Source organism: Muntiacus reevesi, chromosome 2, assembly GCF_963930625.1.
Source record: "Muntiacus reevesi chromosome 2, mMunRee1.1, whole genome shotgun sequence".
Lineage (NCBI taxonomy): Eukaryota > Metazoa > Chordata > Mammalia > Artiodactyla > Cervidae > Muntiacus > Muntiacus reevesi.
This window is the reverse complement of record NC_089250.1, coordinates 282,394,391-282,466,479: the sequence shown is the minus strand read 5'-3', so window position 1 is coordinate 282,466,479 and position 72,089 is coordinate 282,394,391. Positions and strand designations below refer to the sequence as shown.

General features: G+C 46.8%; 2 protein-coding genes and 1 pseudogene across 2 annotated transcripts in view; all 3 read left to right on the top strand.

Annotated features, from left to right (window-relative positions):
* LOC136161887 (histone-lysine N-methyltransferase PRDM9-like) overlaps positions 1-11,214 on the top strand; it is a 13,149-nt gene extending 1,935 nt beyond the window's left edge. Inside the window, exons 4-10 of the mRNA XM_065927017.1 lie at positions 3,204-3,253; positions 5,040-5,196; positions 6,024-6,125; positions 6,339-6,610; positions 7,203-7,270; positions 8,339-8,532; positions 10,202-11,214. Coding sequence (XP_065783089.1) covers positions 3,204-3,253; positions 5,040-5,196; positions 6,024-6,125; positions 6,339-6,610; positions 7,203-7,270; positions 8,339-8,532; positions 10,202-11,214 — 1,856 coding nt within the window. The remainder of the gene's footprint in view (positions 1-3,203; positions 3,254-5,039; positions 5,197-6,023; positions 6,126-6,338; positions 6,611-7,202; positions 7,271-8,338; positions 8,533-10,201) is intronic.
* A 33,355-nt stretch (positions 11,215-44,569) lies between these two features.
* On the top strand, positions 44,570-60,592 carry LOC136157743 (histone-lysine N-methyltransferase PRDM9-like; annotated as a pseudogene).
* An 8,867-nt stretch (positions 60,593-69,459) lies between these two features.
* On the top strand, positions 69,460-71,417 carry LOC136161894 (xaa-Arg dipeptidase-like). Its single transcript, XM_065927023.1, is given in 3 exon segments — positions 69,460-69,800; positions 69,803-70,057; positions 70,102-71,417. Coding segments are annotated over 3 exon segments (1,290 nt in total). The 5' UTR covers positions 69,460-69,595; the 3' UTR covers positions 70,932-71,417.
* Positions 71,418-72,089: the final 672 nt, after the last annotated feature.

The following is a 72,089-nucleotide window of genomic DNA, read 5'->3' as shown; positions in this document are numbered from 1 at the left end:
AAACCAAACATTTGGTTGTCTGCAAAGGTTTTGACATAAGGAGAGACTCTTCATAGGGAATACATACGCCTCGGTTCACCATACGCCTGCTCGTCTTTATTTACCTTTTTAACAGTTTCTGAGTGTATGGCACACCGCTGCTAACTATGTACACGTTAGTGTTAGTGGCCGCAGTGCTAATCTCTCAGTCATGTCTAACTCTGCGTCCCCATAGGCTGGAGCCCACTAGGCTCCTCTGTCCATGGGATTCTCTAGGCAAGAATCCTGCAGTGGGTTGCCATCTCCTGCTCCAGGTGATTTCCCAACCCAGGGATTGAGCCTGCATCTGTTGCATCTCCTGCATTGCCGGTGGATTTTTTACTGCTGAGCCACCGGGGATATATATACACATTGCTGTACAACAAATCTGTAGAAGTGTTACATCTTGCGTGACTGAAGCCCTAACCCACTGAGGAACAATTTTCCAATCATTCCTCCTCATAGCCTTTGGCAACCACGATTATATTTTCTGTTTCCATAGATTTGATTAATTTAGATACCTCAGAGAAGTGGAATCAGGCAATCTTTGCCTTTTTTGATTGGTTCATTTCACTTAGTATAATATCATCAAGGCCCATCCATGACATAGCATGTGACAGAATTCTTTTTTAAGGCTTCAAAACATTCCGTGTGTGCATGTGGATATAATAAGTATAACATATATCTTATATATAATCTCTATCTTTTATCCCCAATGGACATTTAGATTGCTCACACATCTTGCCCATTGGGAATGATGCGGCAAGGACCATACATGTGCCCACTATTTAGTCAATATCTTGCTTTCACTTTTTTATGGAAATAAACTCTTGAGTTGGATTGCTAGACCATACAGCAGTTCTAACTTTCTGTGGAAACTCCATACTGTTTCTAGAAAGCTTGCAACATTTTACATTGCCAACAGAAGTGTATAAGGGTTCCAATTTCTCCATATCCTTACCAAACTTGCTATTGTCTTCTTATACATATTGCCCATCACAGAAGGTTTCAATTTGCATTTCCCTATTGATTAGTAATATTGAGCATCTTTTCATATGTTTGTTGGCCATTTGTGTATTTTCTCTGGAGAAATGTCTATTCAATTCCTTTTCTCACTGTTAGTCAGCTCAGACTGCCATAACAAAGCAGACTGCATTCCTTAAACCACAGAAATCTGTTTTCTTACAATCCTGGAACTTGGAAATTTGATAGCAAGGTGCCATCATGGTCCATCAGGTTCTCTTCCTGGCTTATAGGTAGCCTTCATACTGGTGTATGCTTAGTAACCCTTTATCAGATGCATATTTTACAAATATTTTCTACCATCGTGTAAGTGGCCTTTTCAAGTCTGTTCACTGTCCTTTGCTGCACAGGGGTTTTAAGATTAATCTCATTTGTCTATTTTTACTTTGTTACTAATCCTTGTGCACTTGGTACCATATCTAAGAAATCATTGCTGATTCAGTGTCGTGAAGCTTCACCCTTGTTGTCTTCTAAGGGTCTTATCAAGTCTTGCATTTAGGTCTTTCATCCATTCTGAATTGATTTTTCTTCAAGATGTAAGATGTTCATTATTTTGCATATGGTTATTTTGTTTCCCCTGCACCATTCATTAAAGGGATTAAACTTTCCCCATTATCTTGACACCCTAGATGAAGATCATTAGACCATGTATCCAAAGAGTTTATTTCTGGCTGTCTATTCTGTTCCATTGATTGACATATCTGTCTTTATGCCAGCCAGCTTCCTCAGTGGCTCAGCAGGTGAAGAATCTGCCTTCAGTGCAGGAGACACAGGAGATGCGGGTTCAATCCATGGGTTAAGAAGATCCCCTGGAGAAGGAAATGGCAACCCTGTCCAGTATTCTTGCCTGAGAAATCCCCTGGACAGAGGAGCCTGGTGGGCTACAGTCCAAAAGGTCACAGAAAGTCAAGAAGACTGAGCGGCTAAGCACACATGTTTTGCCAAATCCACACTCTTTTGGCTCCTGTACCTTTGTAGTGTGTTCTGAAATCAGAGGCCTCCAGCTTTGCTGTTCTTTCTAAGATTGCTTTGCCTGTTTGGGGTGCTCCGAGATTACGTGTTAACTGTTGGATGGATTTTCTATATCTGAAAAAAATTCCAGTGGGATTTTAATAGGAATTGCATTGAATCTTTAAATTGCTTTGGGTGGTATGAACAGCTTAATAATATTAAGCCTCCAAATCCATAAACATGAGACGCCTATCTATTTATTTCTGTCGGATTCCTTTCAGCAATATTTTGTAGTTTTCAACATATAAGTCTTTCATCTCCTTATGTTTATTCCTAATTACTTCATTCTTTTCAATGCTATTATAAATAAGATTATTTATCCAGTGGCTAAGACTCCACATTCGCAGTGCAGAGAACTTGGGTTCAGTCCCTAGTCAGGGAACTAGATCACACATGCTGCAACAAAGTGCTGGCACAAACAAATAAATAAAAAGAAATATTGTTTTTTTTAATTTAACTCTTGATCGTAGATTTAAAACAATAAAAAATAAATAGGATTATTTTCTTATTTTAATTTGTGGAATGGTCATTCTTCATTCATGGAAAGATATTTGAATGTTGATTTTGTACCGTGCAACTTTCTGCGGAGGATTTTTGTGTGTGTGGATTTAAAGATTTCTCTGCACATCAAACCATGCCCCTGTGAACAGACATAATTTTACTTCTTTCTTTCCAAAAGGAAGTCTTTTGATTCCATTTCTAACCTAAAGCTCTGGCTAGGACTTCTAATATTATGGTGAACAGAAATGCTGATAATGGGCATCCTTGGCTTTTCTTCTTGATATTTTTCACTGATGACGGTGATGTTAGAGGTTGACTTTCAATATATGACCTTTATTATATCGCAGTCACTTCCTCCTATTTCTACATTGTTGAGTACTTTTGTCATGAAAGACGAGTAAATTTATTAGATACTTTATGAACATCAGATGAGGCACAGATGAAGTTTCATATTTTTTTATAATTTTAGGAAAATTATGTGTGCTACCAGTAGAACCATGGGAGTTGATGATACAGAAACCATTCTCCATTCCTCCTTTGGTAATCATTGTCTTTGTCCCTCTCTGGCTTAGAATTACGTGTCCTTAATTAGAATACCCAGAGTTTAGAAGCATTTACCAACCAAAACACTGAATCTCATCATTCTTTAGGTAAACCTTCTTCGATGCCCTTCCGAGTGGAGCACAGTAAACACCAGAAGGTGAGTATTGCCCAAATCCTGTTGCCAAAATATCCTCCTCATGGATCTAGTCACAGGTGAGAATAGGAGAAAACACAGAGATCCTGGAAACTGCGGCCTTCCTGTCCTGAATCTTTTGCACAATGTCTGATATCACCATCTTTACAGTTAGTAAGAACAACAACAGTAGTAGGCGGTTGTGTTGTTACATTATTTTCATAATATTTCAGACTTTAAGCATTTTATGTGAATAAACTTACTTAAACCTTAAATCAGTCCTACAGTACCTAAAAGTAGGTATATAACTATCACCATTATAGATTCAAAAAAAGGGGTAAAAATATTTGATTATATGCCTGAGATCACAGTATCACTGATAGTGTAATCTAAGCCAATGCACATTCTCTAAACCCCTGACAAACTGATTAAAACTTCCATAGTTCTATGAAGCTTATTCATACATCTTTATATCATTCATCTGAGAGATGCTTTCAACCTCAGTTTTTTGTGCTTTGCTAGGGAGGGATATGCTAAGACATCTGACTAAGGGAAGCTTAAGGACATGCTGGGCAGTTTGTAGAGTGGACAGTCCAAGATGAAGAAGCTTAAGGACATGCTGGGCAGTTTGTAGAGTGGACAGTCCAAGATGAAGAAGGAGACAGGATCCCTAACTCAGAGCCTCCCACTCCAATATGAGGAAGCAACTCGCAACCCTGAGAAGCCTCAGGTTATGACTGAAAAGCAACAAATAAGAAAATAACAGAAGGACTTCACATAGATTACCTGTTTTTGAGTAGAAACTCATCATCTGGGCATCATTTCAAATGCTCATTCTTGTAGGAGGGAGTAACAACTCCTTCCTGAGCTCTAATTAGGCAACTCTCGTGTTTGTAATCTTTTGTTTAGCCTGCCCCTGTGTTGTGACCTTTAAGAGCCTAGCCCACACCCATTCATTCTCAGAAGTCCAGGCCCACCTCAAAGCCCCTGAGGGCCCCATGAATGTTTTGTGAATGAGTGACTCCAATTTAAGCATTCATCTAGGAGTAGAAAGGTCAAAGGATGCTGAAGATAGAATTTGTGAGCTGCACTTGAAATATAGATGCCGTTTAGGGAATAAATTGATACCAGGGATGTATGCGCATGTTCTTACTGTATTAAATAGCACACACAACAATTTGTTGGAGGTTATTAAATTTCATGTCCACTGTAATATTAAGAATTATCCTGTATACCAATTCATGGATCAGGAAACTGAGTAGAACCAGCTGGTCATACAGCCTTGTTCAAGGAGAACTGATGAGACCAGCTACTTTAATTCCAAGCATTGTCGCTAGGACATGGCAACCTGCAGCTTTCATCTCATTTTCTTTATTGTCTAAATGTGTTTCTGCCGATCGTCTTTTCTCCTCTTAATCTCACTGCTTTGTCACCTTATTTTCCACATGTGTTTTGTCCCATCTGTAATTTACCATAGTTCCTCGTCCATCAAATGGCCACTAATTAAAGAAACCCCCCGGATCTCTCTATGAGCCCTTACCCTCTTCTTTCCCTAGCTTCCAGCTATTCTCCCTGCCTTGCTGTCACTTTTATGCAGAAAGTTGAAGGGGAAGAACCTTAAGATATGAATTCTAGTTTTGATTCCCTATCCGCCTAGGTCCCTTTTTTACACTCCAGTGTTCAGACCCTCCCCCCATATCAGGTATTTCCAAGATTTGTCAAAGTATTAACTGAAGTCATGCATGTGAAAACACTTCATAAATTCTTAAAGAACTAAAGAAATGCATGTTGTCTTTTACTCACATGGAAGAGAATGTCCAGGGCAGCATTAAGTAATGAATCTGGTTTGAAGGAATTGCTGGGAACAGCAGAATCGCTGAAGACAAGTGGCTCCAAGCAGGCTCAGAAACCGGTCCCCCCTTCCAGAAAAGCAAGGACCCCTGGACAGCACCCCAGACAAAAAGTCGGTAAGAGAAAATTTGGGAAGTTCCTCTAATTAATTCCTCTAATCCCTGTAGAAAAACTAATAGGTATGGCCTAGGTGTGTGGCTTGGACTTTGGGTATGCATGGGTTTAGCTGGACTAATCTGAGACATGAAGTTAGCACTGAGGCCTTGGGAAAATCTTATACATTTTCTGATGTCCTGATTGCTATCTGTAAAGTGAAGATAAGGATACATAATTCATACAGTGCTTAAATGCCTTACATTAAATGCAAAAGTCTGACACCTACAAGGAGTTCAATAAATCCAGCTGTGGTAATGGGAACCGAGCTTTGTTAGTGTTTATGCCCAGACCTCTGCTCAGTGCCTTAGGTATCATGAGCCCTTACCATATATTTTCTGAGTAGAGGTGTCATTGAACTATTTCCTAAGCAAGATGGTTTGGAAGTTAAACCTACCAACAGGAAGTGTAAGATGCTATCACTGAACTGGGCATCTGTGGTCAGTGGAGCTTCAGTCTCCTGAACCTGTAGTTAAAGGGAGAAGAAACAAAGTATAGAGAGGGACTTTCTGCGGGTTAAGTGGTTAAGGCTCCACGATTCCACTGCAGGAGGTGTGGGCTCCATTCCTGGTCAGGGAACTAAGATCCCACAAGCCATGCAGGTTGGCCAAGAAATTAATATTACATCATAAAAGCATAAAATTACAAAAGTAAAGTTTGAAAACTACATGTAAGAAAGTTTTAACAAAGTGTAGAGATGGACAGGTAGGAGATCTCACACTTTCTGATAAAACAGGGACTAACTCCCCAGACCCCACCAGCCTTGCTCAACTTCTGTTCTCCATCTTAGAACTCAGAGGAAAGGAGACTGGAGTGAAGAGGTACAGTATACGAGAAAGAAAGGGCCACGTGTACCAAGAGGTTAGCGAGCCCCAGGATGACGACTACCTCTGTGAGTGACTCCGCTGGCCCACTCATGGAGAAGGGGCTACGAGGCCTTGATCCACTAACCTCACGTAACTATTTGGTCCCCCGATCATCCCCTTCCTCTATGACTTGGGGTGCAGGATCGAGGCCAAATGCCATGAATGTCCTAGTTTTTTATGAAGGTCTTTATGACCAGAAACATCACTATAACTCCTCTCATCCCTGTTCTCACCTCCAGATTGTGAGGAGTGTCAGAACTTCTTCATCGACAGCTGTGCTGCCCATGGGCCCCCAACATTTGTAAAGGACTGTGCAGTGGAACAGGGGCATGCCAATCGCTCAGTCCTCACTCTGCCCCCTGGGTTAAGCATCAGACTGTCGGGCATCCCTGACGCTGGGCTTGGAGTGTGGAGCGAGGCATCCGATCTGCCACTGGGCCTGCACTTTGGCCCCTATGAGGGCCAGATCACAGACGATGAAGAGGCCGCCAACAGTGGATACGCCTGGCTGGTGAGAAGCACCCGTTTCCCTGTCCTCTGGCCTCTAACCGCTTGTATGTGGTGGGGGGTACTTCATGTCTACATGGGAGGACACAGATGGTGATAACACGGTCGGCAAAGACACAGTCAGCCCTGGGTACTGTGTGCCCTGGGCGTGAACAGAGGACTTCCATCTAAAGGTCAGAGGAGAGGAGGGAACACAGTGTAGAGACACTCAGGTCCTCTATCTAAGGTCAGAGGAGCGGTGGGAACACAGTCTACAGACACTCTGGACCTCTATCTAAAGCTCAGAGGAGAGGTGGGAACACAGTCTACAGACACTTAGACCTCTCTCTAAGGTCAGAGGGGAGGTGGGAACACAATGTACAGACACACAGAAGTGACTGCTCCCTTGTGGAGCCCTTGCCTTCAATGAACCAAGAGACTCAGACTTGGAATGATGAGTAAGGAGCTCACCGTGTGGTCCGACAGGCACTTGAATCCATGCAGGCTGAAAAGCACCAATGACTACACAGGGAAATAGCTCTTCTATTGTTTCCTACCAAAAAAAAAAAAAGAAAGAAAGAAAGAGGAAAGCTTGTAACTCTTTTTCTGACCCTCAGATCACCAAAGGGAGTAACTGCTACGAGTATGTGGATGGAAAGGACACGTCGTCGGCCAACTGGATGAGGTGAGTGCAGTGAGTCTGCAGTGTGTAGACATTGAGACGCCCTCCGTCCCACGCCCCTTTCCTTCTCAACCCGGCTCCCTCAACAGCTTTTATATCTCCTTTCCTATTTTCCCTCCATATAATGCCCTTTCATTTCAGAAGACACTAGAGAGAAGGAAATAAAAATATGGCATATGCCATCAAGATACATGTCTATAAGCTGAACAAAACTGGTGGGCTTGAAAACAACTTGAGGAGTCTAGATTCACCAGGGACACTTTAACTCACTTAATGGACACTTACCACGCCCTTGATGGTTCAGTTTAGACAGTGAACATCGGTACTGAAGCAGATCACACAACCCATGTCCTGTTGGAGAACATATTGCAAACAGACATTAGCCAATTGATTTTAGGAGCAGTAACCTTATTTTTTCTATCTTTGAGCAACTGCACACGCCAGGATGACCTAACACAGGAGACCTTGACTCTCTCTGGGCAACAACCTCCTCAGGCTTGGTTCCAGTGAGAAGCGGGCCCTGAGGCCTCAGAAGGAATGGGGGCAGCTTGGCCCTGAGCAGAGTCATTCTCTGAGGGCCTCTCCTTTCATCAGGGCAGGCAGACAGTGAACAGACTATTACTGTTCCGAGTTCCAAGCTATATCATAGCTCTCTCCAAGTTTCCGTGGGAGGGGGTGGGCAAGCTAATAGGACCCTGGATACACGTGGGGAGATGGGAGAAAGCCTCGGGAGAGAAGGCAGGCTGGGGTGAGTGCTGAGGGCTGCGTGCTAGCCAAGGAGCCCCAAGTCCTGTGGATGAAAGAGAACTTAATTCAGAGTTTAGAGGAGCTGAAGGTCACCAACCTCACGGACAGTCCAGGTGGAGATGAGTCTGGAACTGGGCTCTGGGAAATGGCTGCTTAGGTAAGGAGAGAAAAGCATGGGAATTCACATGGCCTGGTCGAAGGTGTGAACAGAAGGTCCACATGAGGGGCGGTCTCAGAGGCGGAAGGCACGGAGCTGGGCATGGGCGGAGAGTGGAGGGCACTCATCCCCTGAGGTTTCTTTCCCTTTCCCGGCCTCGACCCCAGGTATGTGAACTGTGCCCGGGACGACGAGGAGCAGAACCTGGTGGCCTTCCAGTATCACGGGCAGATCTTCTACCGAACCTGCCAGGTGGTCAGGCCGGGCTGTGAGCTGCTGGTCTGGTACGGGGACGAGTATGGTCAGGACCTTGGCATCAAGCGGAACAGCAGGGGGAAGAGTGAGCTCGCGGCCGGGAGAGGTGAGTGTCTCCCCTCTTCCAGCCCCCCACCCCATTCTGGGAGCCTCGTGGTCCGATTTCGAAGCAGAGGACAATCCAGTCCAAAGTGAGTTGAGTTGCAATTAAAATGCCTCAGAATTTGATTCTTTTCATATGACTGTTAGGAGAAATTTTATATTGAAAATGTTAGTTCTAATTTTTAATATTTCATGCAAAAAAATGTGCAACATCACCTTCTGCTAAAAGGCTGAGAAGCAAAAAGCAACATTTCTAGCACCTACCAGCTCTCTCCCATTTGCCTGTTTCTCCCTCATTTCTTCCCATTTCTAAGCGACATGTGTACAGTGATGCGCATTCAGTCACTGTTCCAGTCTGTTGTCATGTGAGTTCACGCTCTGTGCCAGACGGGGCTCCACGCACCGAAACAAACAGAACCACTGCCCTAGGGCAGCAGGGGCTTCACACCAGACAGGGGCTGGTGCTCTGAGGAAAACCAGCGCAGGGAACGTGCCTCGGGTCAGCGTGAACAGAGGGTAGGGTGTGGTGCAGGACGGTGCGGAAGGGCCTCTGCAGAGACAACACCTGCGGGGAAGGATTCCAGGCAGGGGAGCAGCCAGTGCCTCAGCCCCAGGGCCGGGAAGAGAGGCCAGGCCAGGGGTCGCGGGAGGAAGCACAGAGGCAGAGGATGGGGGCTGGACGGGACACGGAAGACTCAGGGCCTGTGTCCACGTGCAGGCCACAGGGGTCCTCCTGGGTGACAAAGAACAACCGCAGGCTTTCAGCTGCAAGCAGCACGTTCTCTGTGCTAAGACGATGCTTTGGTTCACTTTTGGGAAGAGACAGCAGCGGGGAATGCCCTCAGAGGTCAGTTCATTGCCCGACATGAGGGGAGAGTGGGCTGTCTGAAGATGCTTGGGAGTGAGGGTGTGAAGAGTCTGGCTGGACATGCATTTTAAACAGGGTTTCCTGGTGCATGTTAAGTGGATTAAGCCTGAATGAAATAAATGAGGTATGAGTACTGGTGAGGTTGAGAAGGGATATGCCTTTATTTTATGATTTATGGGAAACTGAAAGAAGAGCAATTTGTGAACCAGTTTGGGCAGCAGGAGCCAGACCTGTAGCCAGTCGGACCTGGGCCGCTCGTTCTCGTCCAGGCTCAAACCCACTTCCTGCAGAGATCGGCACCAAGGCTGCTCTTTGAACAAGGAGCCACAAAGTCAGAATTAGCCACACCTGCTCTAACCACCCCCTGTGCTGCCTCCCATATGCAGAGAGCTCCAGGCCAGGCACCCCTAACTTAATAGACCCTATCCCCTCACAGGGAGCCACTCAGGACATTTCACCTATGTCACCAAGTCTTATCCCTCAGTAGGGTGAATACCTGTGGCCACTGTGACGTGACTTTTCAGACACTTACACGCAGGGAAAGTCCCTGCAGATCCATCTCTATCAGGAGAGACGCTGCCTTGTTGCAGCTGGAAGGTCCCTATCTGGGTGGTATGTAGAAAAGGCCCTTGACACCCGCTTCCTGGATTTCTGTAGATGTAGAGAATAACAGTGGAATGGAAAAGTGGACTGTAAAGACACTTGATGGGACAGAAATCGTGCACTGTCAACACTTAGATGATGAGTGGGGAGGGCCTGATCACGGCAAACCAGCTACCTGACCAAAAGCTTCCTCTTTCAGCAGAACCGAAGCCCAAGATCCACCTATTTCCCTCCTGCTCTCTGGCATTTTCCAGCCAGAAATTCCTCAGCCGACACATCCAACGCAGTCACCCCTCTCAGACCCTCCTGAGACCATCTGAAAGAGACCTCCTCCAACCAGAGGATCCCTGCCCAGGCAGTCAAAATCAGCGATATTCAGATCCACACAGCCCGAGCGACAAACCTGAGGGTCAGGAGGCCAAGGACAGGCCCCAACAATTGCTGAAAAGCGTAAGGCTGAAGAGGATTTCAAGGGTCTCTTCCTACTCACCCGGAGGACAAATGGGGGCTTCTGGGGTGCATGAGAGAATGAAAGACGAACCCAGCACAAGCCAGAAACTGAATCCAGAGGACACAGGCACATTGCTCACGGGGGCAGGGGTCTCAGGGATTATGAGGGTCACGCACGGAGAGTGTGGGCAAGGCTCCAAGGACAGGTCAAGTCTCAGCACACACGAGAGGACACACACAGGGGAGAAGCCCTATGCTTGCGGGGAGTGTGGGCGAAGCTTCCATCAGAAGTCCCATCTCATCACACACCAGAGGACACACACGGGGGAGAAACCCTATGTTTGCAGGGAGTGTGAGCGAAGGTTCAGTCACAAGTCCTCCCTCATTAGACACCAGAGGACACACACTGGGGAGAAGCCCTGTGTTTGCAGGGAGTGTGGGCGAAGGTTCAGTCAGAAGTCAGCCCTCATCAGACACCAGAGGACACACACAGGGGAGAAGCCCTATGTTTGCGGGGAGTGTGGGCGAAGCTTCCATCGGAAGTCCCATCTCATCACACACCAGAGGACACACACAGGGGAGAAGCCCCATGTTTGCAGGGAGTGTGGGCGAAGCTTCAGCCAGAAGTCAAATCTCATCTCACACAAGAGGACACACACAGAGGAGAAGCCCTATGTTTGCGGGGAGTGTGGGCGAAGCTTCAGTCGGAAGGCCCTCCTCATCACCCACCAGAGGACACACACAGGGGAGAAACCCTATGTTTGAAGGGAGTGTGAGTGAGTCATGAGCAACAAACCACACCTTAGCCACAGGAGGATTTCTGCAGCCACCCCATGCCTCAGCTCTAAGGGCGCCTCAGAGGAGGCCTGTGACCCGTTACTGTCCCCACGAGTATGAGGAGAGAATTCCCAGGTGGTACAGGGGTCAAAACTCCAATGCAGTGACCCACGTTCAATACTTGCTTGGGGAACTAGCTCCCACATGCTGCAACTAAGACACAGCACAGCCGAATAAATAAGTATATAATAAATATTTTAAAGAAAGAATATGATAAGCACAGAATTACTTATTAAATAGACCTTCCACTTTCATGACATGATAGGAGGTAGATAAACAGCAGAGGGTTTCTCAAGTGTTTTGGAGATGTTCATGCCAATTGCCTTCGTGGTTTTTTAGGTCTCCTTTTCTAATAAATTTTCTCTCCAAACAAATCTGAATCCCAGACTATGTATTCATTCCCCCCTTAACACTGACAGCATTGGGGTCCAGTTAGCTTAACCCCTGGGAAGGCATAATTCTGGAGCCAACTCAGTTTGGTCACTGGACAGTCAGTCCTGGGTCCAGGGAGAGGAATGCAGAGTGGAGTCAGACTCACCAGGGAAGGGAATTCCCCGGCCTCCTGGGAAGTGGGGCCTCTCCTCCTTATAGACCCCGGCTCTCCTTTGGCCTCTCCTGGTGGCCCTCTGGTTCCCTCTGACTTCTGTAGCCGCAAAGGTGAAGGCCACGTGCACGTGTGTGTGTGCGCGCATGCGCCTGGCTCAGCATGGGCCGTCTGGTCTCTGCCGCTCCCTCAGGTCATCACAGCATCTGGACTCCAGATTCGACCACAGGGGTCCAGTTCTCAGCCCTGCCCCCTGCAGCTGTGTGAGCTGGGGCAAGATGCTCAACCTCTCTTTGTCTGTATTCTCATCTGTCATACGGGGTGGGAGCACCAGCATTTTGGTCTGATGCGTAAGCACAGGCGGAATCTGGCAGAGTCTGGCTGAAAACGCAAGCCCCACCTTTGCTGTCTTTTGTGTTTTCTTCTTTAGTCTTTTTTTTTATTTTTAATAGAAGGATAATTGCTTTACAGAATCTGTTTTCTGCATCTCCTCCAGCCCCCACACCTTCCAGGTCTTCAGAGCTAGGTGAGGAAGGGGCCGTTTAGGCACTGGGCTGCCCTGATGAGCGGGTGTTAGGTCAGGGGCGCTAAGGGAGGGCGACCTCCCTTCACACCCCTGCCGTTCCTGCTGACCTGGGCAGCCCCAGGGCCCCTCCACAGACAGGCAGTGCCACAGTCGTCCCCCTGCCGAGCACAGAGCCTGGAGCCGCGTTTGCAGGATATCCCCGTCCGGCCCCCATCCCACCCCCACACGGAGGGTCCTTGAATCCCACACCGCGGCTTCTCTATGCATGGGCCTGGTACCTGTGCCTGAGCGCTCTGGTCAACGCTGTCGCGACCTTGAAATTCTTAACCATGGAATAGTTCATCCTTACACTTCTCTTTCATGAGTGAAGTCTGATGGGCCCCGGGGTGCGCTGTGAGCAGAGCAGACGCTCACACAGCACGGGTCCCGGGGTGAACAGGCTGCACGAGGGGACAAGGTGGACACAAAGCCCCCCACCCTGGGTGAGTGAGGGTGGGGACAGCACCAGGAACCCACGCTTGCTCAGACCCGGAACTGAGCTCCAACACAGAATAAAGTCCGTGGTGTTCTTAAGGTCAACCACACCCGTGGAGACACAGTTTCCATCCCTGACCTGGGAAGACCCCACGTGCCGTGGAGCAACTAAGTCCTTTCACAACTACTGCACCCCAAGATCCTAGAGTCTCTGCTTCCCAACCAGAGCAGCCTCCACAGGGAGAAGTTCAGCACAGAAACGGGAGAGTAGCCCCCACGCCCTACAACCAGAGGAAAGCCCGCACAGCAGCAGAGACCCAGAACAGCCAAAAATAAATATATAATCTTTTTTTAAGCGGGAGATCGCAGCATTCTCTGCTGATCCACAGGCTAGGACTCTGAGTTCCCAACAGAGGGGGCCACGTTCAATCCCTGATCAGGGCACTATTTCCCACATGCGGCAACTGAAGGCCCTGCATGCCACAGCTAAGACCAAGCGCAGCCAATTAAATGAATACTTAAAAGTAGGAGGCTGTTCATCTGTCATCATAGAAAACTGCAACATTTTAGGAAAAGAAAAAACCAAAAGATCTTATTTTGCAAGTGCTCGTGGTTGATTGCAAAATTTTCTCATAATATGCAACTGTCTAAAAAAGAAGAAATTTAGAAAATACAGAAAGTAAAACCCACCCATAAATGTGTGGAGAACACCAACTACTGCAGCATCCGGCCAAACCACACACGGGAACACACGTCCCTATTTTTCCTCTACAAAGAAGCTTTCAGCCTCCACCCTACTTCCCACTGACCTCTGCTCTGCTCACCAAGAAGACTGCACTTTGGCCTCGTGACCGGGGGGTTTCTGTTGAACTCATGGAGGCAGGGGAGCAGGGCTGTGTGGTTGGGGGCACCGTCTGGCCTGCAGTGAGGAGAGAAGCGCGAGTGCTCCGCCTCTGGGGCCAGTAACTCCAGGGGCCTCGGAGAGCCGCCTGGGAAGAAGCCTCTCAAACGCATTCCCTGCAGTCTCCACAGTTACAGCACGTCCCACGTCTCGGGGTTCGGCTGTGGGTTAACAAGTCCTCTCTTGTTGGACAGAAAAGTGTTTCCACAGAGAATCTCACAGATCTTGGCCTAGTTTGGTTCTCTCATTGGACATGGAAAGTTTTTCTACAGAGAGTCTGCCTGGATCTGGCCTCGGTTGGTACAGATGTAACAGGCAGTATGTTCAGGTCTCAGGGAAGTTAGTTCTGAAGCTCCCTGGGTTTAGGGCTACAGCGCCTCCTCACCTCCACCCCTTCCACGGTCATGGAGCCTTCTCGTCCAGAGGAAGGTGTTCGGCAACACCAGCCACAAAGAGACATACTGAAGAGGAGAAAGGCTGGGTGTTCCTGGGGGAGCAGAGGGGCCTTGGACACTCCATGCTGGACCCCTGCCCCACCGGCTTCTCCTCCTTCTCGCTGGGCATGCAGCTTTCACCTCCGGGGTGCCCGCCAGTGAGGGGCTCCCAAGACACCAAGCTGGGGTTGGCGACGGGGGAGCTGGATGCCAGGGAACCCGAGACCCGGCAGCAGGTCAGTGCACTGTGGACGAGTGCCGGCCTCACTGAACGGTTAGGCCCTGTGCATTCGGGACACCCTCTCTGGACCCCAGGTGGCGACCTGGGTCTCAGGAGGTGGAAGAGAGACCGAGTTGTCCTTCCCACCTCCTGCCCAGAGAATGACAGAGGCCAGTTCCCAAAAGTGGGAGCAGGGTGCGCAGTGAGTCTTGGTCTCACAGAGTCCCTGTGAAGAGGGGTTCACTGCTGCCTGGATCCCTCTTGGCTGGTTCGCCTTCTGTGTTGTCTTCACACGAAATCTCACAAGGACGAGGCAGTCCGGGTGCCCACAGCATCACTCGCCCAGGTGCTGACAACCCTCCTTATTTATTATGGGCAGGGAGACAGGGTGGCTGGTGTGACGCTCCCCTGGACCAGAGAGGAGACCCCCCAGGGTCGGTCCCTGCCAGCTCCTGAGACCCAGGTGGGCATTGGGGGCAGAGCACCTCCAGCTGGGGTCTGGAGAGGGTGTCCTGAATGGACAGGTCCTAAATGTCCAGTGTGGCTTCAGGGGGTATGGGCAAGAGGGGCACGAACTCCTTTCTAAACATTTCAGACAACCACTGAGCTCCTTTTGGTTTTTGGTTTCAGATCTTTTTATATGGTCCATTTTCAGAGACTTTATTGAATCTGTTACAATATTGCTTCCATTTTATGTTTTGATATCTTGACTGCAAGGCATGTGGGATTGTTAACAAGTCCAAGCTCGCTCTGCATGCCTCACAACAGGCCGATAAATCAGAGGCGAGGTGCTGAGGCAAGGAATATGACTTTAATTGGAAAGCCAGCAGACTGAGAAGATAGCAGACTAATATCTCGAAGAAACCATCTTGTTAGGGTCTGGATGCCAGTGTCTTTTATAGAACACAGAGCTGGGAGGTGAGGAAATATAGTAAAAAGGCCATTAATCTGGCAAACTTCTCCTGGAATGGCCAGCCTCGGGAGGAGATGTATTACTTTCTCCCTGCTGTAGCCATCCACAGGTGGACAGGTCCTGGACAGAGGCAGAGGGGCGGGGTTTCCTGAGGCAGGCCATTATGTAGGGACAGTATCCTCTTAGCAAGCAGACCAACAGGAAGCAAAGGTTAAAATAAAAGATATAATTTGAAAAAATATATATTTTTTGAACATGGAGTCAGATTTTGTTCTTCCCTGTATAATTCCCCAGACTCAGTGTCCCTTCCACAGTCTTATGGGAAAAGGGGTGATGATTGTTTTAATCGCTCCATCAGTTGCATCTTTCGGGATTGTCCACCATTGGTGCCAGTGTGCTGAATGTTGAGATTTGTCGTCTTTTGTTGCTCTTTGGAAAGTGTCTACTTCATATGTATAGACATAAAAATATTTATAATCTAGGTGTTGAGAGTTAAGTTTTACTCAGTGAGAATCTTTTAGGACTTCAAAAATGCAGGCAGCATCTAAAGGTGAGGAATTTGGCATTTTTAATGTACGGGAAGGTGCAAGAGTCCGCTCATTGAAATTATTCCTTTTGATACACACCTCGCCATCTGCGGCCAGTATCCTGTCTTTTCCTTCCCAAGTTTCCTCAGGGCTCCTGTGGGGAGTGGCTGCACTCCAATGGCTGCTAGAGAGAAGGAGGGGGAACCTGGGTCCCCGCTGAGATCATCTCAGCAGAGATAGCAAGCACGTCCTCTGACTCCAGACAACCTTCCAACGTTCAGGGCCCAGCGTTCAGCCTGCAGGATCCACAGCCGTCAGCTCAGCCACCATGCTCTGCACTTTGCTGCTATGTAGCCCTGAATCCTGCACTGCAGGAGGCCCTCTAAATGTGCCGTCCTGTGCAGCAAACCCTCGGTCACACCCTCCAAGCCTGACCCAGGCCCAGCTCTGCTGAGAGGGTCTCACTGGGGACCCAGCTTCCCCCTCCTGCTCTCCCACGTTCCCTTCTGTTCTGTGTGATATTAACTGTTCTTACACCCATCATAATAATGTTGAACACACTACCTTGGTTCTAGCAGTCTGGGTCTTCTATTATCTCACTGAGATTCTGTGAAAACACACCAGATGCTGGGCTGGAAGAGGCGGGGCAGGTCTGGTCTCTGCTGAGTTAGTATGACGTCTACTGGAAGGAGAACACAGTTGCAACCTCACTTGCTGCTCAGTGGCTTTTTGCTGGTCCATGTGCTCTGCAATCAATTGCCCAGATAAACCTGCTCCCTTCACCCCATGCTCTTGCTGGTGAATTGGAATAATTACGAGGTAGCTCACCTGAGGAGTCTCCAGGAGACCCAGGGATGGGGAAGCGCTCAGGGGTGAAGAGGAAATAGGCAGAGATCTGTATAAAACGATACTGTAAAGCATTGATTCCTAAACACAAGTCAAGTGACGCTCACATGTGCTCTTCCCTTTTTCTAAACTTCGAGTGTATGGTCTCCCTCTGCACAGGATTCTGGCCCACGCAGATGGGGTGAGGCTCAGGCCCCAGACCTCCCTAACCGGGGTCACACGTTCCCTTGGTCAGGGCACCATGGCTGTGGTCGGCAGGCCCCTAGTGTGTAAACAAGCCAGGTCCATATGGTCAAAGCTGTGGTTTGTCCAGTAGGCATGTACGGATGTGAGAGCTGGACCATAAAGAAGGCTGAGCACTTGGGAGGGAGCTAAGATGGCAGAGGGATAGGACGTGGAGACCACTTTCTCCCCCACAAATTCATCAAAAGAACATTTAAACGCAGAGCAAACTACACAAAACAACTTCTGATTGCAAGCAGAGGACATTAGGCACCCAGAAAAGCAGCCCGCTGTCTTTAAAAGGAAGTAGGAGAGAAGATAAAAAGACAGACAAAAGAGTTAGGGATGGAGATCCGTCCAGGGAAGGGAGGCTTAATAGAGGAAGTCTCCAAACAACAGGAAACCCTCTCACCGGCGGGTCTGGGAGAACTTTTCAAATCTCGGAGGGCATCCTAACCAGGAGGAAAAATAAACAAAACCCACAGATTATATGCCTAAAAGCAACTCCCAGCAGAAAAGTATCCCAGACGCTCGCATTCGCCACCAGCAAGGGGGGCTGAACAGAGAGAAGCGGGCAGCATTGCTTGGGGTAAGGACCGGACCTGAATGCCCTGAGGGCCATCTAAGGGAGCTAACGTGAGATAGCATCTTAAACTGTGGGATGGCAAGAGAGAGAGAGAGAATTAACCTGCGAAAAGCCCCAACCTAAGGCACAGCCAGCCCATTCACAGAACAAAGGACTGAGCAATACCAGAGAAGAGCTAGCTGGGCTGTGGACCGGCCCATCCCCCGCTGGAGGCAGGGGGGAGAGGGGCTCCAGGCAGAGCCGGAAAGGGGCAAACTCGGTCCCAGAGATGGCATCCCCTACCAAACTGCAAACCGGCTTCCAGTTTCTAACCAAAGACTTCCTGAGTCTCTGAATGGTTGACATCCGCCAAGAGGGTCGCAGCCAGAGATCAGCTCCCCAGCAGAGACACAAGGCGTACCCAAGGGCGCCCCCGGAAACTGAGGCTGGGACCGCGGAGTGGAGAAGGCGCGCTGCACCTGGGGAGAGTGCGCTCCTCAAGCTCCTGGTTCCCTGAGCTGCTCAGACGGGAAGGCATGAAACGCAGGCCCAACCGAGTCTGCACCTTCGTGGAGTACCCGAGAACCTGAACCTGAGCGGCTTGGGCCTGGGAAGTGCATGCAACTCAGGGCCCGCTCCCTGGAGAGCAACCAGGAGCCTGAGCAGTGTAGACGGGAAAGCATTCACGCCGTGAGAGGGGGCAAACCCAGTGTGGCCGGAAGGCTGCGAGTGCTCCCCACACACGCCAGTGACATTTGTCTGCAGCGCCCCTCCCTCCACACAGCACGACTGAACAAGCGAACCTAAACAAGAGACCACCTCCTCCCACTTGTTTCAGGGCAGAAATTAGACACTGAAGAGACCTGCAAACAGAAGCCAAATAAACAAACAGAACCACTTTAGAAGTGACAGGTGCAACAGATCAAAATCCCTGTAGTTAACACTGGCTGCAGTGGAAGGGGCCTATAGATATCGAGAAGTGTAAGCTGGAACAAGGAGCTATCTTAAACTGACCCGAACCCACACTGCCTGCAACGGCTCCTGAGAAATTCCTAGATATACTTTTACTATTACTATTTTTTTAATTAAAAAATTTTCTTTTTTTTAGTCGTTACTCCTTAATTTTCATTTTTATAACCCACTATAACCTGGCAAAAAAAAAAACAAGACCCTATTTTTAAAACAAACTTCATATATATTTCTTAAGTTGTTGAGTTTTTTTTTTTAATATTGTATTTTTCAGGGTCTAACCTCTACTCTAGAATTTTAATCTTTGATTTTCAGTATTTGATATCAATATTGGACATTTAAGAATCCAACCTTCAGTACCCATTTTTACTCAGGAGTGTGATTACTGGTTTGATCACTCTCTCACCATTTTGACTCTCCTTTTTCTCCCCCAGATCACCTCTATTTCCTCCCTCCCCTTCTCTCTTCAATTCAATTCTGTGAATCTCTGTGGGTGTTCTGGGCTATGGAGAACACTTAGGGAACAGAGTACTGTGTAGATCTGTCTCTCTCCTCTTGAATCCCCCCTTTTCTCCTCCTGCTCACCTCTATCTGCTCCCTCCCTCTCCTCTTCGTCATGTATGTCTCTCCGCATGTCTCTCACTGTGGAGAATCTTTTCACCATTAACCTAGAAGTTTTATTATCAGTGTTGTATGGATGGAGAAATCTTAAGGCTAATGGAAGAATAAGACTGAAATCCAGAGGCAGGAGGCTTAAGTCCAAAACCTGAGAACACCAGAAAACTCCTGACTCTAGGAAACATTAATTAATAAGAAATCATCCAAAAGCCTCCATACCTACACTGAAACCAACCACCACCCAAGAGCCAGTAAGTTCCAGAGCAAGACACACCATGCAAATTCTCCAGCAACACAGGAACATAGCCCTGAGCATCAAAATACAGGCTGCCCAGAGCCACACCAAATCCATAGACCCATCTCAAAACTCACTACTGGGTGCTCCATTGCACTCCAGAGAGAAGAAATCCAGCTCCCCCCACCAGAACATCGACGCAAGCTTCCCTAACCAGGAAACCTCGACAAGCCAATCATCCAACCCCACCCACTGGGAGAAACCTCCACAATAAAAAGGAACCACAGACTACCAGAATAGAGAAAGGCCACCCCAAACACAGCAATCTAAATAAGCTGAAAATGCAGAGAAATACCCAGCAGGTAAATGAACATGAAAAATCCCCACCAAGCCAAACAAAAGAGGAGGAGATAGGGAATCTACCTGAAAAAGAATTTAGAAAAATTATAATAAAAATGATCCAAAATCTTGAAAACAAAATGGAGTTACAGATAAATAGCCTGGAGACAAGGATTGAGAAGATGCGAGAAATGTTTAATAAAGACCTAGAAGAAATAAAAAAGAGTCAATTAAAAATGAATAATGTACTAAATGAGATCAAAAAAACTGTGGAGGGGACCAACAGTAGAATAACGGAGGCAGAAGATAGGATAAGTGAGGTAGAAGATAAAATGGTGGAAATAAATGAAGCAGAGAGGAACAAAGAAAGAAGAATCAAAAGAAATGAGGACAACCTCAGAGACCTCTAGGACAATGTGAAACGCCTCAACGTTCTAATCATAGGAGTCCCAGAAGAAGATGACAGAAAGAAAGGCCATGAGAAAATACTCGAGGAGATAATAGCTGAAAATTTCCCCAAAATGGGGAAGGAACTAGTCACACAAGTCCAAGAAACCCAGAGAGTCCCAAACAGGATAAACCCAACGCAAAACACCCCAAGACACATATTAATCAAATTAACAAAGATCAAACACGAGGAACAAATATTGAAAGCAGCAAGGGAGAAACAAGAAATAACACACAAGGGGATTCCCATAAGGATAACCGCTGACCTTTCAATAGATACTCTTCAGGCCAGAAGGGAATGGCAGGACATACTTAAAGTAATGAAAGAGAATAATCTACAACCCAGATTACTGTACCCAGCAAGGATCTCATTGAGACATGAAGGAGAATTCAAAAGCTTTACAGACAAGCAAAAGCTGAGAGAATTCAGCACCACCAAACCAGCTCTCCAACAAATGTGAAAGGATCTTCTCTAGACAGGAAATACAGAAAGCTTGTATGAATGTGAACCCAAAACAACAAAGCAAATGGCAACGGGACTATTCTGATCAATAATTACCTTAAATGTAAATGGGTTGAATGCCCCAACCAAAAGACAAAGACTGGCTGAATGGAAACAAACGCAAGACCCCTATATATGCTGTCTACAGGAGACCCACCTCAAAACAAGGGACACATACAGACTGAAAGTGAAGGGCTGGAAAAAAATATTTCACGCAAACATAGACCAAAAGAAAGCAGGAGTCGCAATACTCATATCAGACAGATTAGACTTTCAAATAAAGGCTGTGAAAAGCCACAAAGAAGGACACTACATAATGATCAAGGGATCAATCCAACAAGAAGATATAACAATTATAAATATATATATATGCACCCAACATAGTAGCACTACAATATATAAGGCAAATGCTAACGAGTATGAAAGGGGAAATTAACAATAACACAATAATAGTGGGAGACTTTAATACTCCACTCACACCTATGGATAGATCAACTAAACATAAAATTAACAAGGAAACACAAACTTGAAATGACACAATGGACCAGCTAGACATAATTGATATGTATAGGACATTTCACCCCAAAACAATCAATTTCACCTTTTTCTCAAGTGCACATAGAACCTTCTCCAGAATAGATCACATCCTGGGCCATAAATCTAGCCTAGGTAAATTCAAAAAAATTGAAATCATTCCAGTCATCTTTTCTGACCACAATGCAGTAAGATTAGTTCTCAATTACAGGGAAAAAAACTATTAATAACTCAAATATATGGAGGCTAAATAATACGCTTCTGAATAACCAGCAAATCATAGAAGAAATCAAAAAGGAAATCAAAATATGCATAGAAACGAATGGAAATGAAAACACAACAGCCCAAAACCTATGGGACACTGTAAAAGCAGTGCTAAGGGGAAGGTTCACAGCAATACAGGCTTACCTCAAGAAACAAGAAAAAAGTCAAATAAATAACGTAAATCTACACCTAAAGCAACTAGAGAAGGAAGAAATGAAGAACCCCAGTGTTAGTAGCAGGAAAGAACTCTTAAAAATTAGGGCAGAAATAAATGCAAAAGAAACAAAGAGACCATAGCAAAAATCAACAAAGCTAAAAGCTGGTATTTTGAAAAGATAAATAAAAATGACAAACCGTTAGCCAGACTCATCAAGAAACAAAGGGAGAAAAACCAAATCAACAAAATTAGAAATGAAAACGGAGAGATCACAACAGACAACACTGAAATATAAAGTATCATAAAAGACTACTACCAGCAGCTATATGCCAATAAAATGGACAACTTGGAAGAAATGGACAAATTCTTAGAAAAGTATAACTTTCCAAAACTGAACCAGGGAGAAATAGAAGATCTTAACCAGCCCATCACAATCACGGAAATCGGAACTGTAATCAGAAATCTTCCAGCAAACAAAAGCCCAGGGCCAGATGGCTTCAGAGCTGAATTCTACCAAAAATTTAGAGAAGAGCTAACAACAGTTAGAATTGGACATGGATCAACAGACTGGTTCCAAGTAGGAAAAGGAGTTCGTCAAGACTGTATATGGTCACCCTGCTTATTTAACTTATATACAGAGTACATCAGGAGAAACGCTGGGCTGGAAGAAGCACAAGCTGGAATCAAGATTGCCGGGAGAAAAATCAGTAACCTCAGATATGCAGACGACACCACCCTTATGGCAGAAAGTGAAGATGAGCTAAAAAGCCTCTTGATGAAAGTGAAAGAGGAGAGTGAAAAAGTTGACTTAAAGCTTAACATTCTGAAAAGTAAGATCATGGCATCTGGTGCCATCACCTCATGGGAAATAGATGGGGAGACAGTGAAAACCGTGTCAGAATTTATTTTTGGGGGCTCCAAAATCACTGCAGATGGTGATTGCTGCCATGAAATTAAAAGACGTATCCTCCATGGAAGGAAAGTTATGACCAACCTAGATAGCATATTAAAAAGCAGAGACATTACTTTGTCAACAAAGGTCCGTCTGGTAAAGACTATGGTTTTTTCAGTGGTCATGTATGGATGTGAGAGTTGGACTGTGAAGAAAGCTGAGTGCCGAAAAATTGATGCTTTTGAACTGTGGTGTTGGAGAAGACTCTTGAGAGTCCCTTGGACTTCAAGGAGATCCAACCAGTCCATCCTGAAGGAGATGAGTCCTGAGTGTTCATTGGAAGGATTGATGCTGAAGCCGAAACTCCAATACTTTGGCCACCTCATGCAAGGAGTTGACTCGTTGGAAAAGACCCTTATGCTGGGAGGGACTGGGGGCAGGAGGAGAAGGGGATGACAGAGGATGAGATGGCTGGATGGCATCACTGACTCGATGGGCATGAGTTTGAGTAAACTCCGGAAGTTTGTGATGGGCAAGGAGGCCTCGCGTGCTGCGGTTCATGGGGTTGCAAAGAGTCAGACACGACTGAGCAACTGAACTGAACTGACTGAACACCTATTTTACTCAAACTCTTCCAGAAAATTGCAGAAGACGGTAAACTTCCAAACTCATTCTACGAGGCCACCATCACCCTAATACCAGAACAAGACAAAGATACCACAAAAAAGAAAACTACAGGCCAATATCACTGATGAACATAGATGCAAAAATCCTTAACAAAATTCTAGCAGACAAAATCCAACAACATATTAAAAAATCATACATCATGACCAAATGGGCTTTATCTCAGGGATGAAAGGATTCTTCAGTATCAACAAATCAATCAACATAATACACCACATTAACAAATTGAAAAATAAAAACCATATGATCATCTCAATAGATGCAGAGAAAGCCTTTGACAAAATGCAGCATCTATATATGATAAAAAAAAAAAAAAAAAAAAAAAAAACCCTCCAGAAAGCAGGAATAGAAGGAACATCCCTCAACATACTAAAAGCTATATACAACAGACCCACAGCAACCATTATCCTCAATGGTGAAAAATTGAAAGAAAATCCCCCAAAGTCAGGAACAAGACAAGGGTGCCCATTCTCACCACTACTATTCAACATAGTTTTGGAGGTTTTGGCCACAGCAGTCAGAGCAGAAAAAGAAATAAAAGGAATCCAGATTGGAAAGAAGTGAAACTCTCACTGTTTGCAGATGATGTGATATTCTACATAGAAAGCCCTAAAGACTCCACCAGAAATTACTAGAGCTAAACAATGAATATAGTAAAGTTGCATGATATGAAATCAACACACAGAAATCCCTTGCATTCCTATACACTAACAATGAGAAAACAGAAAGAGAAATTAAGGAAATAACTCCATTCACCTTTGCAATGAAAAGAATAAAATACTTAGGAATAGATCTACCTAAAGAAACAAAAGACCTATATATAGAAAACTATAAAATACTGGTGAAGGAAATCAAAGAGGACACAAATAGATGGAGAAATATACCATGTTTATGGATAGGAAGGATCAATAGAGTGAAAATGAGTATACTACCCAAAGCAATCTGTAGATTCAATGCAATCCCTACCAAGCTACCAATGGTATCAAAATACCAAGGGTATTTTTCAAAGAACAAGAGCAAATAATTTCACAATTTGTATAGAAATACAAAAAAAACTCGAATAGCCAAAGCAATCTTGAGAAAGAAGAATGGAACTGGAGGAATCAACCTGCCTGACTTCAGGGTATACTGCAAAGCCCAGTCATCAAGACACTATGGTACTGGCACAAAGACAGACATATAGATCAATGGAACAGAATAGAAAGTCCAGAGATAAATCCACGCACCTATGGACACCTTATCTTTGACAAAAGAGGCAAGAATATACAATGGAGAAAAGACAATCTCTTTAACAAATGGTGCTGGGAAAATTGGTCGACTACTTGTAAAAGAATGAAACTAGAACACTTTCTAACACCATACACAAAAATAAACTCAAAATGGATTAAAGATTTAAACATAAGACCAGAAAATATAAAACTCCTAAAGGAAAACATAGGCAAAACACTTTCCGACATAAATCACAGCAGGATCTTCCATGACCCACCTCCCAAAATACGGGAAATAAAAACAAAAACAAACAAATGGGACCTAATTAAACTTAAAAGCTTTTGCACAACAAAGGAAACTATAGGCAAGGTGAAAGGACAGCCTTCAGAATGGGAGAAAAAAATAGCAATTGAAGCAACAAAGAATTAATCTCAAAAATATGCAAACAACACCTGTAGCTCAATTCCAGAAAAATAAATGACCCAATCAAAAAATGGGTCAAAGAGCTAAACATACATTTCTCCAAAGAAGACAAACAGATGACTAACAAACACATGAAAAGATGCTCAACATCACTCATTATCAGGGAAATGCAAATCAAAACCACAATGAGTTACCATTACATGGCAGTCAGGATGGCTACTATCCAAAAGCGCACAGGCAATAAATGCTGGAGAGGGTGTGGAGAAAAGGGAACCCTCTAACACTGTTGGTGGGAATGCAAACTAGTACAGCCACCATGGAGAACAGTGTGGAGTATCCTTAAAAAACTGGAAAGAGAATTGCCATATGACCCAGCAATCCCACTCTTGGGTATACACACCGAGGAAACCAGAACTGAAAGAGACACATGTACCTCAATGTTCACTGTTTATAATAGCCAGGACATGGAAGCAACCTAGATGTCCATTGGCAGACGAATGGATAAGAAAGCTGTGGTACATATATACAACATTACTCAGCCATTAAAAAGGATACATTTGAATCAGTTCTAATGAGGTGGATGAAACTAGAGCCTATTATACAGAGTGAAGTAAGCCAGAAAGAAAAACACCAATACAATATACTAACGCATATACATGGAATTTAGAAAGATGGTAATGATAACCCTGTATGCGGGACAGCAGAAGAAACAGAGATGTATAGAACAGTCATTTGGGCTCTGTGGGAGAGGTGAGGGTGGGATGATTTGGGAGAATGGCATTTAAACATGTCTATTATCATATGTGAAATGGATCGCCAGTCCAGGTTCGATGCATGAGACAGGGCACTCAAAGCCAGTGCACTGGGATGGCCCTGAGGGATGGGATGGGGAGTGAGGTGGGAGGGGGTTTCAGGATGGGGAACACATTTACACCCAGGGCGGATTCATGTCAATGTATGGCAAAACCAATACAATATTGTACAGTAATTAGCCTCCAATTAAAATAAATAAGTTTATATTTTTTAAAAAGGAAAGAAAACTGGGCTGAATTAACCTTAAAAGTGTTTGTACAGAAAAGGAACCCTAAATGAAAGAGAAAGACAGTCTTCAGAATGGGGAAAAAAACATTTGCAAACAAAGACGTCCACAAGGAATAAAGAAGATGGGGTACATAGACAGTATGAACCATCACTCAGCCATAACAAGCAGGAAAGAATGCCCTGGGAGGCCTCAGGGAAGAAACTAGACATGATCATAGCAAGTGAGGAGAGGGGGACAGGGAGGGATATTAACATAGCATATTACTTGTAGCTGGGATCTAAAAATGGATACAGATGAACTTCTTTACCAAAGAGAAACAGTCTCACAGGCTCAGAAAAGAATCAATGGTCCCCAGAAAAAAACAAAAATCTGGGACAGTTCAGTTCAGTTCAGTCGCTCAGTCGTGTCTGACTCTTTGTGACCCCATGAACCGCAGCATGCCAGGCCTCCCTGTCCATCACCAACTCCCAGAGTTTACGCAAACTCAGGTCCATTGTGTCAGTGATGCCATCCAACCAGGTCATCCTCTGTTGTCCCCTTCTCCTCCTGCCCTCAATCTTTCCCAGCATCACGGTTTTATCAAATGAGTTATCTCTTTGCATGAGGTGGCCAAAGTATTGGAGTTACAGCTTCAGCACCAGTCCTTCCAATGAACACTCAGGACTGATCACCTTTAGGATGGACTGGATGGGTCTCCTTGAAGTCCAAGGGACTCTCAAGAATTTTCTCCAACACCACAGTTCAAAAGCATCCATTCTTCGGTGCTCAGCTTTCTTTATAGTCCAACTCTCACATCCATACATGACCACTGGAAAAACCACAGCCTTGACTAGATGGACCTTTGTTGACAACGTAATATCTCTGCTTTTTAATATGCTGTCTAGGTTGGTCATAACTTTCCTTCCAAGGAGGAAGCGTCTTTCAATTTCATGGCTGTAATCACCATCTGCAGTAATTTTGGAGCCCAGAAAAATAAAGTCAGCCACTGTATCCACTGTTTCCCCATCTCTTTGCCATGAAGTGATGGGACCGGATGTGGGACAGGGAGTAATGAACTGATTCAGTCTAACATAGGAAGGCTAATATTATTTTTTTTTTAAGTGTCCACCAGGACCCACTGAGTAACACAGGAATCCTATTCAACACTCTGCAACATCCTATACCAGAGAAGAACCTGGAAGAGAAGATATATATATCTATGCACAAGTGAAACAAGTTTCTGTCGATCCAAAAAAAAAAAAAAAAAAACAAAGAAAGAAAATACCCACAACCTTGTCATTCAACTACATACTGCAATTCAAATTGGGGAATAAAGTACAAAACAGGAATCAGGAAGGCTGACACTTGCCCTCAGGCCACGGTAACCAGATGGTGTCACATCCCTGGAACCTGAGCTGGAGGGACTCAAGCTGGAGGGAACCCAAGACTGGAGGGGATCAATGCAGAGGAGTTGGGAGCATGTGGCAGGAAATGTGGCCCCACGATGGACCTGGGGTGCCTCCTGCCCTCTGCACGAGCCCCTAATCTCCGGATGCAGGTGGAACCTCCTGCAGAGAAACCAAGCCTACATCACCCAAGAATTGGTGGAACCTCTGGACTGGAACAGGTTTGCAAGGTCCCCTGGCCAGTCTATGTCCCCTAGGCTGGGGTTCCTACCTCCAGCCTCCATCCTTAGGGTCACCCCGCCTACAGATGACAGCACCCTCTGAAGTGGTGTTCCAAAAACCTGGTAGGTATCCTGGGGACCCTGGGTAAGGGGGAAGGAGAAGAGGTTCAAGCCTGGGGTGTTTCTTCTGGCACAGTCCACTCTAGCTGACAATCCATGAACAGAGTTTTCCATGAGACTCAATGCCTGTGGACCAGAGTGGGGCAGGAAGCAATGTTGTTTCTTTAGGGCCATCTTCCAGAAAAACGACTTTAAACCTAGTGCTGTTGGGCTCTTCATATTCACAAGGCCTGTGGGACTGTAAATGACCTCTCCTGTCCAGTCATGTCCCGGAGTAAATCATCAGACATGAGTTCAAACGGGGCCACCTTTCAAGAACACAGTTTCAAGAGGTAAACTGTAGTCACTCTGTACAGTATTGAAAAGTACCAGGAAAATTCCTGCAGCTGACTATGTAGTTCAGTCGCTCAGTCATGTCCGACTCCTTGCAATCCCGTGGACTGCAGCACGCCATTGTGTACTAAATCCACGCAAATCAAAGCTCCCATGAAAAATCCCCTCCCACAGGTCAGCATGGCACCGTCTAAAACATCTACAAAGAATACAGGCTGCAGACAATGGAGGCAAAAGGGAACTCTCCTACAGTCTTGGTGGGGGTGTAAATGGCTGCAGGAACTATCAAAACCAGCAAGGAGGTTCGTAATCAGGGAAACATCCAGAAACCGCATGGCCCTAACCTCAATCCCACGTTTGTGCTCCAATCCAGTAAAAATCAGAATTCACAGCTGCCCATGAACACTTGTCTTCAGGGCAGCTCGACTGACAATGGCCAAGCTAGAATGGTTGCTGGCCAAAATCTTGGCTTTCTCTTCCCAGGGAAGCCAAATAAAAATTGCAGAGACAGAGTCTGAAGGAAATACCAAGGTGGCTTTTATTCTCAAGCCAGCAGAGAGGGGAACACAGGAGGGTCATGCCTCAAGAACTGTGCCCCACACCCCGTCCATGAGGAGTCTAGGGGCTTACATAAGGCAAGGACTCACGGTCAGGAGACAGTGATGAAGAACAAAGGCGATAGGACCTCGCTTTATTCCTCGTGCATTTTTTCAAAGACAGTCATAGACTGAAGTCAATAACCCAGGAATGGACTCTGGTGGTCCGATGTCTCTGCGGCCTTCTTTCTAATATGTAAGTACGAGGGGGAGGGTGTTGTAAGCATAAACACCAGATAGAGGATGTATTTAGCATAGAGTCCAAGGAAAAAATGTTTATTGTAGCTCCTGCAGAGTTAGGGGGCAGAAAAGCAAATTTAGTTACAGACATTCAGAGTTATGAGCAGTTAAAAGTAAAAAAAGAAAAAAAAAACCAACAAAAACTAGGAATGTTCACACCAGCTCACTGCTTTATCTCCTTTCTTCTCAAAAAAGGGAAAAAATAAAATGCTCACTCATCTTTTTTTTTTTGCTTTGCATGCATTCTCAGTCACTTCAGTCGTGTCCAGCCCTTTGTGATTCCATGGACTGCAGCCCGCCAGAATCCATGGGATTCTCCAGGCAAGAACACTGGAGGGGGTTGCCATGCCCTCCTCCAGGGGATCTTCCCCAATCAGGGATTGAATCCATGCCTCCTGCACTGGCAGGCAGATTCTCTACCAGCTAAGCCACCAGGGAAGCCCTTTCTTTTCCTTCCCCTGCAACAAATTCAACCAGGATATCCATCGACAGGGAAATGCAGACAGAGTGGTGCACCTGTCCCCGGCAGTACTACCCAGCCCTGAATCAGAGCCGAATAATGCCAGTGACAGCAGCGTGGGTGGAAAGAGTGACTACCATACTAAGGAAAGGAAGGCCAGGAGAGAAAGACAAGTGTCAGAAGGTATCACTGACAGCCATCTTCCTAAAATTAACGCAAATGTAGGCTACTACGCAGTAGAAACAGACTCACAAACTTAGAAAACCAACTTGTGATTATTAAAAATTAAAGTTAGGGATGTGGGATAAATGAAGAGTTTGCAAGCAACAGACATCAATATACATCAAACAGAAAATCGGGAAGAAAAACTGTTGAATAGCAAAGGGCAGCCTCCTGGAGACGATGTAATCCTCTATCTGGGGAAAATGAACCCAAGAAAGAATTGACAGGCGTCGGTGTATCACTGAACCAAGCTCCTCCACGCGTGACAGTATCGGGAATCAACCCTACTCGGAAATAAAACAAGGAATGCACAGAAACAGAGGAGTGAAGTTTGAAGCAAAAGCAATGCTCCCACCTCGTGGTCACTTTCTGTAACAACAACTCTGAAAGCTGTGTGCAGTTCAGTCCTGTCCTCAGTCGTGTCCGACTCTCTGCGACCCCAGAGACTGGAGCGCGCCAGGCTTCCCCGTCCATCACCGACTCCCGGAGTCTGCCCAAACTCAGCTCCACCGAATCGATGATGCCATCCAACCATCTCATCCTCTGTCGTCCCCTTCTCTCCCTCCTTCAGTCATTCCAGGCACTTGATATTCACAAGGGCCCTGGGGTTGTAAGTAAACTACTGCCCTCCAGAAGCTGACCCCCAGGGAGGGTCAACAAACAAGAATTCTAAACTTAGCAGACGGTCACAGAGCCAAGTTCAACAGGTACCTTTAACTCACACCCTTAAAGGGAAAAAAATCACATGCAATGACGGCAACATCGCTAAATATTAGGGAAGTGCCTGCCAACCCTTAACGAGGTGTCAGCTCAGGCCGGTCAGAAGGGCCACTGGCAAGCCCTTTACCAACATCAAGCGCTGCAGACGCTTGGAGAAAAGGGAACCCTCCTCCTCTGATGCTGGGAAGGGAAGCTGGAGACAGCCTCTCTGAAGAACAGTGTGTGGGTTCCTCGAACAATGAAAACGAGGATGAGATTAGAATATTCCCCAGCACCATACACAAAAACACAAGATCTAAATGGGAAGATGGAGACTGTGACATTCTTGAGGAAAATACACACAGGACACACTTTGACATTCATCACAGGAAATTCTTCTGGGCTCCAGATCTTAGAATGATGAAACATCAATCAAAAGTAACAAAACAGGACCTAATCGACCTGAAACATTTGCATAGAAGAGGAAACCCTCAACAAAAGAAAAAGGCAACTCACAGAAAGAGAAAATACATTTGCAATCAAACATACACACAAGGAATTCGTGTCCAAAACATAGAAAGAGTTTGTGCAGCTCAATGTCAAAAAAACAAAACAAGCAACCCGAGAAATAAAAGGGCCCAAGATAGAAACAGATATGTCTTCCAAGAAGGCATAGAGATGCCCATAAGGCACATAACAAGATGCTCATCATCTCTATTAGAGACAGGACCATCAGAAGTCCCTGTGGCGGGACGATCCCCTGGAGGAGGAAATAGCAACCCGCTCCAGGATTCTTGTCTGGAGAACCCCAGGGACAGAGGAGCCTGGCGGGCTGCATTCCATGGGGTCACAGAGAATCAGACACGGCTGAAGCAACTTAGCACACACTTAGCAATCAGAAGCCCGATTTGGTATAATACCACCAACAGCATCATGAATGGACAGACATCTTCATACTAAGCGCAGGTCAGAGAGAGAAAGACAAACGTCATGAGATATCATTGAGAATTATACTGCAGTGTGTGAGGTGAAGTCACTCAGTCATGTCCGACTCTTTGCAATCCCATAGACTGTAGCCCACCAGGCTCCTCCATCCTTGGGATTTTCCAGGCAAGAAAACTCTAGTGGTTGCCATGTCCTTCTCCAGGGGATCTTCCCAACCCAGGGATCTAACCCGGGTCTCCCGCATTGCAGGCAGACGCTTTACCATCTGAGCCACCTAATGCAAATGAAGTACCTCACCAAGTTAGAAACACTCACAAATTAGAAAACCAACTTAAGATTACCGAAAAGATGTTACGGATGAGGGATAAATTAAGCGTTTGCTAATAACATGTGCATATTGGGGGGTGCGTAGTCGCTCAGTCGTGTCCGACTCTGAGACAGCATGGACTGTAGCCCACCAGGCTCCTCTGTCCAGGGGGGTTTCCAGGCAAGAACACTGGGGTGGGCTGTCATTCCCTCCTCCAGAGGATCTTCCTGACCCAGGGACCGAAGCCGCGTCTCTCGCATCTTCTGAATTGGCAAACAGGCTCTTTACTGCTAGCAACACCCAGGAAGCCCACATACACGATATGAATATACACATTCCTGTGGATCAAAGAGATGATCAAAAGGGACTTATTGAAGCGCACGGGGAATACACACTGTCATCGCCTAGATAGAACAAGAACCCAAAGAAAGAAGAGATAAACGTCTGAGTATCACTGAATCAAGTTCCTGTACATCTGAAATAAACACAATTTCAGAAACCAACTCTACTCCAATAGAAAATAATGAATGCACACAAAGAGGGGGGAAAAAATCTGGGCCCTGAAGAAATGCTGAGGCCTAGTGGCCACCTTTTGTAACAGCAACTCCAAAAGCTCTGTTACCCATGTCCACGCTGACTCTGCAAACTGCACGGACTGCAGCCCGCCAGGCTCCTCTGTCCATGGGATTCTCCAGGCAAGAGTACTGGAGTGGGTTGCCATGCCCTCCTCCAGGGGATCTTCCCAATCCAAGAACGGAACCCCCGTCTCCTGCATTGCAGGCAGATTCCTTACCCTCTGAGCCACAGGAGAAGCCCCACTGCCTGGAAGGGGTTGTTTATAAAGACCTCAATCCCGGCACACCTGGGAAGGGCTGGCCGGCCGGGTCAGCCAATCCTCACCCATCAGGGGCTCACAGTGGCAGAAAATGGGCCTTGTTTGGCCGGCCAAGTGCAAGGAACGCGAGCGCAGGCCTGAGGGTCAGGATGGACGTGGGGCTGCAGCTCTGGCTGGTTTTCTCATCATATTATCTGGCCCTCAAGTGGGAGGCAGTTCCGAACAGACCTTCTGCTAGTGAGAGGAGCCCAGGAGTCCAGGAAAGGAGGGGTGGTGGGTGGAGACGGTGCCGGGCGCAGCGGAAGCCTCTGCAAGTCCTGCTGTTGGGAGGACGCACAGAGCGAAGTCCAGGGTCACGGGCCTTCCAGGAGCGGCTGTCTGCAGTCCAGGTCTTGCTCTGAGGGGCTCAGGGTCCGCTCTGGTCAGGAGACAGGCTGGGGGCACTCTGCGACGACCCCTGTGTGCTGAGCTCCGCCCAGGCGGGCCCCTCCCCTGGCGGGGTCAGCCCACGGGAGCCCGGGCCCTGGGGGTGTGTGAACAAGCTCCCTCTCTTTGCAGCTGGCACAGTGCAGATCAAGGTCAGCTGTGGGCAGAGAGCCAGGGCCCTTTCGGTTCTGGCCCCGCAGGAATCCCAAGGCCCTGCGCTTGCCGCGGGACAGGACGCGTTGAGACAAGTACACGCTGTATTCTCAGAGCCAGATGGCCAACTAGATGGCCAATGAAAGTCTCCGAATAAACATCGTGTCGGGGTCTGGATGCCAGGTCCTTTCAGGAATCAGACATGGGGGACGAGAGGAAACCAACTAAAGAAACCGTCATTAATCTTCCAAATATCCTGGAACGGTGAGCCTCAGGCAGGCCGATGTGTTAATTTCTCCCTTTCTGCAGTCCTCAGCTGAACGGGGCTGAACAAAGGCGCTGTAGCTTATCAGTCTGGCAGAGGGGCCGGATTCTCAGAGGGGGGCCATTAGGTGTGATTATAATAACAAAAGGAAGTCAGACAGCAAGGCAAAGAAACAGTTCCAACTCAGAGTCAGAACTGTCTTATTCTGCAGCGTCTGGAGGTGCAGGCTTTTCAGGGCGGCCTGTGAACTGTGGCTCCCCATTGCCCTTTCCTCCTGCAGCGCCTGGCACCACTTCCTGTCTCTGGGATTGCCCGAAGGTTTCCTGTAAATGGAATCATATAGTTTGTGGTTATTCTGGGCTGGATGTTTGTGTCCCCTGAAATTCACATGTTGAAATCATGACGTCTAGGTGACGGTGTGACCGGCGGGGGTGTTGGGGGGATGGTAAGTGATGAGGTCATGAGTGGAGACCCCATGAAGAGGATCCCGGTTCTTATGACAGAGACCCCCAAGGAGCCCCCTCAGCCCTTGCTCCACCTGAGGACACCGTGAAGACCGCGCCCCCCACCAGGAAGGGATTCTCACCAGAACCTGACCTTCCTGACACCCTCATCTCAGGCTTCTGGCCTCCACGACTGTAGGAAATGCATTTGTGTTGTTGACGCGCCCAGCCTTCTATTTTGCTACGGCAGCCCAAGCAGACTAAGACAGTGAGTCCTTCTGCGTCTGCTTCTCGGTCCGCATCGTGTGTTCAAGGTCCATCCACGCTGTAGCCTGTGTCAGAGCTTCACTCCTTTTCATGGCCGTGTCAGACTCCACTGTGTGCATGGACCCCATGCTGTTTGCCCAGGCAGCCATCCATCCACCATCCCACCATCCAGCCACCATCCATCCTCACATGCATGGGATACAATCCACGGGGTCGCAAACAGTCAGACACGACGGACTAAGCTCATGAACATCAATAAGGGCATTTGCCATCTTGTAGCCACGCGCTCCGGGAAACAGACTCACCCAGAAGGACAATGCAGATAGTGGAGTGAGGTTTATTACACCGGCGGGCCCAAGGCAGAGTGTCCTCTTAGCCAAGGACCCCGACCAGCATTTGTGAAAATCCTTTATACCCCATGTGTACGTGTCCGAACCCACCACCCCAAATCCCTTGAGACTCACATAAACTGAGGGAGGGTAAATACAATCCCAATAACCCCATCACTCCTGTGCCGTGTGCTCAGACAGTTAAACAATTAGCCAATAATCAATAAGCACGAGGTTACACTCCAATAAATACAGAAAAAATTATGGCCTGTCCGGATTTAGGGGTGATCAGTGTATGTGTTTTCTTAGGCGATGAGTAACCTGGATATGCTCTTCAAGACTCCCCTATCTGGAGGGGGTCTTATCCTTCTGTTGTCATTTCCATAGACACTAAACACAGTTCAGAGTCCACTGGAAAGATGGCCGAGCATGATCAGCATGAACAGGCCTGAGATGGAGTCTAGACCCTGTGTTCCTTCTTCATTCGCCCTTCTTGATGCTCCTAGTTTCCACAACGAGCATCACTTATTGCAATATATTGTACCCTAGCCCTCCGGCCACCCGCATGAGAGAACGCTATCAACCTCTGGGTTACAAAATTCACAAGGCATTGTAAAATTCAGGGTCCACAAAGCAGAACTACCAAGGCAACTATAACAGTGGTAAATATAGTTTTCCACCAATCGCCCTTCACCAATGATAGGACCGAAGTCCAGAAAGGAATGTTTTCATTTGACATTGCTTTCACCTGGTTTTTCATGTCATCTAAAGCAGTCGATACATTGCCAGATAAGTCAGGAGTGTATACACAACATTCAACTTGAATTATAGCACAGGTCCCTCCTTGAGCAGCTGTGAGCATGTCCAAAGTCATTCTATTATGAATTAACACTTTTCTCATTTGGATGTGCTCTTCATTTAAGTCTTGGACGGCTTTTGTTCTATCAAGGAGGGCCTGTTTTGTGAAATTAGTCAAGGTCTCTACTTTAATCATAACATCTGTTGTCCCTATAGAAGGTACAAATAAGGCAGCAATATACTCATACCATCGAAACACAGATCTTGTCCACCTAGCATGTAAATAAGGTAGATTTATCGGGGCTTGTTGTAGGTTAGGCTTTTGTTACACTGGCATTTCTATCAAGTGTAACCCCATGACCCGAGTCTCTTAACTGTAGGTCTTACACCAAGAGAGAAAGGAGAGGTTATCATTGACAAGAGAGAGGAAAGTCTCTTTTTGTCATCCCAGAAAAGAGCCGAGTGGTTTAAAATCTCCTTGGCAGAGCGGTGACACCCACCAAGGAAGTACATCCATCACAGACAGAGGCACAGTCCCACATACCCAGCAGTTGGAGGTGTTGTGGAAGTCTGCGTAGGAACGTGCCCATGAGATGAAAACATTGTCCTGAATTGAAACAGAAGTTCAATTCAAAATCACATTGATGAGGCCAAGCAGCAGGAGTTGATTGTGCGGCTTCATCCTGAAGGGGCTCGTCCGGGATCTTCCTTTCCTTCTTCTCAAGGATGGTCTTACTCTCTCGAGGGTCAGCGGGGTCCCTCTGTGCAATCCAGTCAGCGTTTTCTGGGTCTGCGTGGTATGCTCTCTTCACCCTCGTATGATGGATCAAGGGACAATACCTGCAACTTTAACTGCAGTAGGGGTAGTTAGAATAACAAAAGGGCCCTTTCACCGGAGGGGCTAGCAAATCATGTTTCCCATCTTAGACCCATACTTGGTCACCAAGTGTAAACTCATGAATCTGTTCCCCAAGGGGGAAAGGCAGCCTTTCTTGTACAAACTTAGTTACCCGATTTATGACCTTACCCAGTTCCATCTGCTGTGAAATCCTATCCACCTCACCTGAGGCAAATTTCTTGACACCTCTTTTATTATGGGAGGGGGCCTCCCATACACAATTTCATATGGAGAACAGCCTTGGGACTGTGGGGTCATCCTCAGTCTGAGCAGAGCCATCGGAAGCAAGTCCACTCAGGAGCAGTCAGTCTCTCTGATCCACTTGGAGAGTCTGTCTAAGTGTCCGGTTGGTTCATTCCACCATCTCAGAACTCTGGGCCTGTATGCAGTGTGCAGTTTCCATTTGACGTTTAAAGTTTTGCTTACTTGTTATACTAAATCATCTACAAAAGCCGGGCCATTGCCTGAACTAATGCTGATAGGAAGTCCAAATTTGGGAACCATTTCCCCAAGCAGGAACCGGGCTATTTCTGGTGCTCTTTCAGTCCAGGTAGGAAAAGCTTTTACCCATCTCAAGAACACACAGACCATGACCAGCAGGTAACGGTAGTGTCAGTGAGGTTTCATTTCAGTGAAGTCCAGTCCCACGTGTTCAAGGGGCAGCGTGCCTTTCAGCTGAATACCCGGAGGATTTTGTCTGAATCCCCGAGAGGCAGCATTGACCTGTGAGCAGGCAGCATGGCCTAGGTGGGTCGCTTGGTGTGTCTGGCTTACCGGAGTGTGTGCCAGCTCCTCCGGTACCAATAATTTGCCACTTGGCAATTCCCACCATCCCTGTTCTGTCTTGATTACCCCTTCCGCTTTGGCTAACCTGACAGCCGTTGTCCTTGTTTTATCAGGCTGGTGCCATCAGTATATAGGACCCAGTTGGGGTCTGGAACCTTGAGCCCTTCTTTAAAACGAACCCCAGATACCTTACCTCCTCCTTGCAGATCTGTGCCTTCTTTGACACCCGGTAACCTGCTTCCATCAGCAGCTGGAGCAGTGCATTTGTCCCTTTCCAGCATTTTTCCTTGGTCTCGGCAGTCAGCAACAGGTCATCCCCCTATTGTAAGAGCCAACATCTATACTCTTCCGGATGGAATGAGTCCAGGTCAGAAGCCAAGGCTTCCCCAAAGATGGCTGGTGCGTTCTTAAACCCTTATGGGGGAGTCTGGATGGGCTGTTGTTTGGTGCTCCCGACTGGATCTTCCCATTCAAAGGCAAAGATGGGCTGTGACTCTGGGGCGTGGCGTATGCTGAAGAAGGCATCCTTGAGATCTAGGCAAGTGTAAACTTTAGTCCTCGGTGGGAGGAGGCTAAGTAAGGTATAGTGGGATTGGAGCAGTGGGGTGTAAAGTCACAGTAGCCTGATTGACTAGCCTGAGATCTTGTACAGGCCTATAGTCCTGTCCTCCTTCCCTTTTGACTGGCAGGATTGGCATATTACAAGCCGACTGGCACTCTATTAGAATGCCTGCTTGTTTCAATCTATTGATGTGGGGCAATATGCTGGTTCAGGCCTTCATACTTACTGGGTACTGGCACTCTCTAACCGGGATGGCGCCTGGTTTGAATTCCATTATTACTGGGGCGTGATGTTTAGCCAGCCTTGGGGGAGAGGGTGTTGTCTTCCACCCAGACCTCAGGGAATAATTGAGTTAGCTCCCTCATGCTCTTCTGGCCCACCCGGATTTGCCTTCAGAGGCTCATGCAACCTCCACTCATCTTGGGTTGGCACTGAGAGAGACGGCTAATAAGTCATAGAGTCCATCCAGAAGGTGGGCCTCTCCTCAGGGGAGAAAGTCACTTGTGCTCCTAGTTTGGAGAGCAAGTTTCCTCCCAACAGGGGTACTGGGCACTCAGGAATGTAGAGGGATTCATGAATCACTTGGTGCACCCCCATCTGACAATTCCTGGGCTGGCAAAACGGTTTAATCATCTCTTCTCCTGATACCCCAGTTACAGCGGTAGTCTTTTTGGACAGTGGGGGCCACAGGTTTTGTTACTACCGACAGTTCTGCTCCTGTATCCACCATGAAGTCAATGTTTTGGTCCCCTACTTTTAAGGTTACCATGGGCTCTCAGGGACCTGATATCTCTGAGCCCTGGCAACCCTAGTCAATTTCCAAGTAAGCAAGCCCCACAACTGTGGGAGCTTCCTCTTCCTTCCTTGCCTTAGGGCATTCATTCTTCCAGTGGCCAAAAGCTTGCACTGGGCACACTGGTTTGGCTGTAACGGGGCCCAGGGGCCTCCGCTGGAACTGGTTGAAGGACTGTCCTGTCCCTGGGGCAGATGAGGTTTTCCGGAGGGCCCGAGATAGACTTCCCCAGAGCAGCAGCTAGCGCCGTAAGTCTCTTGTTTGTTCTCTTTCTCTCCCTCCAGCTCTCTGGCAGAGCTCGATCTCTGCTTAATTCCAGCGTCTCCCTCCCCCTCTCGTCAGTACTCACCGGGAGAGGCAGTTATAGCTTGGGCGCTTGGGCTGGAGCCGGATCCTGTAAGTGTTGGGCAGAGGCTTCTGTCACCGGGATCAGAGCCTGCCCAAACGGCCGCTCTACGAACTCCGGGGAAGCTGGCAGAGGAGCAGCGGCTGTTGCAGAAACTTCACCTGGCCCTGGATCGGGCATTAAGGCGGCCTCCGGTCCTGGTGGAGCCCTGGGAGGCAGGCGTGTCATTATCCAGCATGGGGGAGGGGTCAGGTCATCCCCGTCCAAATCCTGTAGAATTCCCTTTTTTATCATCAGTCAATTTTTCCGCCATTAATATTTTTCCCTTTCCCTTCTGGATACAGAACCTTGTCCAAGTAGGAGGGTCTCAAGCTAATCCTAGCCATGAGTCAATAGATGGATATCGATCCAAGTGTCCCGGCTCTCCTATGACTACTGTATAGACTGCTTCCACTATTTTTGAGTTCATGATGTTCTCTTGTGGCCATCCTGCTCCCATAGGGGTCCATTCGACCACAGAGTATGTGGAGGTGGTTAGGCTTCATCTTCATCCCCATAGTCTCCTCCTAATCCCTTCTTTAAATTTTTCACTCCAATACAGTTGCCTTAGATTCACTTCGCCCCATCTTGCTTACCTTCTCAGGCCTTCTTGTACTTTTCCTTTTCGTTCTGTCTACGAAGTTCACAGTACCCTATGTACTTCTCATATTTCCACTCAGTGACACTTAAATTGCCATTCTGCCTCCTTCCTAACTGGGGTGAGAAGAGCCTTACCTGCCAGACCCCAGAGGCAGAAGGGGGATCGGTGTGTTTTCACCTGCCGGTCAGCACAGCTAAACCAGAACATCACATGGTCCAAAACTGTTTCTCCCTCAAAGTCCATTCTGCCTTGGTGGGCTTGATCAGATGCGAATGAAAACACAGATGGGTTAAATATCCCATGTCCCAGGCCATTTCTGGAAAAGCCAATTTATACTCACGTCTGTATCCCCCTCCTTCTAGCCTGACAATTCCGAGGGTGTCAAGAATTTCACAGCAGACAGGACACCTCCGGGGGGAGGGCAGAATATGAGCATACAAGGACCAGTTTCCTATCCTAAAAATCCCCTGGCGATCACTGGTAATAATTTTCCCCAAGATGGCGTGGATACATCTCCTAAATGACCTTCAAAAATTTCCTTCCTAAACCCTAGCACGCTCGTCAACCTACGTACCAAGCAATCGCCGCCTGCCTATTCCAGGCTCCTGTGGGACGCCGATCCTTCTAGGCCCTCCCAGGGGGGTGATCAGGCGCCCTCTTCCACCCTGCCGGGTGGGTTCCTCCTCACCTGAGCGCTCAGTTCCCCTGCTGCCATCCACTACCTGCTGACGTGAAAGGTCCGGGCATTGAAAAGCAGAATCCTTCCAGAGGGGCGAGGCACCTTCCCCCCTCTAGGAGATTCAAGCTACAAAGCCTCGGGGTGGCCTCAAATGAGACCTGTCTCCTCAAAGTGAGGAGCTTCCCGGCCAATGCACCAAATGTTGTAGCCACGCTTTCCGGGAAATAAACTCACTCAGAAGGACAATGCAGATAGTGGAGTGCAGTTTATTACACCTGCGGGCCCAAGGCAGAGTCTCCTCTTAGCCAAGGGCCCCAACCAGCATTTGTGAAAACCTTTTATACCCCATGTGTACGTGTCCAAACCCACCACCCCAATCCCTTGATGCTTACAAAGGAAGGGTAAATACAGTCACAATAACCCCATCATTCACGTGTTATGTGTTCAAACAGTCAATAATCAATAAGCCCGCGGTTACATTCCAACCAGTTAATAACCGACAGGCCTGTGCTTACATTCTGATAGATAGTGTTCCGAGATAGGGGTGATTAGTGTCTGTTTTCTCTTAGGTGATGAGTAACCTGGATGTGATCTTCAAGGTTCCCCTGTCCAGAGGGAGTCTTATCCTTCCATTGTCGTTCCCACAGGCACTAAGCAGAGAGTTCAGAATCCACGGGAGAGCTGGCCGAGCACGATCAGCACAGACAGGTCTGAAATGAACTCCAGGCCCTATGAATTCCTTCTTCATCATCTCTGGCCCTAGAATGAATTCGTCTCTTCCTCAGGCCAAGAATTCCAGCGTCTTATTGTTCAGCAACAACCTTTCAGCACTTTAATTCCTCAGTCGCTGATATTATTACCAAGATAAACTTGTTCTCATGGGTGTGGGAGATGAAGTGGATCCATTGTGACTGCTCCCTGGTCAAATGACTCTCATAATTTCTAATTATGTTCTACATCCACAATATTTATTTTTATGTCCATCGAAGTTTACTTCTCAGATCTTTATGTACACCAAACAATAGATACCTGGTGAGTTCAGATTATATTAAACACTCTTTCCATAACTTTTCCAATGTCAATTGAACCAGAACAAGGTGAAGCAGGGAGAAGAGTTGAAATTTTAAATGATCTCTAAGGACACTAAAAAATATATATATATATATATTAGACAGAAATCCTAACCATTACTGGTCTATACAAAAGAATCACAATGTGTCTTTTTCATGAAATTGCAACAATTGACTAACTAGAGTTGCAACAAGTTGGAGTTGTGCTTGATTTGAGTTGAAACAGTTTGGATGTGGGCCTATGAGGATATATAGGATGATAAGTACTTAAGGAGGTAACAACTATGAATCCAAACATTTATAAGGTATACTTTGTAAACAAAGATGAAACATTTAACTCGTTTTCACTATCTCACCCTTCCAGACTTTGCCATCAGCTACTGACGCCCTGTGGACTTGTTGGTTTAGTGCCATCTGATTAAAACTAGTCACATGCATCTTGCTTAGCTGTGTTCTCTTTGTCTGAAATTGTTTATGTTTCTCTCTCCCGTAGGATCTTATTAATGCCACTATCTATATCATTTATTTTGTCTATAAGGTGGTCTCCTTCATTGTCCACTGTGTAACCCTCCTCTGTGTATACAGATATTTACATGTCTATGTATATAGATATCTATGTCTATATGTATCTAAAATAGACATTTATATCTGTATATACATAGACAGTTATGTCTATATGTACATATACATTTATATGTCTATGTATATATTTATGTCCCTATGAATTGAGGTATTTATTCATATATGTACCTAGAATGTATATTTATTTTTTTTCCATTTAGTTTTATTAGTTGGAGGCTATTACTTTACAATATTGTAGTGATTTTTTCATACATTGACAAGAATCAGGCATGGATTTACATGTGTTCCCCATCCACATTTCCCCTCCCACCTCCCTCTCCACCCAATTCCTCCGGGTCTTCCCAGTGCACAAGGCCCGAGCACTTGTTTCATGCATCTAACCTGGGCTGCTATTCTCTTTTACCCTAGATAATATACATGTTTTGATGCTGTTCTCTTGAAACATCCCACCCTCGCCTTCTCCCACAGAGTCCAAAATTTTGTTCTGTAAATCTGTGTCTCTTTTTCTGTTTTGCATATAGGGTTATCATTACCATCTTTCTAAATTCCATATATATGTATTAGTATACTGTGTTGGTCTCTATCTTTCTGGCTTACTTCACTCTGTATGATGGGCTCCAGTTTCATCCATCTCATTAGAACTGATTCAAATGAATTCTTTTTAATGCCTGAGTAATATTCCATGGTGTATATGTACCACAGCTTCCTTATCTATTCGTCTGCTGATGGGCATCTAGGTTGCTTCCATGTCCTGGCTATTAAAAACAGTGCTGCGATGAACACTGGGGTGCACGTGTCTCTTTCAGATCTGGTTTCCTCGGTGTGTATGCCCAGAAGTGGGATTGCTGGGTGATGTGACAGTTTTAACACCAGTTTTTTAAGAAATCTCCACACTGTTCTCCATAGCGGCTGTACTAGTTTTCATTCCCACCAACAGTGTAAAAGTGTTCCCTTTCGAAGGATATTTTAAAAAACAGCCACTGAGGTTCCCAAATTTCATGTGCATCACAATTAACTGAAAATCTTGCTTAAAAAACATGAATTTCAGGGCCCTACTTCAAAATTCTCTGATTCATTGGGTTTGGGTGGGGCCCATGGTTTACAACAAATTGAATTCTTTTTTTCTTCCATTTATTTTTATTAGTTGGAGGCTAATTACTTTACAATATTGTAGTGGTTTTTGTCATCCATTGACATGAATCAGCCATGGATTTACAAGTATTCCCCATCCCGATCCCTCCTCCCGCCTCCCTCTCTACCCGATCTCTCTGGGTGTTCCCAGTGCACCAGGCCCAAGCACTTGTCTCATGCATCCAACCTGGGCTGGTTATCTCCTTCACCCTAGATGATATACATGTTTCGAAGCTGTTCTCTCAAAATATCCAACCCTCACCTTCTCCCACAGAGTCCAAAATTCTGTTCTGTATATCTCTGTCTCTTTTTCTGTTTTGCATAGATAATTATGTCTATATGTACATATATTTATATGTTTATGTATATAGATACTTATGTCTCTATGAAACTAGATATTTATACATCTATGTAACTATAATGTACATTTCTATGCATATAGACATTTGTATATATACATACCTAGACATTTATATCTCTATCTGCACATTTACATATCTATGTACCTAGATATTTACATGTATGTCCACTTATGTGTATACAAATAGATGTCTTACCAGTATAACAGGTCCTGTAGAAAAAGGAATGCTTGTACAAAAAGACCTGACTCGGCAACTGAACAGCAACAAAATAGAAAATACATTCGGCTCACCAGCCACCAACACCACATGGTATATCAATGTTACTACAATATGAAAGAAAGGTTACTTTAAAAAAACTGATGGTTAGGGGGACTTCCCTGCAGTCCAGTGCTTAAGATTCTGTGCTTCAAATGCAGGGGGCGAGGGTTCGACACTTGGTCGGGGAACTACAAATCCCACATGCCACATGGCGCTGCCAGTAAATTTAAAGAATTATTAAAATAAATAAGAATATTCAGAAAGAACACACAAGCTTTTGGGTGTTTCTTCAGGTACATTCCATATTAAATTACAGTCTTGAGTTAAAAAGAAACATTCAGCCTGAGGACAGCCCACCCACTTGAGGATCCAGGCCTCAGAGGCCATGCCTGAAAACAAAGAGACCAGCCAAGCTGCGCCTGCGCACTGGAGGCTTGACAGACACGCCCACAGAGCAGCCAATCCCCGAGCGGTGGGGCGGGGCCTGAATCGCGCTCCGCACCCTCCGGGCGCCTATTGGCCAGACTGCCTCAGTCACAACGCCGATTGGTCGCTTGTGCCTGACAGGGTACAGGCAGGCTGCTGGCCCTTCACTTCACCTCAGCGCCGAAGGACCGGACTTCGCTGAACCTCTAGCGTTCCTTGGGACAGGGTGGGCAGTGCGGCAGAACAGCGGGGAGGCTGAAGGGAACGCGTCCTGGGCAGCCCTCATAAACCCTTAGCCTAATGGCTTCAAATTTCAGGGTGGGAGGCCAGAAATCCTGTCAGCTTTGAGTAACCTGAGTCCTAATCTGAAGGGGGCTTGCGTCTCGTCAGCTTCAGGGATTACAATCCCTTCACCCACAGAAACACCGAATACCCTAGTGCTTCGACACTCAAATACCTAGATTAACCCCAGTTCCCCTCAGCCTAAGGCACCCTAAAAATACCACCCGCAGTGAAAGCAAATTTCCTAAACCTCGGAGACCCTGAATACCTCCGTCTCGGAGCTCTTAAAACTCTTCCTCCTCCAGACCCTAACTGTCCTGCCTATCGGAGCCCTAAAGTCCCTTAATAAGAAATCCCCGATTTCCTCAGCCTCACAGATCCCAAGTTTTCTCACCCTGCGCATTCTACATCAGACAAAAGATCCCCAGTCCCCTCTGTCTCAGGACCCCAGTTACTTCAGCCCGTGGGACCCAGGTCTCCTCAAGCCGAGCGACTTCTCCCTTAGACGTAGAACCTACGTTATGCCCAGATTTTTCTGAGTCCCCAGGAGGAGATCCTCAAAACCCTTCTTGGAGAAACATTCCCTCTGCTTCACTGGAAGAGAGCCCTGATTTCAGCCTGACCCCAGTACAGCAGTTAGGGGTTTCTGGGTCTCGTTGAGAATCCCTCCGTCACCCACAGACACATCCCTCCCAGTGCCTTCCCTCAGAGGGGCTGAATTGTAGGTGAACCAAAGAAAACAAATCTAGTTCATATTAGGCTGATCTGTCATATCTAGGCAGGATCCGTCCATCCCACCAATACCCTCATCCTGACTTTCCCCTCACCTTCCTGCCCTGGACACTCCACCCAAGGCAGGCAGCTCAGGCTCTGGACAGAGTTCTGGGCTATCTCAGCACCTTCTTCTTCCACAGGCACCTTGGCCTTGAGCACTCCAATGGCCATGAGGCCAAACAGATCGCCAGAGGAGAGCACTGAGGGAGATGCCGGGAGAACGGAGCGGAAGCCCACTGTGAGAGGTGGAGGCGGCAAAGCTGGGCTCGAAGCCAGCTCTATAGGAAGGACATGGCGCTGGTCCCTGAAGCACCACAGACTGCTTGCCTTGGCAGCTGAGTGAACTTCCCTGTGACCGTACACAGGATGGGAACGCCTGGTCCTGTCTGAGATGGTGGGGTGGAGAGGGACAAAACGGGACACTAGCTTCTCAACTCCTCTGTGTCCAGGGAGAGTTAGGAAAATGCTCACTGTTTGTTCAGTTAAGGAGGACACAGTCGGGAAGGAAAGTCTTCATCCCTGTCTCACACAGACCATCCAGGAGCTTCAGGCTATTCCCTGCTCAAAAGGTGGAGGAGAAGGCCCAGCTCTAAGGTCTGACTTAGATTAGTAAATCACTGATGAAATCTATTATTTTCCTTAGGCCAAAGATGCTTTCAAAGACATCTCCGTATACTTCTCCAAGGAAGAATGGGAAGAGATGGGAGAATGGGAAAAAATCCGATATAGGAAAGTGAAAAGAAACTACGAAGCGCTGATTGCTGTAGGTAACAGGAAGTGCTGGGCGCCTGTGAGCCTGGGAAACATGAAACAGGTCTTCACCCTCAGTGTTCACTTGGCCTGCTCTTAGGTGGCCTCACCTGCTCACAGTTCCCTTTTGTGTGGAGACTAACCTGGAGGAAATGTTTGCAGTTCTGTACCAGAGGGAGGGTGACCCTGAAGTGCAGAGCTCACCTCTTGCCTTGTTCTAGATTCCCCCAGCACATCCTACTGATTCCCTGACTTTGTGACACTTTCCATTGCTTCTATGCTTTGTTTCCCCTTCTTAGAACAAATGTTTTGCCTCTTTCCAGGTTTCAGAGCCACTCGACCAACTTTCATGCATCCCCGCAGGCAGGCCATCAAGCCCCAGGGAGATGACACTGAGGATTCTGATGAAGAATGGACACCAAGGCAGCAAGGTGAGAGGCCAGGAGGATGTGGACGTGTCTTCCTGAAACCAGCCTGGGCTTAGGTCTCAACTACATCTTAGCCATTAGCAAGGAAAACATAATTTTCAGCATTCCCAAGTGGCTGTGGCTGAGTGTTGACATTAGCCTGAATGAAGATGAATGTATAGGTGTTCCAGTGTAATTCTCAAAAGTTTTCTGGTCAAAATTTATCATTCTTTTAAAAAAGAATTATCTTGCTAAACATTCTTAGTGAAACGCAGTTAAACAAACCTTAGAAATAAATTCACCAAACAGATTGGTTATTGGTTATTGGATTAAATCTCTTCAAAGAGGAAATGATTAACATATTACGTCAAGATACATTATTTATGTATGTATATAAAATAAAACCAATGATCTTCTTACCCTAACATTAAACTAATTCTTTATTTTGATTCTGGGAAAGGATTGGAGAGAACTATTTATTCTCCATGATCTTTCCCACATTTCACCTAGCAGAGATGCCATCAGGTAAATAAAATGAAGTACACTTATTATAAAATAGAAGTGAGCAGCTCACTTCCTCTTCTGCTGCTCAAACAGTTTAGCAGATTTAATCTGCATGACTGGAGAAAACAATTTAGATAGTTCTATGATTATCCAAATATGGATTTCTGTTCTCCAAGGTTTTTAAAAATTACTTATTTAGTTTTGGCTGCACTGGGTCTTGGTTCCTGTGCACGGGCTTTCTCTGGTTGCGGTGAGTGTCTTCTCGTTGCAGAGCACGTGCAGGCTCTGTAGTTTCTGACACACAGGCTTAACTGCCCCGCAGAAAGTGGCATCTCCCTGGACCAGCCATCGAACCTGTGTCCTCTGCACTGGCAGGCAGATTCTCATCCACTGTGCACCAGGGACGTCCCTCTGTTCCCTCAGGTTATTAAAACTAGGGAAAGGGACATGAAAAACAAACATTTGGTTGTCTGCAAAGGTTTTGACATAAGGAGAGATTCTTAGGGAATACATACGCCTCGGTTCACCATACGCCTGCTCGTCTTTATTTACCTTTTTAACAGTTTCTGAGTGTATGGCACACCGCTGCTAACTATGTACACGTTAGTGTTAGTGGCCACAGTGCTAATCGCTCAGTCATGTCTGACTCTGCGTCCCCATAGACTGGAGCCCACCAGGCTCCTCTGTCCATGGGATTCTCTAGGCAAGAATCCTGGGGTGGGTTGCCATGTCCTGCTCCAGGTGATTTCCCAAGCCAGGGATTGAGCCTGCATCTGTTGCATCTCCTGCATTGCAGGTGGATTTTTGACTGCTGAGCCACCGAGGATATATACACACATTGCTGTACAACAAGTCTGTAGAAGTGTTACATCTTGCGTGACTGAAGCCCTAATCCACTGAGGAACAATTCTCCAATCCTTCCTCCTCACAGCCCTTGGCAAACATGATTATATTTTCTCTTTCCATAGATTTGATTAATTTAGATCCCTCAGAGAAGTGGAATCAGGCAATGTTTGCCTTTTTTGATTGGTTCACTTCACTTAGTATAATATCATCAAGGCCTATCTATGACGTAGCATGTGACAGAATTCTTTTTTAAGGCTTCAAAACATTCCGTTGTGTTCATGTGGATATAAGAGCTATAATATATATCTTATATATAAGCTCTATCTTTTATCCCCAATGAACATTTAGATTGCTTACGCATCTAATTTGCTTATGCCCGTTGGGAATAATGCAGGAATGACTATATGTGTGCCCACTATTTAGTCAATATCTTGCTTTCAATTTTTTCTGGAAACACACTCTTGAGTTGGATTGCTAGACCATATAGCAGTTCTAAATTTCTGTGGAAACTCCGTACTGTTTCTATAAAGCTTGCAACATTTTACATTGCCAACAATAGTGTATAAGGGTTCCAATTTATGCATATCCTTACCAAACTTCCTATTGTCTTCTTATACATGTTGCCCATCACAGAAGGTTTCAATTTGCATTTCCCTATTGATTAGTAATATTGAGCATCTTTTCGTATGCTTGTAGGCCAGTTGTGTATTTTCTCTGGAGAAAAGTCTATTCAATTCCTTCTCTCACTGTTACTCAGCTCAGACTGCCATAACAAAGCAGACTGCATTCCTTAAACCACAGAAACTTGTTTTCTTAAAATACTGGAGCATGGAAATTTGATATCAAGGTGCCATCATGGTCCATCAGGTTCTCTTCCTGGCTTATAGGTAACCTTCATACTGGTGTATGCTTATTAAACCCTTTTCAGATGCATATTTTACAAATATTTTCTACCATCCTATAGGTGGCCTTTTCAACTCTGTTCTGTGTGTCCTTTTCTGCACAGAGGTTTTAAGATTAATCTCCTTTGTCTATTTTTACTTTGTTACTAATCCTTGTGCACTTGGCACCATATCTAAGAAATCATTGCTGATTCAGTGTCGTGAAGCTTCACACTTGTTGTCTTCTAAGAGTCTTATCAAGTCTTGCATTTAGGTCTCTCATCCATTCTGAGTGATTTCTCTTCAAGATGTAAGATGTTCATTATTTTCCATATGGTTATTTTGTTTCCCCAGCACCATTCATTACAGGGATTAAACTTTCCCCATTATCTTGACACCCTATAGTTTTCAACATATAAGTCTCATCTCTTTAAGTTTACTCCTAATTACCTCATTCTTTTCAATGCTATTATAAATAAGATTCCTTGTCCAGTGGCTAAGACTCCACAATCCCAATGCAGAGAACTTCGGTTCTGTCCCTAGTCAGGGAACTAGATCCCACATGCCACAACAAAGACCTGGCACAAACAAATAAATAAAAATATTTTTTTTTTTTTAAATTTAACTCAACCCTAGCTTCAAAAAAATAAAAAATAAATAGTATTGTTTTCTTATTTTCCTTTGTGGAATGGTCATTCTTCATGCACGGAAAGATATTTGAAAGTTGATTTTGTACCGTGCAACTTACTGTGCAGGTTTTTTGTGTATGTGGATTTAAAGATTTTTCTACACATAAAACCATGCACCTGTGAACAGATATGATTTTACTTCTTTCTTTCCAAATGGAAGACTTTTGTTTCCATTTCTAACCTACTGTGCTGGCTAGGAGTTCTAACATTACGGTGAACAGAAATGTTGAAAACGGGCATCCTTCCCTTTTTTCCTAGATCTTTTTCACTGATGACTATGATGTTAGAGATAGACTTTCAATATATGACCTTTATTATATTGCAGCCACTTCCTACTATGTCTACATTCTTGAGTACTTTTGCTATGAAAGACTAGTAAATTTAATAGATACTTTATGAATATCAGATGAGGCACAGATGAAGTTTCATATTTTTTTTAATTTTAAGAAAATTATGTAATGCTCCCAGTGGAACCATGGGAGTTGATGATACAGAAACCATTTTCCATTCCTCCTTTGGTAATCATTGTCTTTGTCACTCTCTGGCTTAGAATTATGTGTCCTTAATTAGAATACCCAGAGTTTGGAAACATTTACCAACCAAAACACTGATTCTCATCACTTTTTAGGTAAACCTTCTTCGATGCCCTTCAGAGTGGAGCACAGTAAACACCAAAAGGTGAGTATTTCCCAAATCCTGTTGCCAAAATATCCTCCTCATGGATCCAGTCACAGGTGAGAATAGGAGAAACACAGAGATCCTGGAGACTGCTGCCTTCCTGTCCTGAATCTTTAGCACACTGTCTGATATCATCACCACCTTTACAGTTAGTAAGAACAACAAACATAGTATCCTGTTCTATTGTTACATTATTCTCAAAATATTTCAGACTTTAAGCATTTTATGTGAATAAACTTACTTAAACCTTGAAACAATCCTACAGTACCTATAATTAGGTAAATAGCTATCACCATTATAGACCCAAACAAATGAGGTGAAAACATTTGATTATATGCCTGGGATCACAGTATCACTGGTAGTGCAATCTAAACCAATGCACGTACTCTAAACCCCTGACAAACTGATTAAAGCTTCCATAGTTCTTTGAAGCTTATTCATACATCTCTATATCATTTATCTGAGAGATGTTTTCAACCTCAGTTCTTTTGTTCTGTACTAGGGAGGGATATGCTAAGACATCTGACTAAGGGAAGCTTAAGGACATGTTGGGCAGTTTGTAGAGTGGATGGTCCAAGATGAAGAAGCTTAAGGACATGCTGGGCAGTTTGTAGAGTGGACAGTCCATGATGAAGAAGGAGAGAGGATCCCTACCTCAGAGCCTCCCACTCCAATAAGACGAAGCAACTTGCAACCCTGATAAGCCTCACGTTTATGACTGAAAAGCAACAAATAAGAAAATAACAGAAGGTCTTCACATAGATTACCCACATTTGAGTAGAAACTCATCATCTGGGCATCATTTCAAATGCTCCTTCTTATAGGAGGGAGTAACAACTCCTTCCTCTGAGCTCCAATTAGGCAACTCTCCTGTTTGGAATCATGTGTTTAGCCTGCCCCTGTGTTGCGAGCTTTGAGAGCCTAGCCCACACCCATTCATTCTCAGAAGTCCAAGCCCAGCTCAAAGCCCCTGAGGGCCCCCTGAATGGTTTATGAATGAGTGATTCCACATTGAAGCATTCATCTAGGAGTAGAAAGGTCAAAGGATGCTGAAGATAGTATCTGTGAGCCACACTTGAAATATAGATGCAGTTTAGGGAATAAATTGAGAGCAGGGATGTACGTTCACGTTCTTACTGTATTAAATAACTCACACAACAATTTGTTGAAGGTTATTAAATTTCATGTCCACTATAATATTAAGAATTAGCCTGTATACCAATTCATGGATCAGCAAACTGAGCAAAACCAGCTAGTCATGCAGCCTTGTTCAAGGAGAACTGATAAGACCAGCTACTTTAATTCCAAACATTGTCGCTAGGACATGGCAACCTGCAGCTTTCATCTCATTTGCTTTCTTGTCTAAATATGTTTCTGCCGATCGTCTTTTCTCCTCTTAATCTCACTGCTCTGTCACCTTATTTTCCACATGTGTTTTGTCCCATCTGTAATTACCATAGTTCCTCGTCCATCAAAGGGCCACTAATTAATAGAAACCCCCCGGATCTCTCTATGAGCCCTTACCCTCTTCTTTCCCTGGCCTCCAGGTATTGTCCCTGCCTTACTCTCACTTTTATGCAGAAAGTTGAAGGGAAAGAACCTGAAGATATGAATTCTAGTTTTGATTCCCTCTCCACCTAGGTCCCTTTTTTACACTCCAGTGTTCAGACACCCTCCCCCCATATCAGGTATTTCCAAGATTTGTCAAAGTATTAACTCAAGTCATGCATGTGAAAACACTTCATAAAGTCTTAAAGAACTAATGAAATGCATGTTGTCTTTTACTCACATGGAAGAGAATGTCCAGGGAACCATTAAGTAATGAATCTAGTTTGAAGGAATTGCCGGGAGCAGCAGAATCACTAAAGACAAGTGGCTCCAAGCAGGCTCAGAATCCAGTGCCCCATCACAGAAAAGCAAGGACCCCTGGAGAGCACCCCAGACAAAAAGCCGGTAAGAGAAATTTGGGGAGTTCCTCTAATTAGTTCCTATAATTCCTGTAGAAAAACTAATAAGCATGGCCTAGGTGTGTGGCATGGACTTTGTGTAGGCTGGGTTTAAGCTGGACTGATCTGAGACATGAAGTTAGCACTGGGGCCTTGGGAAAATCTTATACATTTTCTGAGATCCTGAATGCTATCTGTAAAGTGAGGATAAGGATACATAACTCATACAGTGCTTGAAAGCCTTACATTAAATGCAAAAGTCTGACACCTACAAGGAGTTCAATAAATCCAGCTGTGATAATGGGAACCGTGCTTTGTTAGTGTTTATGCCCAGACCTCTGCTCAGTGCATTACGTGTCATGTGCCCTTAACATATATTTTCTGAATAGATGTGTCGGTGAACTATTACCTAAGTAGGAAGGTTGGGAAGTTAAACCTACTAACGGGAAGTGCATGAAGCTATCACTGAACTGAGCATCTGTGGTCAGTGGCGCCTCAGTCTCCTGAACCTGTAGTTAAAGGGAGAAGAAAGAAAACATAGAGAATGTACTTTCTGGCGGTTAAGTGGTTAAGGCTCCATGCTTCCACTGCAGGAGGTGTGAGTTCCATTCCTGGTCAGGGAACTAAGATCCCACAAGCCATGCAGCCAGGCCAAGAAATAAATACTGCAACATTAAAACATAAAATTACAAAAGAAAAAGCTTGAAAACTACATGTAAGAAAGTTTTAACAATGTGTATAAATAGACAGGGAGGAGATTTCACACTTTCTCATAAAACATGGACTAACTCCGCAGACCCCACCAGCCTTCCTTAGCTTCTGTTCTCCATCTTAGAACTCAGAGGAAAGGAGACTGGAGTGAAGAGGTACAGTCTACGGGAAAGAAAGGGCCACGTGTACCAAGAGGTCAGCGATCCCCAGGATGACGACTACCTCTGTGAGTGACCCCGCCGGCCCACTCACGGAGAAGGGGCTACGAGCCCTTGGTCCGCTAACCTCACCTCACAATTTGGTCCCCCAATCATCCCCTTCCTCTATGACTTGGGGTGCAGGATCAAGGCCAACTGCCATGAATTCCCCAGTTCTTTCTGAAGGTCTTTACGACCAGAAACATCACTATAACTCCTCTCATTCCTGTTCTCACCTCCAGATTGTGAGGAGTGTCAGAACTTCTTCATTGACAGCTGTGCTGCCCATGGGCCCCCAACTTTTGTAAAGGACTGTGCAGTGCAAAAGGGGCATGCCAACCGCTCAACCCTCACGCTGCCCCCTGGGTTAAGCATCAGACTGTCGGGCATCCCTGATGCTGGACTTGGAGTGTGGAATGAGGCATCTGATCTGCCGCTGGGCCTGCACTTTGGCCCCTATGAGGGCCAGATCACAGACGATGAAGAGGCCGCCAATAGTGGATACGCCTGGCTGGTGAGAAGCACCCGTTTCCCTGTCCTCTGGCCTCTAACCACTTGTATGTGGTGGGGGGTATTTCATGTCTACATGGGAGGACACAGATAGCGATAACACGGTCGGCAAAGACACAGTCAGCCCTGGGTACTGTGTGTCCTGGGCGTGACCACAGGACTCCCATCTAAAGGTCAGAGGAGAGGTGGGAACACAGTCTACAGACACTTAGACCTCTACCTAAGGTCAGAGGAGAGGTGGGAGCACAGTGTAGAGACACACAGAAGTGACTCCTCCCTTGTGGAACCCTTGCCTTCAATGAATCAAGAGACTCAGACTTGGAATGATGAGTAAGGGGCTTACTGTGTGGTCCGACAGGCAGTTGAATCCAGGTAGGCTGAAAAACACCAGTGACTACACAGGCAAATAGCTCTTCTATTGCTTCCTACCAAAAAAAATAATAATAAAGAGGATAGCTTGTAACTCTTTCTCTGACCCTCAGATCACCAAAGGGAGGAACTGCTACGAGTATGTGGATGGAAAGGACACGTCTTCGGCCAACTGGATGAGGTGAGTGCAGTGAGTCTGCAGTGTGTAGACATTGAGACTCCCTCCATCCCACGCCCCTTTCCTTCTCAACCCGGCTCCCTCAACAGCTTTTATATCTCCTTTCCTATTTTCCCTCTATATCATGCTCTTTCATTTCAAAAGACACTAGAAAGAAGGAAATAAAAATATGGCTTATGCCGTCAAGATACAAGTCTATATGCTGAACAAAACTGGTGGACTTGAGTACAACTTGAAGAGTTTAGATTCACCAGGGATACTTTAACTCAGTTAATGGACACTTATCACGCCCTTTATGGTTCAGGTTAGACAGTGAACTTCGGTACTGAAGCAGATCACACAACCCATGTCCTGTTGGAGAACATACTGCAAACAGACATTACCCAATTGATTTTAGGAGCAGTAACCTTACTTTTTCTATCTTTGAGTAAGTGCACACACCAGGATGACCTAACACAGGAGACCCTGACTCTCTGTGGGCAACAACCTCCTCAGGCTTGGTTCCAGTGAGAAGTGGGCCCTGAGGCCTCAGAAGGAATGGGGGGCAGCATGGCCCTGAGCAGGGCCATTCTCTGAGGGCCTCTCCTTTCATCAGGGCAGGCAGACAGTGAACAGACTTTTACGGTTCCATGTCTCAAGCTATATCAGAATTCTCTCCAAGTTTCCGTGGGAGGGGGTGGGCAAGTGAATAGGAACGTGGATACACGTGGGTAATGGGAGAAAGCCTCGGGAGAGAAGGCAGGCTGGGGTGAATGCTGAGGGCTGCGTGCTAGCCAAGGAGCACCAAGTCCTGTGGATGAAAGAGAACTTAATTCAGAGTTTAGAGGAGCTGGAGGTCACCAGCCTCACGGACACTCCAGGTGGATATGAGTTTGGAACTGGGCTCCGGAAAATGGATACTTAGGTAAGGAGAGAAAAGCATGGGAATTCACACGGCCTGGTCGAAGGTGTGAACAGAAGGTCCACATGAGGGGCAGCCTCAGAGGCGGAAGGCAAGGAGCTGGGCATGGGCGGACAGTGGAGGGCACTCATCCCCTGAGGTTTCTTTCCCTTTCCCGGCCTCGACCCCAGGTATGTGAACTGTGCCCGGGACGACGAGGAGCAGAACCTGGTGGCCTTCCAGTATCACGGGCAGATCTTCTACCGAACCTGCCGGGTGGTCAGGCCGGGCTGTGAGCTGCTGGTGTGGTACGGGGACGAGTATGGCCAGGACCTTGGCATCAAGCGGAGCAGCAGGGGGAAGAGTGAGCTCGCGGCCGGGAGAGGTGAGTGTCTCCCCTCTTCCAGCACCCCACCCCATCCTGGGAGCCTCCGAGGTCCGATTTCTAAGCAGAGGACAATCCAGTCCTAAGTCAGTTGAGTTGCAATTAAAATGCCTCAGAATTTGATTCCTTTCATATGACTGTTAGGAGAAATTTTATATTGAAAATGTTAGTTCTAATTTTTAATATTTCATGCAAAAAAATGTGCAACATCACCTTCTGCTAAAAGGCTGAGAAGCAAAAAGCAACATTTCTAGCACCTACCAGCTCTCTGCCCTTTATTTGTTTCTGCTTCATTTCCTCCAATTTCTAAGCGACACGTGTACAGTGATGCGCATTCAGTTACTGTTCCAGTCTGTTGTCATGTGAGTTCACGCTCTGTGCCAGATGGGGCTCCACGCCCCGAAACAGACAGGACCACTGCCCTGGGGCAGCCCCTGGCTTCACACCAGACAGGGGCTGGTGCTGAGGAAAACCAGCGCAGGGAACGTGCCTCGGATCAGCGTGAGCAGAGGGTGGGGTGCGGTGCAGGACGGTGCGGCAGGGTCTATGCAGAGATAACACCTGCGGGGAAGGACTCCAGGCAGGGGAGCAGCCAGTGCCTCAGCCCCAGGGCCGGGAAGAGAGGCCATGCCAGGGGTCGCGGGAGGAAGCACAGAGGGAGAGGAAGGAGGCTGGAGGGAACACGGAACCTCGGGGCCTGTGTCCACGTGCAGGCCACAGGGGTCCTCCTGGGTGACACAGAACAACCGCAGGCTTTCAGCTGCAAGCCGCACGTTCTCTGTGCTAAGACGATGCTTTGGTTCACTTTTGGGAAGAGACAGCAGCGGGGAGTCCCCTCAGAGGTCAGTTCATTGCCAGACATGAGGGGAGTGTGGGCTGGCTGACGATGCTTGGGAGTGAGGTTGTGAAGAGTCTGGCTGGACATGTATTTTTAAACAGTGCTTCCTAGTGCATGTTAAATGAATTAAGCCTGAATGAAATAAATGAGGTATGAGTACTAGTGAGGCTGGAGAAAGGATATGCCTTTATTTTATGATTTATGGGAAACTGAGAGAGGAGCAATTTGTGAATCAGTTTGGGCAGCAGGATCCAGACCTGTAGTCAGTGGGACTTGGGCCGCTCGGTCTCGTCCAGGCTCAAACCCACTTCCTGCAGAGATCGGCACAAAGACTGCTCTTTGAACAAGGAGCCACAAACTCAGATTTACTCACACCTGCTCTAACCACCCCCTGTGCTGCCTCCCATATGCAGAGAGCTCCAGGCCAGGCGCCCCTAGCTTAATAGACCCTTTCCCCTCACAGGGAGCCTCTCACGAGATTCCACCTAAAACATCAACTCTTATCCATCAGTAGGGTAAATACCTGGGGCCACTGTGACGTGACTTTTCAGACACTTACCCGCAGGGAAAGTCCCTGCAGATCCACCTCTATCAGGAGAGACGCTGCCTCTGATGCAGCTGGAAGGTCCCTATCTGGGTGATATGTAGAAAAGGCCCTTGACACCCGCGTCCTGGATTTCTGTAGATGTAGAGAATAACAGTGGAATGGAAAAGTGGACTGTAAAGACACTTGATGGGAGACAGATCCTGCACTGTCAACACTTAGATGATTAGTGAGGAGGGCCTGACCACGGCAAACCAGCTACCTGAAAAAAGCTCCCTCTTTCAGCAGAACCGACGCCCAAGATCCACCCATGTGCCTCCTGCTCTCTGGCCTTTTCCAGTCAGAAATTCCTCAGCCAACACATCCAACGCAGTCACCCCTCTCAGACCCTCCTGAGACCATCTGAAAGAGACCTCCTCCAACCAGAGGATCCCTGCCCAGGCAATCAAAATCGGCGATATTCACATCCAAACAGCCTGAGCGACAAACCTGAGGGTCAGGAGACCAAGGACAGGCCCCAACCTTTGCTGAAAAGCGTAAGGCTGAAGAGGATTTCAAGGGCCTCTTCCTTCTCACCTGGAGGACAAATGGGGGGTTCTGGGGTGCATGAGAGAATGAAAGACGAGCCCAGCACAAGCCTGAAACTGAATCCAGAGGACACAGGCACATTGCTCACGGGGGCAGGGGTCTCAGGGATTATGAGGGTCACATACGGAGAGTGTGGGCAAGGCTCCAAGGACAGGTCAAGTCTCATCACACACGAGAGGACACACACAGGGGAGAAGCCCTATGTTTGCGTGGAGTGTGGGCGAAGCTTCCATCGGAAGTCCCATCTCATCACACACCAGAGGACACACACGTGGGAGAAGCCCTTTGTTTGCAGGGACTGTGGGCGAAGCTTCCATCACGGGTCAAATCTCATCTCACACCAGAGGACACACACAGGGGAGAAGCCCTATGTTTGTGGGGAGTGTGGGCGAAGGTTCAGTCAGAAGTCCCGTCTCATCACACACCAAAGGACACACACAGGGGAGAAGCCCTATATTTGCGGTGAGTGTGGGCGAAGCTTCAGTCAGAAGTCCCGTCTCATCACACACCAAAGGACACACACAGGGGAGAAGCCCTATATTTGTGGGGAGTGTGGGCGAAGCTTCAGTGATAAGTCAAATCTCATCTCACACAAGAGGACACACACAGCGGAGAAGCCCAATGTTTGCGGGGAGTGTGGGCGAAGCTTCAGTAAGAACTTCAACCTCATCACACACCAGAGGACACACACAGGGGAGAAGCCCTATGTTTGCAGGGAGTGTGGGCGAAGCTTCAGTCGGAAGTACCTCCTCATCACCCACCATAGGACACACACAGGGGAAAAGCCCCATGTTTGCAGGGAGTGTGGGCGAAGCTTCAGTCAGAAGTCTCATCTCATCTACCACAAGAGGACACACACGGGGGGAAGCCCTATGTTTGTGGGGAGTGTGGACGAAGCTTCAATAAGAACTTCATCCTCATCAGACACCAGAGGACACACACAGGGGACAAGCCCTATGTTTGCAGGGACTGTGGGCGAAGCTTCAGTCGGAAGGCCCTCCTCATCACCGACCAGAGGACGCACACAGGGGAGTAGCCCTATGTTTGCAGGGAGTGTGAGTGAGTCGTGACCAACAAACCACACCTTATCCACAGGAGGATGACTGCAGCCACCCCATGCCTCAGCTATAAGGGCGCCTCAGAGGACGCCTGTGACCTGTTACTGTCCCCAGGAGAATGAGGAGAGACTTCCCAGGTGGTCCAGGGGTCAAAACTCCAATGCAGAGACCCACGTTCAATACCTGCTTGGGGAACTAGCTCCCACATGCTGCAACTAAGACACAGCGCAGCCGAATAAATAAATATATAATAAATATTTTAAAGAAAGAGCTTGGTAACCACAGAATTATTTGCTACATAGACCATCCACTTTCATGACAGGAGAGGAGGTAGTTAAAGAGCAGAGGGTTTCTGAAGTGTTCTGGAGATGTTCATGCCAATTGCCTTCATAGTTACTTAGTACTCCTCTTCTAATAAATTTTGTCTCCACACAAATCTGAAGCACAGACTATGTACTCATTCCCCCCTTATCACTGACAGCAGTGGAGTCCAGTTAGCTGAACATTTGGGAAGGCATAATTCTGAAGCCAACTCAGTTAGGTCACTGGACAGTCAGTTCCTGGGTCCAGGGAGAGGAATCTAGGGTTTGAGACAGACTCACCAGTAAAGGGATTCCCCGGCCTCCTGGGAAGTGTGGCTTCTCCTCCTTATAGACCGCGACTCTCCTTTGGCCTCTCCTGGTGGCCCTCTGCTTCCCTCTCACTTCTGTAGCCGCAAATGTGAAGGTCACGTGCACGTGTGTGTGTCTGCACACCCGCCTGGCTCAGCATGGGCCATCTGGTCTCTGCCGCTCCCTCGGAGTCATCACAGCATCTGGACTCCAGATTCTACCACGGGGGTCCAGCTCTCAGCCCTGGCCCCAGCAGCTGCGTGAGCTGGGGCAAGATGCTCAACCTCTCTGTCTTTATTCTCATCTGTGATACGGCGTGGGAGCACCAGCATTTTGGTTTGATGCGTAAGCACAGGCGGAATTTGGGAGAGGCTGGCTGAGAACCCAAGCCCCACCTTTGCTGCCCTTTGTTCTTTTTTCTTTAATTTTTTTTTTTATTTTTTAATAGAAGGATAACTGCTTTATAGAATTTGTTTCCTGCATGTCCTCCAGCCCCCACACCTTCCAGGTCTTCAGATAGATGAGGAAGGGGCCGTTTAGGCACTAGGATGCCCTGATGATGGGGTGTGAGGTCAGGGATGCTAAGGGAGGGCGACCTCCCTTCCCACCCCTGCCGTTCCTGGTGAGCTGGGCAGCCCCAGGGCCCCTCCACAGACAGGCAGTGCCCACAGTCGTCCCCCTGCCGAGAACAGAGCCTGGAGCCGCGTTTGCAGGAAATCCCCGTCCAGCCCCCATCCCACTCCCACACGGAGGGTCCTTGAATCCCACACCGCGGCTTCTCTATGCATGGGCCTCGTACCTGTCCCCGTACGCTCTGGTCAACGACGTCGCGAACTTGAAATTCTTAACCATGGAATAGGTCATCCTTACACTTCCCTTTCATGAGTGAAATCTGATGGGCCCCGAGGTGCGCTGTGAGCAGAGCAGATGCTCACACAGCACAGGTCCCGGGGTGACCAGGCTGCACGAGGGGACAAGGTGGACACAAAGCCCCCCACCCTGGGTGAGTGAGGGTGGGGACAGCACCAGGGAGCCACGCTTGCTCAGACCCGGAACTGAGCTCCGACACAGAGTGGGGGCAATGGGGTTCTTAAGGTCAACCACACCCGTGGAGACACAGGTTCAATCACTGACCTGGGAAGACCCCACGTGCCGTGGAGCAACTAAGTCCGTTCACAACTACTGCAGCCCAAGAGCCTAGAGTCTCTGCTTCTGAACCAAAGCAGCCACCACAGGGAGAAGTTCAGCACAGAAACGAGAGAGCAGCCCCCATGCCCTACAACCAGAGAAAAGCCCGCACAGCAGCAAAGACCCAGATTAGCCAAAATAAATAACTAATCTTTTTTTAAGTAGGAGATCGCAGCATTCTCTGCTGATCCAGAGTCTGGGACTCTGAGCTCCCAACAAAGGGGGCTACGTTCAGTCCCTGGTCAGGGCACTATTTCCCACATGCTGCAACTGAAGTCCCTGCATGCCACAGCTAAGACCCAGCGCAGCCAATCAAATGAATACTTAAAAGTAGGAGGTGGTTCATCTGTCACCATTGAAAACTGCAACATTTTAGGAAAAGAAAAAAAGTTCTTATTTTGCAAGTGCTCACGGTTGATTGCAAAATTTTCTCATAATATGCAGCCGTTTAAAAAAAAAAGAAATAGAGAAAACACAGAAACTAAAACCCACCCATAAAGTGTGGGGAACATCAATTACTACAGCATCCGGCCACCACACATGGGAACACACGTTCGTGATTTTCTTCTACAAAGAAGCTTTCAGCCTCCACCCACCTTCCCACTGGCCTCTGCTCTGCTCACCAAGAAGTCTGTGCTTTGGATTTGTGACTGGGGGGTTTCTGTTGAACCCAGGGAGGCAGGGGAGCAGGGCTGTGCGGTTGGGGGCACCATCTGGTCTGCAGTGAGGAGAGAAGCGCGAGTGCTCCGCCTCTGGGTCCAGTAACACCAGGGGCCTCGGGGAGCCGCCTGGGAAGAAGCCTCTAAAACACCTTCCCTGCAGGATCGACAGTTACAGCACATCCCACGTCTCGGGGTTCAGCTGTGTGTCAACAAGTCCTCTCTTGTTGGACAGAAAAGTGTTTCCACAGAGAATCTGCCCAGATCTTGGCCTAGTTTGGTTTTCTCATTGGACATGGAAAGTGTTTCCACAGAGAATCTGCCTGAATCTTGGCCTCAGTTGGTACAGATGTAACAGGCAGTACGATCAGGGCTCAGGGAAGTTAGTTCTGAAGCTCTCTGGGTTTAGGGCTACAGCACCTCCTCACCTCCACCCCTTCCACGGTCATGGAGCCTTCTCTTCCAGAGGAAGGTGTTTGGCAACATCAGCCACAAAGACACTAAAGAGGAGAAAGGCCACGGCAGGCGGGGCTGGGTGTTCCTGGGGGAGCAGAGGGGCCTTGGACACTCCATGCTGGACCCCTGCCCCACCGGCTTCTCCTCCTTCTCTCTGGGCATGCAGCTTTCACCTCCGGGGTCCCCGCCAGTGAGGGGCTCCCAGGACACCAAGCTGGGGTTGGCGATGGGTAAGCTGGATGCCAGGGAACCCGAGCTGGATGCCAGCAGGTCAGTGAACTGTGGACGAGGGCCGGCCTCACTGAACGGTTAAGCCCTGTGCATTCAGGACACCCTCTCTGGACCCCAGCTGGAGGTGCTGCTGCCCCCAGGGCCCACCTGGGTCTCAGGAGGTGAAAGAGTGACCAGGTTGTCCTTCCGACCTCCTGCACAGAGAATGACACAGGCCAGTTCCCAAAAGTCAGAGCAGGGTGGGCAGAGTGAGTCTTGGGTCTCACAGGGTCCATGTGAAGAGCGGTTCACTGCTTCCTGGATCCCTCTTAGCTGGTTCCCCTTCTGTGTTGTTTTCACACGAAATCTCACAAGGACGAAGCAGTCCAGGTGCCCACAGCATCACTCACCCAGGTCCTGACAACCCTCCTTATTTATTATGGGCAGGGAGACAGGGTGGCTGGTGTGACGCTCCCCTGGACCAGAGAGGAGACACCCCAGGGTGTGTCCCTGCCACCTCCTGAGACCCAGGCGGGCATTGGGGGCAGAGCACCTCCAGCTGGGGACTGGAGAGGGTGTCCTGAATGGACAGGCCTAACTGTCCACTGTGGCTTCAGGGGGTATGGGCAAGAGGGGCACGAACTCCTTTCTAAATATTTCAGACAACCACTGAGCTCCTTTTGGTTTATGGTTTCAGATCTTTTTATATGGCCCATTTTCAGAGACTTTATTGAATCTGCTACAATATTGCTTCCATTTTATGTTTTGATATCTTGACTGCAAGGCATGTGGGCTTGTTACCAAGTCCAAGCTCGCTCTGCATGCCTCACAACAGGCCGATAAATCAGAGCTGAGGTGCTGAGGCAACAAATATTACTTTACTTGGAAAGCTGGGAGATTGAGAAGATAGCAGAAAATATCTCCAAGAAACCATCTTGTCAGGGTCTGGATGCCAGTGTCTTTTATAGAAGACAGAGCTGGGAGGTGAGGAAATACAGTAAAAAGGCCATTAATCTGGCAAATATCTCCTGGAATGGCCAGTATCGGAGGGAGATGTGTTACTTTCTCCCTCCTGTAGCCATCCACAGGTGGACAGGTCCTGGACAGAGGCAGAGGGGCGGGGTTTCCTGAGGCAGGCCATTATGTATGGACAGTATCCCTGTAGCAAACAGACCAACAGGAAGCAAAGGTTAAAGTAAAACATTCAACATGGAGTCAGATGTTGTTCTTCCCCGTAACAATTCCCCACTCTCAGCGTCCATTCCACAATCTTATGGGAAAAGGGTGATGAGTGTTCTAATTGCTCCACTAGTTGCACCTTTTGGGGAGTGCCCACCACTGGTGCCAGTGTGCTGAATGTTGAGATGTCTTTGTTGTTCTTTGGAAAGTCTCTACTTCATATGTATAGACATAATAATATTATAATACAGATGTTGAGAGTTCTTTTATTCAGTACAAATCTTTTAGGACTTCAAAACCAGGGGGCAGCATCTAAAGTTAAGGAACTTACCACTTTTCTGTGTGTGGGAAAATGCACCAGCCATCTCACTGAAATCATCCCCTTTGACACACACCTTAACACCTGGGACCAGCATCCTGTCTTCTCCTTCCTGAGTTTCCTCGGGGCTCACAGTGGGGAGTGGCTCCAGTCTGATGGCTGCTGGAAAGCAGGTGTTCTTTTCTTTCCTGAGTTTCCTCGGGGCTCACAGTGGGGAGTGGCTGCAGTCTGACAGCTGCTGGAAAGCAGGTATTCTTTTCTTTCCTGAGTTTCCTCAGGGTTCACCATGAGAAGTGGCTTCAGTTTGATGGCTTCTAGAGAGTAGGAGGGGGAACCTAGGTCCCCATTGAGATCATCTCAGCAGAGAGAGCAAGCACGTCCTGTGACTCCAGACAACCTTCCAACGTTCAGGGCTCAGCGTTCAGCCTGCAGGATCCACAGCCGTCAGCTCAGCCACCATGCTCTGCACTTACTTGCTATCTAGCCCTTAAACCTGCACTGCAGGAGGCCCTCTAAATATGCCGTCCTGTCCAGCAAACTCTCGGTCACACCCTCCAAGCCTGACCCAGGCCCAGCTCTGCTGAGAGGGTCTCACTGGGGACCCAGCTTCCCCCTCCTGCTCTCCCACATTCCATACCTGAATGGGGAGAAGGCAGGGGCTGGGGGCACAGTGCCTCCAAGAAGGTAGGGCAGACGTTCTCCCATCACCCCTTGTGGTCCATCCCTGGGAACACAGTCTAATGTCACTTTTAGCAGCAGAGGACATGTGTCCCCAGACCCGGCCCACTCTCTAGGGGATGTGAGCTATGAGCACTAACACAGGAAACCCCGAGTGACCTACTTAGGCTGGAAGACGAGTTCCTGGGATGTGTGCTGAAGTTTGAAAGTAGCTTCTCATTGGGATTAGCCTTCTCCAGACGTAGCTTGGGGGCAGCAAGAATGCAATAGGTGGCCCCCAGCTGGGGTAGCCACACGGTGCCCCTCGACAACCCTGTGGAAACTGTGCACCGGAGTGACCAAGAGCCCACATGCACCCAGCAGATGGCTTCTGAGAGGTCAGTGACAGACTAAAGCAACCATGAGCCTGTACTCACAGCAGACAGCCTCTGACAGGTCTGTGACAGACCAGAGTGACCACAAGCATGCATTCACCCAGCCGATGGCCTCTGATAGGTCTGTGACAGAGCAGAGTGACCACAAGCATGCATTCACTCAGCAGACAGCCCCTGATAGGTCTGTGACAGATCAGAGTGACCACAAGCATGCATTCACCCAGCAGAAAGCCCCTGATAGGTCTGTGACGCACCAGAGTGACCACAACCATGCATTCACCCAGTGGACAGCCTCTGACAGGTCTGTGACAGACCAGAGTGACCACGAGCCTGCACTCACCCAGTGGATGGCCTCTGAGAGGTTTGTGACAGGTCAGAATGACCACGAGCCTGCAGTCACCCATTGGATGGCTTTTGAGAGGTCTGTGACAGAGCAGAGTGACCACAAACATCTATTCACCCAGCGGATGGCCTCTGAGAGGTCTGTGACAGAACAGAGTGACCATGTGCCTACACTCACTGAGCAGATGGCTTTTGAGAGGTCTGAGACAGGTCAGAGTGACCACAAGCCTGTGCTCACCCAACGGTGAATTCTTGCCTGGAGAATCCCATGGACAGAAGAGCCTGGTGGGCTACAGTCCATGGGGTTGCAAAGAGTCAGACACAACTGAACACCTGAGCACACACACATGAAACAGAAATGGACTCGGGGACTGAGGGGACAGACTGGCGCTCTCCGAGGAGGAGGGGGCGGTGGAGGGACGGAGTGGGAGGCTGAGGTCAGCAGATGTAGCTTTTATAGGACCTTTCATTATTCTAATGCTCAGTCCAATGAGTATCCAACTCTTGATCCAATGGTTTCATATGGTTAGTATGCATAGTTGCCTTTATAGTAAAAATACCATTTCATGGCCTCCACCTTTGACTACCTAAAGCACATGAAGAGGCCCCTATGCAGGCTTTATAGTTCTGGCTATGCTGCCAGCACTACTAAAATTTGGATGCCATGGTATACTACGAATTACAAATTACAATAATTTGAAACCCAGCAACAGACTTCATAGGGTATCCACTCATTCTATTGTCCTTATGAGGCATAATTATAACCAGCTCCATTTGCTTATGCCAGACAGACCTAAAGTCACTCACTGCGTACTCTTCTGTCAGCCACATAGCACTTTGCCATCCTTACCCGAACACCTTGAGGTTTTACAGGAGTCACAGCCCTGATAACTGCCCATAGTCTTACATCCTCTGTATTGTTCGGCCTGCAAATTCAATTTACCAGGTCCATCGCCAAACAATAATCCTAGGCTAAAGCCTACAAATGTTCCTCCTACTAATAGCAACCTAATGATTACCAGCAAGTTAAACAAACCTAGCTCTAACCCCAACTATTAACTTGATTGGAGAGCTATTTGCAGTAATATGCTTCTCGTGATCAAACATTGCAGTTATTTTATATAGGAATTCATATACTAATTGCTGCCCTGTACTCTTTCTATATAGTCATTACAGTCATTATATAGTCATATATATATATATATATATAGTCATTACAACACAGTGAGGCAAATACACACACCACATAAACAGTATCTCTCCATCTTTTACATGAGAAAATGCTCTCATATCATTACCCATCCTACCTCTTCTACTCCTATCCTTAAACCCAAAAATCATTCTAGGCCCCCTATACTGTATATATAGTTTAGAAAAAAACACTTGATTGTGAATCTAGGAAGAGAAAACAATACCTTCTTATTTACCACAGAAGTATATAAGAATTGCTGATTCTATGCTCCCATGACTAACAGCATGGCTTTTTCAAACTTTTATCCATTGGTGTTAGGAACCAAATAATTGATGCAACTCCAAATAAAAGTAATAAATTAAATTTCCTCTTTCACTCTAGCCTCACTATATATATTATCGATCATAATAACAAGCACTAACATTTATAAAAACAACACATACCCTCTATATGTAAGATTATCTCATATGCCTTCACCATTAGCTTAATTCCAACAATAATATTCATGTATACAGGCCAAGAGATTATTATCTCAAACTGGCACTGAATCACACTACAAACCCTTAAGCTATCATTCAGCTCTAAAATAGATTATGTCTCAATAATGTGTGCTGGTGGCCCTATTTGTCATATGATCAATTATAGACCTCGCAATATGATCCGTTCACTCAGACCGCAACATTAACTGATTCTTCAAACACTCCTTTTCCTTGTTACAATACTAATTCTTGTTACCACTAATAATCTCTTCCAATTTCTTACTGGCTGAGAAGGAGCAGGGATTATATCCTTCCTGCTCGTTGGATGATGGTGTGGACGGCAGATGCAAACACGGCGGCAATACAGGCAATTTTGTATAACACCTCAGTCGCTCAGCTGTGTCCGACTCTTTGCGACTCCATGGACTATAGCCCACCAGGCCCCTCAGTCCATGGGATTTTCCAGGCAGGAATCCTGGAGCGGGTTGCCATTTCCTTCCCCAGGGCTAAATCACCTTAGCGAAGCCCAAAGACTGACTGGAAAGAGGAGGCAGACTGCTGGCTTGCGCTGCGTGGATGTGGGGATGCAGGGCACGGGGGCGTGGATGTGAGAAAGCGGGGCCAGGGGGGTGTGGACCTGTTTTGTATAACCCTGTGCTGCCGCTGCTGCTGCTGCCAAGCTGCTTCAGTCGTGTCCGACTCTGTGCAACCCCATAGACGGCAGCCCACCTGGCTCCTCGGTCTCTGGGATTCTTTGGGCAACAACACTGGAGTGGGTTGCCATTTCCTTCTCCAATGCATGAAAGTGAAAACTGAAAGTGAAGTCACTCCATCGTGTCTGACTCTGTGACCCCATTGACTGCAGCCTAGCAGGCTCCTCCGTCTATCGGATTTTCCAGGCAAGAGTACTGGAATGGGGTGCCATTGACTTATCCGAACCCTATGCTGATCCCGGTTTTATTAAAACAATAGCATGATTCTTACATAACTTCAACGCATGACACAACAAATTTTTATCCTCAGTTCAGTTCAGTTGCTCAGTCATGTCTGACTTTTTGCAACTCCATGATCTGCAGCATGTCAGGCCTCACTGTCCATCACCAACTCCCGGAGTTTACTCAAATTCATGTCCATTGAGTCCTGATGCCATCCAACCATCTCATCCTCTGTCGTCCCCTTCTCCTCCTGCCCCCAATCCCTCCCAGCATCAGGGTCTTTCCCAATGAGTCAGCTCTTCACATCAGGTGGCCAAAGGATTGGAGTTTCAGCTTCAGCATCAGTCCTTCCAATGAACACCCAGGATGATCTCCTTTAAGATGGACTGTTTGCATCTCCTTGTAGTCCAAGGGACTCTTCAAGAGTCTTCTCCAACACCACAGTTCAAAAGCATCAATTCTTCTGTGCTCAGCTTTCTTTATAGTCCAACTCTCACATCCATATATGACTACTGAAAAAACGACAGCCTTGACTAGATGAAACTTTATTGGCAAAGTAATGTCTCTGCTTTTTAATATACTGTCTAGGTTGCTCATAACTTTCCTTCCAAGGATCAAGTGTCTTTTAATTGATGGCTGCAATCACCATCTGTGGTGATTTTGCAAACCAAAAAAATAAAGTCAGCCACTGTGTCCACTGTTTTCCCATCTATTTGCCATGAAGTGATGGGACCAGATGCCATGATCTTAGTTTTCTGAATGTTGAGTTTAAAGCCAACTTTCTCACTCTCCTCTTTCACTTTCATCAACAGGTTCCTTAATTCTTCTTCACTTTCTGCCATAAGAGTGATGTCATCTGCATATCTGAGGTAATTGCTATTTCTCCCAGCAATCTTGATTCCAGCTTGTGCTTCTTCCAGCCCAGCGTTTCTCATGATGTACTCTGCATTTAAGTGAAATAAGCAGGGTGACAATATACAGCCTTGACGTACTCCTTATCCTATTTGGACCCAGTCTATCATTTCGTGTCCAGTTATAACTGTTGCATCCTAACCTGCATACAAATTTCTCAGGAGGCAGGTCAGGTGGTCTGGTATTCCCATCTCTTGAAGAATTTTCGACACAGTCAAAAGTTTTGGCATAGTCAATAAACCAGAAGTAAATGTTTTTCTGGAACTCTCTTGCTTTTTTGATGATCCAATGGTTGTTGGCAATTTCATATCTGGTTCCTCTGCCTTTTCTAAATCTAGCTTGAACATCTGGAAGTTCATGGTTCACGCTATGTTGAAGCCTGGCTTGGAGAATTTTCAGCAATGCTTTGCAAGCATGTGAGATGAGTGCAATTGTACAGTAGTTTGAGCATTCTTTGGCATTGTCTTTCTTTGGGATTGGAATGAAAACTGACCTTTTCTAGTCCTATGGACACTGCTAAGTTTTCCAAATTGGCTGGTATATTGAGTGCAGCACTTTCACAACATCATCTTTTAGGATTTGAAATAGCTCAACTGGAATTTCATCACCTCCACTAGCTTTGTTCATAGTGATGCTTCCTAAGGCCCACTTGATTTCCCATTCCAGGATGTCTGGCTCTAGGTGAGTGATCACACCATCATGATTATCTGGGCCACAAAGATCTTTTTTGTCCAGTTCCTCTGTGTATTCTTGCCATCTCTTCTTAATATCTTCTGCTTCTGTTAGGTACCTAATATTCCTGTCCTTTAATGTGCCCATCTTTGCATGAAATATTCCCTTGGTATCTCTAATTTTCTTGAAGAGATCTCTAGTCTTTCCTATTCTATCGTTTTCCTCTATTTATTTGCACTGGTCACTGAGAAAGGCTTTCTTATCTCTCCTTGATCTTCTTTGCAACTCTGCATTCAAATGGGTATCTCTTTCTTTTTCTCCTTTGCCTTTCATTCTCTTCTATTCAGAGCTATTTGTAAGGCCTCCTCAGACATCCATTTTGCCTTTTGGCATTTCTATTTCTTGGGGATGGTCTTGATCACTGCCTCCTGTACAATGCCACAAAGCTCCATCCATAGTTATTCAGGCACTCTTTCTAGCAGATATAATCCCTTGTATCTATTTGTCACTTCCACTATATAGTCATAAGGGTTTTGATTTGGGTCATACCTGAATGGTCTAGTGGTTTTTCCGTTTTTCTTCTATTTAAGTCTGAATTTGGCAATAAGGAGTTCATGGTCTGAGCCACAGTCAGCTCCCAGTCTTCTTTTTGCTGACTGTATAGCGCTTCTCCATCTTTGGCTGCAAAGAATATAATCAACCTGATTTCGGTATTGACCATCTGGTGATGGCCATGTGTAGAGTCTTCTCTTGTGATGTTGGAAGTGGGTGTTTGCTATGGTGAAAGCATTCTTTTGGCAAAACTCTATTAGGGTTTGCCCTGCTTCATTCTGTACTCCAAGGCCAAACTTGCCCGTTACTCCAGATATTTCTTGATTTCCTACGTTTGCACTCCAGTCCCCTTTAATGAATAGGACACCTTTTTTGGGTGTTAGTTCTTGAAGGTCTTGTAGGTCCTCATAGAACCATTCAATTTCAGCTTCTTCACTCTTATTGCTTGGGGCATAGACTTAGATTACTGTGATATTGGATGGTTCACCTTGGAAATGAACAGAGATCATTCTGTCCTTTTTGAGATTGCATCCAAGTCCTGCATCGGACTCTTTTGTTGACTATCAGGGTTAATCCACTTCTTCTAAGGAATTCTTGCCCAAAAGACATAATGGTCATCTGAATTATATTCACCCATTCTAGTCCATTTTATTTTGCTGATTCCTGAAATATCAATGTTCACTCTTGCCATCTCCTGTTTGACCACTTCTAATTTGCCTTGATTCATGGACCTAACATTCCAAGTTCCTATGCTATATTGCTCTTTACAGCATCAGACTTTACTTACATCACCAGTCACATCCACAACTGGGTGTTGCTTTTTCTTTGACTCTCTCTCTTCATTCTTTCTCAAGTTATTTCTCCACTGATTTCTAGAAGCATATTGAGCACCTACCGACCTGGGGAGCTTATCTTTCAGTGTCCTATCTGTTTGCCTTTTCATACGGCTCATGGGGTTCTCAAAGCAAGAATACTGAAGTGGTTTGCCATTCCCTTCTCCAGTGGCCCATGTTTTGTCAGAAATCTCCACCTTGACCCGTTCGTCTTGGCTAGCTCTACACAGCACGGTTCATAGTTTCATTGAGTTAGACAAGGCTGTGGTCCATGTGATCAGATTGGTTAGTTTTCTGTGATTGTGGTTTTCAGTCTGTCTGCCGTCTGATGGAAATCCAATTTTCTGTTGAAGGGCGAGGTTGTGTTCCCTCTCTGTTTTTTGACCTGAGGCCAAACTATGGTGGAGGTGATGAAGATAATGGCGACCTCCTTCAAAAGATGCCATGCGGCGGGCGAGGCTCTGGAGGCGGGGCGGGGACTCGGGGCCGGCCTCCCGGGAGCGGCGGGGCCGGCCTCCCGGGAGCGGCGGCGACGACCTCCGCGGACGCCCGGCGGGTCCGCAGGCTCGGTGGGCCCGGGAGCGAGCCAGCCAGCGGTCCAGGGAGAGAGCTGCTGACCGGCCAGCGGCTGTGGGCACGATGAGGCCCGGAGAGGAGCAGCCGGTGGAAGCGGGTGCCTGCGCCAGCGTCTCCGAGCTGGAGCTGCTGAAGCTGCGCGCCGCGGAGTGCATCGACGCGGCGGCCGAGCGCCTGGGGGCCCTGAGCCGCGCCATCTGGAGCGAGCCCGAGCTGGCCTACGGAGAGCATCAGGCCCACGGCGTGCTGACGCGCTTCTTCCGGAGCGAGGCCCCGCCGGGGCGTGGGCGGTGCAGCCGCACTACCAGCTGGCCCCGGCCTTCCGCGCCGAGTGGGGGTCTCCGGGGGGCTGGGCGGCGCCGCGCCCGCTGCACCTGGGCTTCCTCTGCGAGTACGACGCGCTGCCCGGCCTCGGGCACGCCTGCGGCCACAACCTGATGGCCGAGGTCGGGGCGGCGGCCGCCCTGGGCGTGAAGGGGGCCCTGGAGAGCCTCGCCGGGCTGCCTCTGCCGGTGAAGGTGTTTGGTGACCAATAAATCTGCCTGGTTGAGCTGGTGGAATCGAATTAGTGATTGTCCTGGGAACCCCTGCAGAAGAAGATGGTGGTGGCAAAATTGATTTAATTGAAGCCGGGGCTTTCAAAAATCTTGATGTTGTTTTTATGGCCCATCCATCTCAAGAGAATGCCGCTTATCTACCTGACGTTGCTGAACATGATGTGACTGTGAAGTTCTACGGAAAGGCGTCTCACGCCGCCGCCTATCCCTGGGAAGGGCTGAACGCCTTGGATGCTGCCGTCCTCGCGTACACCAATCTGTCCTTGTTGAGACAGCAGCTGAAGCCCGCCTGGAGAGTTCACAGTATAATAAAAAATGGTGGTGTAAAACCCAATATCATCCCCTCTTATTCTGAGTTAATCTATTACTTCCGTGCACCCTCAATGAAAGAGCTTCCAGTTTTGACCAAAAAGGCAGAAGATAGCTTCAGAGCTGCAGCTTTGGCCACTGGGTGCACAGTGGAAATTGACGGTGGAGCACGTGATTATTACAATGTTCTTCCCAATAAGAGTCTGTGGAAAGCTTATGTTGAAAACGGAAAAAAGCTAGGAATAGACTTCCTTTCAGAAGATGCTATGTTCAGTGGACCTTCAGGATCTACCGATTTTGGAAACGTTTCTTTTGTGGTTCCCGGGATTCATCTGTATTTTCACATTGGATCTAATGCCTTGAATCATACAGAACAGTACACTGAAGCTCCAGGATCACAGGAAGCTCAGTTCTACACTTTGAGAACAGCCAAAGCTCTGGCAATGACTGCACTGGATGTTATTTTTAAGCCAGAGTTGCTGGAAAGAATCAGAGAGGACTTCAAATTGAAACTTCAAGAAGAAGAGTTTTAAATGCAGTAGAATAAAAGGAGGGTTTAGGAGCTACTTACAGATCATTCAGAAGAAGTGATGATTTTTTTTCCTGTAATCTTTTTTAATGAGCGAGGAGGGCATGGCTTGTTTTTCAGTCTTAAAAGAGTCAAATTCCTCTTACCTGAAAGGTGAGGACACGATGTGGAAAAAACATATTACCTCACCTCATATCTAGGGTGAAAATTTCGCAAATCTGTGGCTGATGAAATTGTAACCTTTCAGAGCTGGCATTTCATAAACAACCTGGATGACACATGGTTTATTGGTGATAATATTTTATAAAGCCATATGGTGTGTGAGTGTATTTTAAAAGATCCAAGAGATTTCAGGCCTTATATTCATAATGGGCACATGAAAGATATTTTTGGTATTGGTAACACTGTTCTATAAAGTTGTTTAAAAATTCCCGTTCTAAATTTAGGGAAGATTCATTTGGAATATCTGTATCTATTTTGGTCTAGAGACTGTCTTCATTGATAATAAAAGTAGGCTTTTAATCAGAAGTGGTGTGGGAAATAACTAGAAACTCAGGTGCAAAGAATGAGCTTACGCTACCGTTTGAAAGCAAATGAAAATGTTCTTTTTTGTATATAACTTACTCTGAGAAGTGGCATTGAAGTGCTATTTCTCATTCCATATTATTGTAATAGGGAAAATGGTAGCTGGGTAGGATTAGACTCTTCCTGTAAGGTTTTGGCGTGGTGGCCCCAGGTGCCCTAGAAGAATATGGTGAGGGGAGTGATGTCTGCTTATCTTGAATGTTAATGTCATGGAACTGGTCCCCTCTACCCAGCAGCCCTGTTCAGGCTTTTCCTCAGAAGCTAGCCTGTCCAGCCTGAGTAAGCTCAGTAGTTTATTAAATTTAGGGGACAGAATTCTAAGCTGCCTTAAGCCCCATGCTAGTATAAACTAAGAAGTATATTCGTTTTTCCTGGTGTGACTTTCTTTATCATGATAAAAGAATGTGAAAAGTATCCAGTAAAACAAATACATTAAGCTGTGAATAAAAAAAAAAAAAAAAATGCCATGCAGGCCCTGCTACAGTCAGTGCCCCAACCTGCAGCAGGCCGCCACCAACCCACGCCTCCAGCAGAGACCCCTGGACACTCACGGCACGTCCTGGTCAGTCTCCTGCGG